Source organism: Phascolarctos cinereus, unplaced genomic scaffold (genome assembly GCF_003287225.1).
Source record: "Phascolarctos cinereus isolate Bilbo 61053 unplaced genomic scaffold, phaCin_HiC Scaffold_4;HRSCAF=312, whole genome shotgun sequence".
NCBI classification, from domain to species: Eukaryota; Metazoa; Chordata; class Mammalia; order Diprotodontia; family Phascolarctidae; genus Phascolarctos; species Phascolarctos cinereus.
In genome coordinates this window covers 2,633,703-2,704,366 of record NW_027555847.1, presented here as the reverse complement: position 1 = coordinate 2,704,366, position 70,664 = coordinate 2,633,703, and the positions used below count along the sequence as shown (strand labels likewise).

The window sequence follows — 70,664 nt, the reverse complement described above, 5'->3', positions numbered from 1 at the left end:
TTGGGTCTCAATTTGCCTTGTACAATGCCCACCCATTATTCCTTGTCCTCTGCTCAAGCAGAGCAGATTCCATCCCTTTTCCTCAAGGCAATCTTTCCACGTACTAAACTCAGCTCTCACTTCTTGAGTTCTCCTCTTCTCTAGGCTTCACCATTTCTTTTTTTGCTCCTGAGGAGAGAATTTTATTTTGTTTTTTGTATTTCATAGTATTTGATGTTTTCCAGTTACATGTAAAGACAGTTTTAAATGTTCATTTTTGTAAGATTTTGAGTTTCGAAGTTTTCTCCCTCCCTCCCACCCCTCCCTCCTCCCCAAGACAATAAGCAATCTGATATAGATTATACATGTACAATCATGTTGAACATATTTCCTCATCCGCCATGTTGTTAAAAAAGAATCACAACAAAAGGGAAAAACCACGAGAAAGGAAAAAAACAAAAAAGTAAAACAGTCTGCTTCGATCTGCATTCAGACTCCAAAGCTCTTTCTCTGGATGGAGAGAGCATTGCCCATCACAAGTCTTTTGGAATTTTCTTGGATCATTGTACTGCTGAGAAGACCTAGCTATCACAGCTGGTCATCGCACACTATTGCTGTTCCTGAGTACAAGGTTCTCTTGATTCTGTTCACTTCACTCAGCATCAGTTCATGGAAGTCTTTCTGAAGTCTGTCTGCTCATCATTTCTTATGGAACAATGGTATTCCATTACATTCATATACCACAACTTATTCAGCCGTTCCCTAACTGATGAGTATCCCCTCAATTTCCAATTCTTGGCCACCACAAAAAAAGCTGCTATAAATATTTTTGTACATGTGGATCCTTTCCCCTTCTTTATGATCTCTTTATAATATAGACTTAGAAGTGCTATTGCTGGGTCAAAGGGTATGCATATTTTTATAGCCCTTTGAGCACAGTTCCAAATTGCTCTCCAGAATGGTTGGATCAGTTCACAACTCTACCAACAATACATTAGTGTTCCAATTTTCCTACATTTTCTCCAACATTTATCATTTTCCTTTTCTGTCATACTAGCCAATCTGATAAGCATGTGAAGTGGTGTCTCAGAGTTGTTTTAATTTGCATTTCTCTAATCAATAGTGATTTAGAGCATTTTTTCATATGACTATAGAAGGCTTTAATTTTTTCATCTGCAAACTGCCTGTTCATATCATTTGACCATTTATTAATTGGGGAATGACTTGTATTCTTATAAATTTGACTCTGTTCATTATGTAGTTGAGAAATGAGACCATTATCAGAAATACTGTTTGCAAAAATTGTTTTGTAGCTCTCTGTTTTTCTTCTAATCTTAGTTGCATTGGTTTTATTTGTGCAAAATCTTTTCAATTTAATGTAATCAAAATTATTCATTTTGCATTTCATAATGTTCTCTGTCCCTCGTCTGGTCATAAATTTTTCCCTTCTCCATAAATCTGACAGGTAGACTATTCCTTGCTCTCCTAATTTGCTTATGGTATCATCCTTTATATTTAAATCAGGTACCCATTTCAACTTTATGTTTGTCCAGGGTGTAAGATGTTGGTCTATGCTTGGTTTCTGCCATACTATTTTCCAGTTTTCCCAGAAGCTTTTGTCACATAATGAATTCTTATCCCAGAAGCTGAAGTCTTTGGGTTTATCAAACAGCAGGTTATTTACTCCTAGTAGTCATTTACTACTGTGTCTTGTGTACCAAACCTATTCCACTAGTCCACCACTCTATTTCTTAGCCAGTACCAAATAGTTTGGATGATTGCCACTTTATAATATAGTTTTAGATCTGGTATGACCAGGCCACCTTCCTTTGCATTTTTTCCCATTAATTCCCTTGATATTCTCGACCTTTTGCTCTTCCAGATGAATCTTGTTATTATTTTTTCTAGCTCTATAAAATAATTTTTGGTAGTTTGATTGGCATGGCACTGAATAAATAAATTAATTTAGGTCGAATCGTCATTTTTATTATATTAGCTCAGCCTACCCATGAGCAATTGGTGTTTTCCCAATTGTTTAGATCTGACTATTTGTGTGAAAAGTGTTTGGTCATTGTGTTCATGTGGTTCCTGGGTTTGTCTTGGCAGGCAGACTCCCAAGTATTTTATATTGTCTACAGTTATTTTAAATGGAGTTTCTCTTTCTAGCTCTTGCTGCTGGGTTTTGTTGGTAATATATAGAATACTGATGATTCATATGGGTTTATTTTATATCCTTTAATGCAGAAGCTACTAAGTCCTGTGTAATCCTGACTGTGGCTCCTTGATATTTGAATTATTTTTTCTGAATGCTTACAGTATTTTCTCCTTGACTTAGTAATTCTGGAATTTGGCTACAATATTCCTTGGAGTTTTCATTTTGTGGTCTATTTCAGGAGGTGATTGGCGGATTCTTTCAATTACTGTTTTACCCTCTGGTTCTAGGATGATTTTTTTTGGTAACTTTTTTTCTTGATAATTTCTTGAAAGATGCTGTCCAGGTTCTTTTTTAGATCATGGCTTTCAGGTAGCCTAATAATTCTTAAATTATCTCTCCTGGATCCATTTTCCAGGTCAATTGTTTTTCCAGTGAAGTCTTTTACATTTTCTCCTTTTTTTTTTATTCTTTTGATTTTGTTTGACTGATTATTGATGTCTCACAGAGTCATTAGCTTCCATTTGCTCAATTCTAATTTTCAAGGAATTACATTCTTCAGTAAGCTTTTGTGCCTCCTTTTCCATCTGGACAATTCTACTTTTAAAGGAATTGTTTTCTTCAGCCAATTTTTTTGTGCTTCCTTTTCCAAGTTGTTGACTTCTTGTTCACAATTCTCCTGCACAGCTCTCATTTCTTTTCCCAATTTTTCTTCTACCTTTCTTACTTGATTTTTAAAATCCTTTTTGAGTTCTTCCAAGAGGATTTTTTTGGCTTGAGACCAATTCATATTCCCCTTTGAAGCTTCACATGTAGGTATTTTGACATTGTTATCTTCTGAGTTTGTGTTTTGGTCTTCCCTGTCACCATAGTATCTTTCTACGGTCAGGGCTCTTTTTGTTATTTTTGCTCATTTTAAAAGTTGAGCTCCACTCCCGGGGGCACATCTCAAGCTTCTTGTGCTGGGGGCCAGGGGCCTGGTCACTGGTTTTCTGAGCCAGGGCCTCAGGTGTTGGCAGCTTGCCCACCACACTGGGGTGGCCTGGCTTAGTTGCACCTGTTGTGCCGGGATTCTGGGGCTGGCCATCTGTCTTCTGCACCACTGACCTCCTGAGCCAGGACTAAGGGGCTTCAGTCGCTCATTGGTGCTGTGCCTAAGAGCCTCCTGCGGGCTTACCCAGATGCCGCCTGGGCTGGGCTGCACTCCCCTTTTACCCAAGTGAGGCAGACCTTTCCTGCAGTCCCTCTAAGTTATCTTGGTCTGGAAAATTGTTTCACTCTGTCTTCTTGTGGATTCTGTCACTCCAGAATCCATTTAGAGACTTGATTTCATGTTGTTTCCAAGGGAAACTGGGGAGAGCCCAGGCAACTTCCTGGCTTCTCTCTGCCATGTTGGTTCCACCTCCCCAAGTTGACAGACACTTTAAATGGATAATTACGTGGAACCACAACTAGATAGGTGGTAGAAAGGAACCTAAATGGCCTTTAGAAAATTGCAGTTCTCTTAATGACCCCTAAGCTTATCCCTGAACAGAGGCTAAGTTGTTTTTTTTTTTTACCCCAACAATGTGCCAGTGACATTGTTTGGATATGAGTCACGGAGCACAATCATTTCCAAAGACTTGAAATTACTTACAAGGGCAATGTGGAGGCTCAAGGTGGGTGTACAACACAATGTCAATGAAGAATTGTTCAGGAGAAGTGTAACAAAAACAGTCATGGGAGAGATGAATGACGACAAAAAAGGACAGACTGAGCACATACAAATGCAGTGAGAGGAAGGGGGAATGATAGACAGTTACTATGCTCCACTGACATATCTAGGAGACTAGTGAAAGATTCCCACCTCTACCCCAGTATAGTAGGTGGATCCCTCATGGAATATCAATAGAAGTACCTACACACAAGAATTGTAGATCACGTAAGCTATAGTTGGGTTGAGATTTGCATTATTGGGGAGAATGTCCATTTGGATGAGGTCATTGATTATTTGACACACCAAAGGGTAGTGCAGGGAATGCATCTGTGGGCTGAGAGCTCTGGAAGTAGCTACTGCCACTGCTGAGTCAGCCACTCCCAAGGCCTGCTCCTGATTTGCTGGGGCTGGGCCTGCACTGGATTGAGCTCCACTATCACCCAGCTTTGACTGACCTTTCCTGCCGACCTTCCAAGTTGTCTTTGGCGTCTGTGGGCTGAGAGGTCTGGGAACCACCGCTGCTGCCAGTGATTCAGTCACCCTGAGGCCTGCTCCTGGTTTGCTGGGGTGTGGTCTGTGCTGGTGTGGCCTGAGCTGGACTGTGCTCTTCTCACCCCGGTGCAGCTGACCTTGCCAGCCAACCTTCAAAGTTGTTTTGGGCTGGAAATTTGTTTCACTCCATCTTTTTTGTGGGTTCTGCTGCTCTGGAGTTTGTTTAGAGTCATCTATGAAAGGTATTTGGAAGGGTTTGGGGGAGAGCTCAGGTGAGTCCCTGCCTATACTTTGCCATCTCGGCTCTGCCTCCTGAGTGCTTAGGTTTTGGAGGGATTCACATGGAGGGTGAAGGAAGAAGGAGACACCCGCTTAGCCAGCCAGATTTGCCAAATCAACCCTGGTGGTCAATGGGGTGACAGATGTAGCAGCCAGATGGCCCTCACATCCAGGGATTCATTCAAAACCGACCAGCATAGGAGGAGTGGGGATCTCCATGGCCATCTGATCTAAAAGCCAGACCTGAACAATGCCCCTCCCAAGCAGTCATCCAGCCTCTGCTTGATGATGGGTAGTAGGGGGGACTCCCTACCTCCTTGAGCACTTCCTGTGAGCTCTGTGTAGCTCTATTTAGTTGAGAAGTTTTTCTTTATACCAGGTCTAAATTTTCTCCTTTTCGTCATCTGCCTATTATTCTAGTCATACCTTCTGAGGCCAAGAAAACAAGTTTAAAACCTCTTCTCTGGGACATTCCCGTTCATTCCCCGTGAACCCAACACTGAGCAAATGAGATAATACTTGTAAAGCACTTTGAAACCTCAGAGAGTTCTATAAGCACTAATGATTACCATCATCACCATCATCACCATCTTCATCACCATCACCATTATTGTTATTATCATCCCCCTTCCTAAGCTTTCTCTTCTCTAGGTTAAGTGTTTCCAGTTCCTTCAATTCATCTTCCTGTGGCATGACTTGAACCCTTTCAATGTTCTGGCTGTCCTCCTCTGGACATTTTCCATCTCATCAAAGTCCTCCCTGAAGTGTGGCCTCAGGACTGAACTCATTGCTCCAGGTGGGGTCCGACCAGGGAAGAATGTAGAAGGACTATTGATTTCTGATTCTTGGAAGTGATGTCTCTTAAGGTGACTCAAGATTCTCTTTGCTTCCTCATAGCACACTGCTGACTCACACTGAGCTGTGCCATCCAGGGAAACCTTGAGATATTTTCCTGATAAACTGCCGTCTGGCCCTGCTTCCCTGACCTTGTATTTGGGGACTTGATATTTATCCTCATTAAGTTTCATTTGATTGGATTAGATTGGTTTCAGCCTATGGACCTCTTTTTGGATGCTAACTGTCATCCATGATGACCCTCCCCACTTGTGTCTGCCACATTGAAGGACATGCCATCTAAGCCTTTATCCAAGTCACTAGTAACCTTATTAAGTATCCCAGACTCCTGGGACACTTCAAGACCTCTTTTCAAGTTGACTTTGAACCATTAATGACCATTCTTTGGGTCTGGTGATTTGACTGGTTCCAAATCCATGTCATCATATTTTCATCTATCTCATAACTCTCTGTAGGAAAAGAATAACAAAGTACCCTCATGTTCTTTGAAAAACAAGGTCTTTTCTTTGTTATAGGGGAATGCTGTCTGAGAAGGGGAGATTGAGGGAAAGAGAAGGAAAAAAAAATGTATTTAAAAAACCCAAGGTTATTACAATGATAAGTCAAGCAACCATAGGCTTAGAGTTGGATGGGTCCTTAGTCCAACCCTCTCCTTTTAATAAGGAAGAGAGAGGGGCAGTAACTGGACTGAGGTTACCCAGGTACAAAAAGACCATTCTGGGATTTGAACTTCTTCCTCTGTATTTAATTCCAGCATCCTTTGCACTGTGCTATGAGATGACTGGTGTGGTACACCTGCATTTCAGCAAAGCATTAGGGGGACCAGTGTGGGTGAGATGCTAGGATCACTGGGCAGGTGCAGAGCCAGGTGAATGAACGTATGTAAGGAATGGCTCCATTAAGCTGGAGAGCATAGTCCAGAATTATATCGAAGAGCTTTGGCTTTGACCTTCTTGTGTTCAACATGGTTGCTAGGCACTTGGATCATGGTATGGTTGGTATGTTTCTCCAATCCGGGGCATCTGGGAAAAGCTAGGAGAAACAGCAATTAGCCCAGGTCTTGACACACAGAAAGCACTTAACATCTCATTCATTCATTCTTATGTGTGGTGACAGGGTCAGGATCCAAAAAGATGCCAGCCGATCTACCAGGATGAACTTGTATAGTGATATGTGTAAAGTTCGCCTTGGGCTCACAATGCTGGCTGCACCACACTTAGTCAATAAACTTTTATTAAGAGCCACTGTGTGCCAGGCAGTATGCTAAATACTAGGGACACAAAGAAAGGTATAAGACTTGCTATGGCTCCCTTGTTCCCCCGTTCCCTGGTCAGTGCTGTGCCCCAGGTTCAACTTCACCGAGCACAAAGTTATGAAGCTTCTCTCTCCTTCCAGCTTCTGGCCTTATCTAAAGTCCTTTATGGTGGTGCTTCCTCTTCCTCATCAGAAAAGTGGGCTCTGCCAGGGCTCTATTAACCTCAAGCTCAGAGACTTCTCTGCTTTAGCACTTTTAGAAAAGGCCGAGTGTTCCCATCCTCAAAAAGAGGAGTCTTTGGTCTCTCCAAACTGGGTAGGCATGGGCATTTTGTTGCCAGCAAGAGATTTTCTCACTGACCCTGGAGTCAGGAGGAGTTCAAATTTGGCCTCAGACACTTACTAGTTGTGTGACCCTGGGTAAGTCACTTAACACTGATTGCCTTAAAAAAAGAGAGATTTTGTGTCCTAGGCCCCAAAATCTTTGAGCAAAGCTGGCCCAGATAGCAAGTGCCTTCGGATTTTATTCTGTTTTCTCCCCGGTCACCCAGGAGAGCATTTGTCAGGAGTCTGACTTCAAATCAGAAAATCCACATAACTTTCTTCTTCATTTCTGATGATTAAAGTGATTTCTCAGTCAGCATCTATTTATACCATCTTCCAACCAGTTGCCAAGGGTAATTGGGGAAAGGGTGAGGGGAAAGCAAGTTTCTCAACTCTCATGCAAATGAAAGAGAGGAATAAAAAGGCATAGAAACCAAATTCAGCTCATGAAGCAAGGTCACTGAGTTACTCTTGTTTTTGGCTGGGCTTTTATATGTATCTGTGCCTAGCAGACCTTCCTAGACTTCCAACCCATCCTACAAGGACTAGGAGAAGGTTTAGCCCACATTACAGACCCTTCATAGTGTGTGACCACATGCAGGTGGTGAGTCCATCCTGGTCCACTCTTCCTCCCTGGGCCTCCCTCCCCTCTTCTGGCCAGGTGCTTGCAGCTATGGCTGTAGCTACAAGGCTGATGAAGATCCCACTTCTAGGTGAGGACTCGGGTTTATTCCATGGTCTCTGCTCAGGACCCAGGCTTGTTGGAGAAAGAATGGGTGGAAAGCCATCTTTTTGGGGGACATGCTTTGGAGGGAATGTGGAGCTGGCACTTCTGCAGTCTGAGGGTTGGGACAGAGGGCTGAGGGTGCCTTTCGAATTCCACTGAAAGCTAAGGTTGTGGGTCACCAAGGACAGATCACTGACATGCTGAAGTTTGCCATTATTGGGAAATCAAGCTTAATACAAATCCTAAGCTTTCTGTTTCGGACCTACAGAAGCTCTTTCCCTCTTTTCCTTCCTTTCATTAAAATACTGAGAAAGGATTTGGGCTCCTCGGGTCCAGGTAGGTAGGCAGATGGCCATTACTTTAAGAAGAGGCCTGTGAAGAGGAGCAGGGGAAGGATAGCGCCCCCTCCAGGGGTGCCCTGCAGTGGGAGGCTGGGAAGCAGCATCCTGCAGGCTCCAGGATTTTGCTGAGACAAGTAGAGACAGCTGTGGGCAGGGCCATGGCTCTGGAGGGGACAAGAGGCAGCTGTAGTGACATCCACATGAGTAAAACAGTTGGTCCAGACTCTAAGGTTGAGAGAGATTCCCTACATTGGTGAATTCATCCTTGGGGAAAGGTAGGGGGAAGAGAAGGTGGCTGTAGAGTGGGGTTTGTGGCACTGTCACTCAGGGAATTTGAGAGCCAGCAAGGCCCCTAAGAGATGAGTTCATCTGGCCCTTTCACTTTTTAGAGAAGGACACTGAAGCCCAGAGAGATAAGTGTCTTGTCCTGAGTCACAGATCAAGCACACGACGGAGGCCACGTTATGAGCCAGCTCTCAGGCCCATGTGCTTCCCATGTCACCTGAGCTTCTCCTGGCTCCCTAACCTTCTCTCCCTCCTTTCTACAGAAGAGACTCGGTGAGAAGTGAAGACTTTCTCTCTAGTTTCTGTCATTATTTTGCTCCTAAAAAGCCTCAAATTCATGTTAACTGGATTTGTCTGAGTGGTTACAGACATAAAATGATAGCTCTTGTTTATGAGAATTCCAGGCAGAAGTAGGGAATGTGGAACCAAGGGGGCAGAGAACCTGAATGATCATTGTACAATTAGAGTCTCCAGGGATGGGTGGGGCTGGCAGCTGGTGATGGCAATCAGGGCTCTTTTCTGAGCCTCTGTGGGTTTTAATCCATGGGCCAAATACCTAGGTATTCGACAGGGGGCTTTCCCATTAGTCTGAGAAATTTAGAAGAGGGAGTGTGAGTAAAAAGAGCAGTCTAACCTTAAGTTTGCAAAGTATGAGGTGATGTAGCAACTTCTCCGTTCTGTAATCTAGACTGGACTACAGCCGTAGTCAACCAGTTAATTGCCATTGGTGAAGAACTTAGGGAGGAACACAGATGTCTGGAGACATCGTGACACAGAGGATCATTGTTTATCTGCCAAAGGGGATGAGGGATGGTTATGGAAATAGCTGGTCCACTAACTTAGCATCTTTAGCTGTAAAAGGACCGAAAAAAAAATTTTTTTAGACCTTGTGAAGAGAAAAAAAGTTCTTGATAGAAGCAGCAAGGTGGTGCCATAGTGGATAGAGCCCTGGACCCGGAGTCAGGAAGTCCTGAATTCAAATCTGGATTGAGATGCTCACTAGCTGTTGGCCCCTGGGCAAGTCTCTTAACATCTGTTTGCCTCAGTTTCTTCAACTGTGAAATGGGGATAATAATGGCACCTATTATTTGGGTAGTTGTGAGGATAAAATGAGATAATATTGGTAGAATACTTGGTAAACCTTAAAGCACTCCATAAATGCTAGGTGCTAGTAGTAGTAGTAGTAGGAGGAGGAGCAGGAGGAGGAGTATGAAGGACATGTGTCAGTGACCAGGCTAGGGTGCAATGGTCAGACTGATGTTTACATATTGGTCATGAAATAAAAGACAAGAGCTCCTTAACACTTCATCCAGTCATCTGGGTGGTTGTTGGCTGTTGTGAGGTAGCTACAGCAGGTATTATTATCCCCATTTTACTGAGGAAGAAACCAAGTGTTGGGGAGGCTAGGAAGGCTCCGAGGAGGTATCTGAGCCCTCTTCAGAGGCTTAGCCCTTGGACTTTCTCTCATTGGTCCATCATTACCCTCAACAAGGTTGGATAATACCTGTGCTTGTCTCCCACTGGTAGCACAAGAACGTTGACTCACACCTCCAACTTTCATGCCTCCGGTGAACTTGAAGACTATGGGGTCCCAGTGTGTACAAGTGGCAAATCCAGGCTGCTTGAAAGCAAGAGGCTGGCATAGTGCTTCTCCTGCCCATGATGGCCTCCATTTCTTGTGTTTACCATGAGACTCACAGGAAATCATTCAGCATCTCTCTCATTCTCTTGCTTTTGAAAACGAGAATGGTAAAAACCCATCTGCCTTCTTCTGTGGCCATAGGGAAGAACTCATGAACTACTTTGAGACCCTCTGTGACAAAGCCCAAAGCAGGATCTCAGCATCTCTGTGAGAGGTGAATCAGAGGCTTAAATTAGTACCTAGTTCTTAATTGGCCTCTCTCCTGCCTCCCATTGCCACCTCCTCCTCCCTGCTCCCCTTCTTCTCCCCATGGACTTTGGCTAATGGGCTCTGCCTTCCTTCACCTGCACATGTTCAGTTCATGTGCGGATTTTCCTCCTGGGGCTCTTGCCATGGCAGTCAAAGCCCACGGCAGGGATTTGTTCCATTTGGTAGAAGACTCTAATGAGTAAGAAATGCCATTTGGAGAATGATAATGCCCGACATTTCTGTACCACTTAGAGGCCTGAAAACCACTTTCCCTACATTTATCTCATTTGGTTCTTAGAACAAATCTGTAAAGGGGCTCCTCTAATGGGATTCACATTTGGCAGATGAGAGAACTGGGCAAACTTCACTGACCAGTCATCTAGTGAGTTCTGGAGGTGGGCTTTAAACTCGAGTGTCCTCTTTCCACACCACACTGGGAAGTGATGTTGGGTCACAGGAGACTGGTGAGGCATGGGTCTAAGTGGATGTGTCCTGAGGATAGGTAGAAGGGTGGCAATGTTCTGCCAGGCACCTCCCACCCAGGAGGGAGGGGAATGATCAGCTTGGGGCCTGATGATCATAGGTACCAAGTCTCTCTACAGTGTGATGCTGCTGCAGAGGAAGCCCCTGGGTCTCTCCCAGAATACTGTGCCTAGTTGTAGGTGGCCCACATTTTTGGAAGGAAATTAACAAGCAGGAATGTGACCAGGACAAGAAGCCAGGACAGGTCCATGTCGTATAACAATGATGATGGTGGTGATAATAATAATAATAATTAGCATTGACATAGTGCTTCAAAAAAACACTATATATTTGATACAATAATCCTGGGAGGAAGGTATTAGTACCAGTATTACACCCATTTTACAGATAAGGAAACTGAGGCAAAAAAAGGTTAAGTAACCTCTTATTTAACTTGTCCAGAGTCACACAGCTGGTAAGTATCTGATATTGGATTTGAAATTAGGTCTTCCTGACTCCAGGTCCAGCACATTATGTGCTTTGGTACCTTGGTGCCTCATATCAGATGAGGAAATGTGTGTAAAGCACCTCACAAACCTTCCACTGTGCATCAATTCTAGCTAATTTATAGGGATTTGTTGATTGCACTGGGGATATTCAGCGTGGAAGATGCTCTTTTTCAGTATATTCAGGGCTGTCACCGAGGGGAGATATTAGGCTTGAGATACAGTGGATGGGAGCTGCAAAGAAGCCAGTTTTGGTTGGATGTCAGCAGAATCTCTGTCCCACCTAAAATGCCCCTGTCTACAGGAAGCCTTCCCCTACCTGTCTTCATTCTCTGCCTTCCCTCTGTCCTTTATTGCCTATGTATCTTGTATAGAGCTTGCTTTGCATGTATTTCTTTGCCTACTGTCTCTCTTTCTCCATTAGATTGTAAGCTCCTTGAGGGTAGGGACTGTCTTTTGCCTCTTTTGGTATCTCCAGTGCTTAATATAATTCTTGGCACATAGTAGGCACTTAGTAAATGTTTACTGGATTGAACTGAAAACCTTTCTCACCATGGGAGCCGCCTTGGGAAGTTGTGGGTTTTTCTCCTTGGAAGTCTTCAAGAAGAGGCTGGCTGACCAGTTGTTGTAAAGGGGGGAGCTATAGACAGGGGCATTTTACTGTAATCTCAGGACTGGACTGGGGGACTCCTAAGGTCCCTCCCAGCTCTGACATCATGTGGTTCTATGATGCATAATTAATTTTTAATGGAGCATCATTTTCTAGACAAGCCGTAATTCAGAAGTACTTTCCCCCTATTCTTTCATCTTTACCGTTGCCATTTTCCAGTGCGGTATGATGGAGAAAATGCTGGATTTGGAGCCTGAGAATCTGGGTTCAAATTCTAGCCATGCCATGTATTAACCATGTGACCTTAGACAAAACACTTCTTTCTCTGGGAAGCAGTTCCCTCACCTGAAAAATGAAGAGACTGGACTCAAGGAATGCTAAAGTCCTTTCAGCTTCAGGTCTGTGATCTTATGGTTCTTGAATCTTTAATTTTTCCCTTATTCTGAACTTGACAAATATTAACAAACCTGAACATTTCTACATACGAAGAGCAGAAAAAGAGGATCATATGTGAAACTCTGCCTCTCTGTTGCATACAGCTTTCTTTTTAAAGAGTCTATGCTAAATTCAGCATGTTAGTTCTAAATCTGACCTGCTTGTCTGTGTTTCCCCTGAACCTTTTTCTGTTCTCTTCTGTGTATTTAAAAAATGCTTTATTGACATGTCCTCTCCTCTCCTCTCCTCTCCTCTCCTCTCCTCTCCTCTCCTCTCCTCTCCTCTCCTCTCCTCTCCTCTCCTCTCCTCTCCTCTCCTCTCCTCTCCTCTCCTCTCCCTCCTCTCCTCTCCTCTCCTCTTCTCCTCTTCTCCTCTCTTCCACTGGTATATACTAGTTTCCCCTTCCCCACCCATTTCTCTCTTTCCCTACTTTCCCCCCTTTAAAAAGTTAACATAATCAAACACATCTGTACATTGGCCATGTTTGAAAATGTATGCCCCATTCTGTACCTTTAGTACCTCACTCCTCTGTCAAGAGGTGGGGAAGCATGTTCTAATCCCATTCTCTTGAGTCATGGTCAGTCATTACATTGATCAGGGTTCTCTAGTCTTTCAAAGTTGTTTTTCTTTGTAATGTGGTTATTGTATCAATTATTCTGATTTTGCTCACTTCAGTTTATATGAATCTTCCAATGATTAATCATTTCACAAACATTTACTAAGCACTTACTATGTGCCTGGCTGTATGTTAAGTGCTGAGGATACAAGTATAATGGGGCCCTAGAGTTAGCCAAGAGGGGCTCAGGCCCTAGAGGATTCCCTTATTGGGAGATGAATGAAGACTCCAAATCTGAGCAACACGAACAGGGCCAGGCTACTTCTCCTTACTGTGGTGGTGGTCTTATTTTTGTGTTTCATTGAATTTCTAAAAATTGACTTTCTTTCTAGTCCTTTTTTTTTAGTTGCATGACCAATTCATTGATTTATTTGTTTCTTCCTTTTGTTGATGGAAGTATTTGGTAGCATAAAATTTCCCCTAAGGAATGTTTCCACTGTATCCCCAAATTTTGTTATGTAGTCTCATTGTTGTTATTTCTTTGATGAGATCATCTGTCATTTCTTTGATTAGTTCTTTGACTTGCCAGTTCTTTAGGATTAAATTATTTACTATCTATTTAAGTGTTAGTCCCTTTTTCAAACACCTCCTATTGATTTTAATGCTATTGCATTATGGTAAGTAAAATACATTTTTTAATATTTCCAGTTTTGACATTTATTTATGAAGATTTCATGTTTCACAGGGTCATTTTTGGTAAAGCTATTGTGCATATCTGAGAAATATATATATTTCTTCCTATTTCTATTCAGTAACTGCCAGAGATCTATCATATCTAACTTTTCTAAAGTTGTATTGGGTGCTTAGCTTCTTTCTTGTTTGCATTTTTGTTAAATTTGTCTTACGCTAGAGGAGTATGTTGACATTCTCAACTATTATAGTTTTGCTATTTCTCCCTGTAATTAAATTAACTTTTCTTTAAGTACTTAGTATTTCATTGCCCACAGTGCCTTTGAGCATAATGTAAGTTTCCTGTAGCTATATTGTTACTTTTGCTTTGCATGAGATCATGGTTGCTAGTCTCACTTTTTAAAAATTCATTTTAAGCATAATAAATTTCACATCCTTATTTTAACTGTGTGGATCTTTATCTTTCAAGTGTCTTTCTTGTAAACATGTTGTTGGATTCTACTTTCTAATTTATTCTACCACCCTCTTCTGTTTTATGTATGAGTTCATCCCATTTACTTTTGTAGTGTATGATAGTTAATCATATTGTGTATTCCTCTCCATCATATTCTCTTATGTGTTCAGTCTCTTCCCCCTCTACCCACACTTTACAAAGAAGAAAGTGGTGAATGTGATCCACACTAGTGACCTGAAATTGGAGATCTGTTTTTACTTCACTACCTCTTTTCTCTTCCCTTCATCTAGATCCTGAGAACTAGTTCTTTAATTTTCATTTTCCCTTTAATCCCTCCATTTTGATTTTGTAATGTTTGTTTTGCTTGTGATCTACCCTTTCTCTCAAACCATTCATTCCACTTTCCCTCTCTCTACCTGTTTCTTTGATGAGGTGTGTATGTATGTGTGTTGTGTGTGTGTGTGTGTGTGTGTGTGTGTGTGTGTGTGTGTGTATACTCGAGCACCTGCATGGTCAATTCTCCTTTGTCCTGTTCAGATAAGGGTGAAGTTCATATTAGGTCTGCTTCCCTCACCCTTTTCACCCTCCGACTCTTTTCACACATTCCAGTTATGTGACATTGTAAGTTCTACTTCCTTCTTTTTTTCCCTAGCATATTCTTTTTTCCATCACTTTAGTTTCTCTTCTTCAAATCATCAAAATATCCAGGCCTTCTGTCTTATTTAATTCCCTTTGTGACTCTGGAACACATTAGGATTCTGAATCTTTATTAGAACATAAACACTTAACCATTGTTTAGCTCCTTTCAATTGCTCACATATATTTACCTTTCTCTGTTTATCTTCACTCTTGTGTGTGCAATTGAAAACTTCTACTGTGTTTTCATCAGAAGTGAAAATCCCCTAGTTCATTAAAGCCCATTTCCCCCCATGTAGTATACTGGGTCTTGCAGGGTAAGGGGCGTGTGTGTGTGTGTGTGTGTGAGAGAGAGAGAGAGAGAGAGAGAGAGAGAGAGAGAGAGAGAGAGAGAGAGAGAGAGAGAGAGAGAGGGAGAGGGAGAGAGGGAGAGCGCGAGAGTGAGCGAGAGAGAGCTTTTAGCTTTTGCCCTGTAGAATATCACCTTCTAGGATTTTTCTGTTCTTTAGAGTCAAATACCTACTGCCAGGAGAAGGAGATGGAAAACCACCCAATATCTTTGGCAAGAAAACTCCAAATGAAGATGTGGGAAAATTGGAACACTCATGCATTGTTGGTGGGGTTGTGAAATGATTCAGCCATTTTGGAGAACAATTGGGAACTATGCCCAAAGGGCTATAAAAATGTGCATACCCTTTGACCCAGCAATAGCATTTCTAGGGCCATATCCCAAAGAGATCAAACAAATGGAAAAGGACCCACAGGTACAAAAATATTCATAGCAGCTCTTTTTGTGGTGGCAAAGAATTGGAAATTGAGAGGATGCCCATCAATTGGGGAATGGCTGAGCAAGTTGTGGTATATGAATGTAATGGAATACTATTGTGCTATAAGAAATGATGAACAGGCTGACTTCAGAAAAACCTGGAAAGACTTGCTTGGTCTGATGCTGAGTGAAGTGAGCAGAACCAAGAGAACATTGTACACAATAACAGCCACATTGTGTGATGACTAATACTGATAAACTTAACCCTTCCCAGAAATACAAGGATCTAAGATATCTCCAGAGGCCTCGTAATGGAAAATGCTGTCCAAATCCAAAGAAAGAATGATGAAAGTTGAATTGCTATTTTTTTTCTGTTCTGTTGAGTTTTGTTTCCTCTTTCTGATGGTTCCTCCTATTGGTTTTAATTTTTACTTACAATACCACTAATGTGAAAATATGTTTAATAGGAATGTAAATGCATAGCCTATATCAGATTGTGTGCCGTCTTGGGGAGGGTGGTGGGGAGGAAGGGGGAGAAAAATTTCAAAAATTTTAAACTCAAAAGCATATTGATAAATCAAAATAAATTAGTAAAAACAAAACAAAACAAAACAACAACAAAAAAGGAAACTCCGAATGAGGTCATGAAGAGTCGGACTCAACTGAAGCTTATATGAGAGAAATTGGTCCTCTACCATGACCTTTCCTGCCGCCATCTTAACCAGAACTGTCTCCCTATGATCCTTACAATGACTACCTTCTGACTGACTTCTAGTCCTGACTTTAACTCTTGAATCCACATGTAAAGGAGGGAACAGTGAGAGCTGTCCAAAGGCACTTGGCCCCACTGGGCGGTGCCAGACCCATCAGGCCTTCCTCAGACGCCTTCCTTCTCAGTGGAAAACTCCGAGTCACAGAACTCTGTTCATTAGGCAGTAGGGAAGCAGAGGTGACCAGGGGACACCAATTTAACCACACTCATGTTGTTCAGTGGTGGCCAAAGAGTCAAGCTTTGATATAATCTGAAGAAGGCATGAGGGAAGGGCTGGCCTTATTTTGGGACTGAGGGAGAAGAGAAATGGGCCCATTTTGACAAAGAGAGAACTAAGCCAGAGGCAGCAGGCTTTCCATTTCTGTCAGCCTCTGAATTACAAACTTGGCTTGTGAGCCCCACCCCTTGTTTACAGTTGGGCTGGGTTAATTGGCTCCTCCAGGGGAGCTGTCCCGGGTGCTGCTGTGGATGCAGGCCTGTCTGTGCGCTCACTCCTCTGCCGCTTCTGAGCATTAGGACCTTTCAGAGACAGCAGGGCCAACATTTTCAGAGCCTGGTTGGGGAGATAAATGTAGCCTGATTGGCAGTATTACTCTCTCGCCTCTTGACCCGTGGAGGAAGCAGGGGTTTGTCAGTTTATAGGAAAGTGGCACAGAGGACAGAGTGCTGGATTTGGAGTCAGGAAGACTTTAGTTCAAATCCTGCCTCAGACACTTACTAGCCACAGCTCAGCCTATCAGTTTCCTTACCTGAAAAATGGGGATAATGTAGCAGCTACCTCTAGGGTTTCCGTGAAGGTCAAATGAGATTATCTATGCAAAGGGCTTAGGGAACCTTAAAGGGCTCTGACCTCATGGGCCATGCAAGGTGAGGCCCAGAGTACTGTGATGCTGGCCTACAGGCCAGAAGTGATGGAGGCCTCAGAACCTGAACTACCAAAGCTCTTCTCACAACCAATGTAACACACCCAGAAACGTGACCTGGTCTTTTTAAATGACCAAAGCTGCTTTCCACGAATTGCTGCAGCAGATTTCATGCACAGCATCCATGTGATTTCTGTCAGAGGCCAGGCCTTAGCCCCTGGTGTTCATTTGGGGATTCGTCCCTCAGTTATGGGAGGCTAGCCAGGCCCTATCCTTTACCTGCCCTGGGTTTGTTACCCTGAGACAGCTGGCTTTCTCCCTGGGGAATCAGACTCTCCAGTACTTCATTCCACTCCCACCTTGGATTCCTCAGCCTGCCTTTAGCTCCAGCGTAAGGTTTTCCCCAACTCTCGAAGTGGGGAGTAAAGGAAGTATCCATTATATACCATAAGCCAGGTATGGATCTGGTGGTTTCTTCCTCCCCAGAGAAGGGCATGCTTAGCAGCAAAGACGCATAGATGACTGGTGATTTATCATTACTAGGATAACCCCGCCCCTTTGAAGTAGGACCCAAACAGTCTCTTGGTGAGGCTGCTAATGACCCATTTAATGTTGTGTCTGCAGGGAGGGAGCCAGCTGGCTTCTCTTCTCAGTGACCTCGCGCTTTCGGATGCTGACCCTTCCCTCACCTGCTCCCACTGATGCTGCGTCCATAGCTCTCCGGTAGCTGCTGCTGCTGCTTGCCCATCCTGCAGCCCATCCAGGACTTTCTGATGTCCTTCCCACAAGGTCAGTGCCGGAGGAAGGAAGCACGCAAGAGGCCGAGGCAGCCTAGCATCTGTGCACAAGGCTGGCCTGTTGAGTTCCCACTCTGCTTGGGCAGCACGTGGAATGAGCCCTCACCAAATCCTGTCAGGAGCAGTGATACCAAACTCATGGTTCACTGGGCCTGAAGTGACTGATCCCAAGGCCTTCCTCCCCTATGGGGAAGACCAGTATCTCTTCTAGGCCCCTGGGGCACTGAATCTCCCATCTAAACTGAGTTTTGTGAATTTTTGGTGAAATTTCCATGGCATCAGAAATGATCTTTTGTTCAGGGTGCCCTGCCTTACTGCATTTTCAGCCCCCATGACACACTGATCACTTATATCACCAGTCAACTGGACCAGAGCCAGCCTCTAACCTGCATGGCCAAAGCCAAACAAACGGGCCAGAGACAGGAGAGTCAGGACACACAGAAGTTTAATTAATTTCAGAGTGAGGAAAATGATGTTTGCAAGTGGAAGCCCCCCCCCCCCCGAAGGAGGGCTTAAGGCTGCTAAGGCTGGGGTCACTTATATACATGGAAGAGGTCGGCCCACAATGCCATAACCCTTAGATCTTGAGTGAGTTCTCATGGTTGGCATTGCTTGGGACAATACTGGCATTCTTGGGTCTTGTGGGCTCAGTCATTGTCTCCAGTCTTTGGGGTCATGGCTGCCCTTCTTGGTATAGAAGCAGAGCTCTGTGCCAGGAACAGGGGTTGTGAACATGGGAGGGATGGCCCTGGGAAATAAGGGGAGCTAAACCCCTCAGGGAACGCCTGGTGCTGGTCCCAGAGGGTGATAGCACCCCGAGCCACAGGACTGTTGTTGTGCCAAGCTCAGGCACGGCCAGCCTGTTAGGCCTGAGCTCTGGAAAACAGGCCATCTCCAAAGTATTTTGAAACAGTGTGTGCATCCTGGATCAGTCTTTTCATTCTTCATCTTGATACCTCTGTTACTGGACAAATTCAGCATGGGTGCTCTTAAAAAGAAAAACAAAAGTGACCTGTGCAGGGATTTCACAGGTGATTAAGCCCAGCTTGGAGCTGGCAGAGACCTCAGAGCTGCTAGTCCCACCTCACCTGAAAGGCAGCCCACCAGAACATCTCCCAAGTGTCTGCCTATGGATAGAGACCTCCGAGGACAGGGAGCTCACCACCTGTCTTGAAGTTCATCCCATTCTGAGACAGCCCTCCCTTGGGGGAGCTTTTCCTGACATCGAGCCTGAATCTGTGTCTTTGAAGACACTCTCCCTTTCCTCCACATGCCCACCCTGGCCCAGTTCCCAGTTTTGTGCTCTGGGGCCAAATGGAACAAGTCTCATCCCATCACCAGATGAGGTGAAGCAAGTTGTCTGGGGTGGGTCGGCTGAGTGTGAGAGCAGGGAATTTGCTCAGGACCCACCATCGAACATCTCCATTTAACAGCATTTCCCAGTTATGACAGTGATGGCAGTGATGGCAGTGATGTGGCCTTGGAGTAGAGTCTACACCCAGGTGACCCGGGCATTGCCTTCTGGCCTGATATTTCCAAGCCCATCACGAATGGGCCATCAGAGGCAAAGCAGCAAACGTCTCACATTGTGATTAGCGTTCTCCAAGAGGAGAAATTGAGTTGTAGAAAAGTTAAGGGATTTTATCTGAACTCCCTCCCCTCCATACAGCCTGGGCCCTAGGAAGGGCCCCTGGGACTGAGGGAGGAGGGAAGGCAGGGGCCTCCACATGAACTGAACCTTGCCCTAGCCCAGGAATGAGGATGGGAAGGGAGGCTGTGTGCAGGGAGACCGATGAACTGAGGCCCAGGAGGCGTTAGAGAGAGAAGCTGGGGCAAAATGGAGATTTGAAGCAGAAATCGGGGGAGGAATAAGCATTATTAAGCACCTAGTATGTGCCAGGCCCTGTGCTAAGCTCTTTACAAGTACAGCCTTGTTTGATCTGAGCCACAACCCTGGGAGAGAGGTGCTATTGTCAGCCCCATTTTTCAGGTGAAAAAACTGAAGTGACTTTCCCAGGGTCACCTAGCTAGTAAGTGCCTGAGGCCAGATTTACACTTGGGGATTCCTGACCCCAGGCCCAGGCTCTATCTACTTTGCCAGGACAGGATGCCTTTGGGACACCAAGCAGTCCTGTGGTTTGCAGACATCTGGGGGAAAGACATAGTCTTTTCCTTCCCTCATACCTCTGTGATTCAAAGTTCAGAGTGCAAATATTCGTTTTTGGGAGCTTGGGAGCTCCAGGCCCTCCTGGTCTCAAGAAGGGCCATGTGGTGACCATGGGAATGTCAAGGCATCCTGAGCCGTGGTAACTTGATCATTTTAGATGCAAGCGGCTTGTTTATTTACAGGGAGCCCAGGGCAGTCAGAGCCTGAAGGGCCCCGTGGACCTGAGGTTGCTGCACTGGCTTCCTCTCTCCTCTCTCCCAGGACCTGTCCCCTCTGAGGGGCTCCATCCTCAGACGGAAGGGCTTCCTGGCTCTGAGCTTTTCCAGATGCCCAGGCTCTGCTGGAGGAGGATAAAGCTCCAGTTCCTGGCTGGCCTGTTCCAGAGGCCCAGAATGAGTTTAGGCTGGGCTCCCAAGGCCTCTCCCCTTTGGCTGACAGATGGAGTGGGCCACAGAGGGACAAGGCAGGAAAGAGGGAGGTGAAGTGACTGGCCGGGCTAGACACTTTGACCTTTATCTTAGCTTCACTCCCAAGTCCCAACCCCAGGAAACTTTCAGGTGCTGTATAAATGGAGCAATGTGATAGTGGGGAGGAGGCTCCTCCTGATGGGCTTAGGTTGGGAAGGTGGGCTCCTCTGCCAGTTTCCAGGACCTGGGGCCCTTGCCCTCTTCCCTTCCCCCACCCCATGGCAGTAGCGTGGCAAAGCCTTCTGGACGGTAGCTGAATGGCTGAAGGGCTACACTCTCTGCTCCACTGTTGTGCCTCTGCTCAACTCAAGGCTTCTTATCTGCACACCCCACGTCCCCACAATCCCAGGCTGTGGTTCTGTTGAGGCTGAGTTGGGAGAGCTGGTTAAGGTGTGAAAGAATTCGCTTAGACCTTCTCTGTGACCGTTGGGAGCTTTATAAACACAAAACCATGGGGCCAGTCCTGGAAGGAGGGCTAGTAACTTACAGAGGGACGGGGGCCTGTTTTATCTTACAAGAGAAGGGGGAATTATCCTGATGCAGGATGGGGAAGATGGACGAAGGACAGGGGACTCAGGACAAGGAAGGCAGGGGAAATGTTATGCCTCAGGATGAGGGAGGCGAGAATCTTATGGTCCAGGATAGGGGGCTTATGGTATCTCAAACTCAGAGGGGCCTCACAAGGTACTGGAAAAACAAGCCTTCATTTCTTTTTAGCTTTTAGGGCACTGTTTGTGTCCACGTCAACGCGGCTGGTGATTTAGCACATTCTGAGCAAAGTGACTTTCAAAGGTTTGATTTCATCTCAGAAAAAATGCTTTGAGCACTTCCGAGGAAGGGCTCCTTAAACAGAAAGAATCCCAGCAGTGGCTTGGGAAGGGGGTTTGCCGGGGGTCGGCAGCAGGCTGCAGATGAGCAGTGGTGACCAGCGAGGCCTGAGTGGAGATGGCCAGGGTGGCGACCCCCTCTGCCGCTATCAAAGAGTCATCTTTCTGGAAGAGAAAGTGTTTTACAATCCTCATTGTGCCTGTTAGTGGCCACAACGTGCCCTTTAGACTTTGTCTCATTTTATCCTCCAAACTACCTGGGAGTGGGGCAGGTTTGCTATTATGATTGTTCCCATTTTATAGATGATCAAACTGAGACCCAGAGAGGTTAAATGTCTTGCCTTTGGTCACACAGCTAGACCAGAAGCAAGTTCTGTGATTCTGATGTGCAGTTATACTGATCTTTGGAGGGATAGCGCTAATTCGTGACTCATCAGCTGGCTCTTGGTGTTAGACTTACAATGAATAGTCTTGCCTTTTCTTGAGGGATGTCCTCTGTACAACCTCTCAGTCTATGAGGATCCTTGGGTTTCAGTGGAAAGTGGACTCAAGAAGTCAGAGGATTTGTGTTAAAATCCTTGCTCTTTCTTTTAACCAGATGACTTTGGGCAAACCATTTACCTGGCCTCAGTTTCCCCATCTGTAAAATGAGAGGGTTGCATTAGATGACTGGCTTCCAAAATGCCTCTAGCTCTTGACAATGAGCCTTATCAATGAGGATATTAATAATATTCCAGGGGGTTAACTATTGTTACAAATAGAGTGCTTTCCCATCCAGGATCTCATTTCAGCCAGGAAGAGGTCCACCTTGGCATTGCCCTGGCAGAAGAAGGACATCACTCCCTGGCACCAGCCCTGCTAATCTGGCCTTCTCTTGGCTACTGACTCACGAGCCTCCATTTTTTGTCTCCACCATTTGTCCTGGCTGTTCCTCATGCTGGGAGCATGCTCCCTCCTCTCCACTTTCTAGAACTCCTCTCTTCCTTCAATGGCACATGCAGTAAACGGGGTGACGCTCCTCTGAGTGTCTACCTTAGGTTGGTGCAGAGCTTGGAATCTGCCTTTCCTTAATGTGTTGGCTCTCAGTGCGGCCATTGCTGCCGGCTGCTGCTGGCCACAGGATGCTTCTGGGATCCATATGAAAAAGGCGAAATTCTCTGCTCCTGTGAAGTTTACAAAGGCTTCCTCTGGCCAAGGAGGAGAGTCTAAGGTGGAGGTGCCATCTTCTCATCCCTGGCCCTTCAAGCAATTCTGTCACTGAGGCTCGGCTGGAGGCTTCTGCCCTTAAGCTTCAAATGCCTGATACCCCCAGGTTCTGAACTGCTTAGCTGTGTAACAGGATTTCCATTTCCCCACAACTAATCCCAACCTGCTTTCTGTGTAGAGATACTCCAGGTCATCTCCTGGCTTTTAAGGATTCAAGAGAGTTGTTTAGACCTTATTCACTCGCACTTCTGACTGATTGGTTGTTCTCTCTTGACAAAGCTACCAGGGTGTAGCATCTTCTCAATTTAAGTAGGTTGGCATAAGGATTTACTCCATTGATCCCTTCACCCCTATATTGATTGCCTCTATTGACCCCCTCACCTTTTTCTTTATTCTGTCTGTATTTATACAAGTGTTTGTCTCTCTCAATAGATTGGAAATTACTTAAGAGAAAGGACTGCTGCATTCTTTGCATTCATGTCCCCAATACCTAGCCTAGTGCCCAGCACATAGTAGGTGTTTAATGAATGATTGTTTTGATGATGATTCAAATGTCTCTATTTCTTTAACTGTAATGAAATACCGCAACCATGTGAGTTAGGTTCATCCACATTTTATAGATAAGGAAATTGGAGTTTCTAGTGCTCTTTTTGAGGCTAGGAAAAACTTTAAGACCATTTGGATGGTCAGTTACCAGAAGCATGATGGGAATTGAAGGAACAATGGAAATGTATGTGTGTGCATTGTGAACCCCAAAAAAGAAGCCCAATTTTGAAACAGTCAGCTTTAAGAAACAGGCAGAGCAAATGGAGGTGCATGTGTTCACAGTTTAATTTTCTCTCAAGATGGCTTGACGTGCATTGCATGGGAGTTCAGTACAAAACTAGGCCCTCCTAAGGGACCTAGGGCAGAACTGGCTCGAATTGGGATATTGCGGGTACAGCCTTATATGCCCTTTGAAGAGTAGGTGTTCCCAAGGGATGCCAATCAACTCTGGGAGCTGGCCCATATTAAAATGAGGGCCTTCCTTCGGTTTGATGAGATGAGGGCGTTGTCTGAGGAGCTGATCTGCTTTTGGGTCAGAGCACCTGGGTCTGGGCTCACCTTTGATGTTTGCCCCTTCTGCAACCTTGGGAAAGTGTCTTCACTTCCTCATCTGTAAAATGAAGCAGGTGGGCTTGGAGACTTCTGAGGTTCTCTTCAGGTCTAGACCTGTGATCCTTGGTCCAACAGACAATTCTTGGGTACTGTAAGGTTTGTCTCCCTACCATCAACTGGCTGTCCAGCCCATGCCTAAAGACCTCCAGGAAGTGCGGACCCAGTGCTTCCCAAGGCAGCCTGTTCCACCTTTGGGCAGCCCTCATTAGGATGCAGTCTGGTTTGATTCTACAGCTGCGTTTCTGTGAAATCCGCCCCCCCCAATTGACCCTGGTTCTGTCCTCTGGGCTCTTCTTTGGTGGGCTCCTCAGTACTGCTGGGATTGCTTGGATGGTAGCAGCCCTGCCATGTTTGGGGGTGTGGGAGGGAATGTATGGAATGACTTCTGCTCGAAGCCTAGGTCAGTTGTTCCTTTGCATTTCTTTCTCTCTGGGCAGCCTCTCCAGGGCCAGTGGGGCTGTCATCTGGGAGCAGCAGCAGAGTGGGGGTTGGTCAAGCAGGACACCTGTAGCACAGGCCAGTAGTGGGATGAGATCTTGCTCTCCAAGCATCTCTGGTGCCCTACTGGTCAGCTGGTTCTCTGCTTTTCTTAGCAAGCACACATTGGTTGGAGGGGAGCGGATGGAATAGTGATGGTGGTGGCCAGTGAGGAGATTGGATAGGAGAGGAATGATCCATTGTCTGACAATCATTCCAGAAGCATTTATTAAGTACCTACTGCATGCCAGGAAACTCAACATTCCTTTTGCTGCTGGTGGGACTTTCTGGTATTTAAGATCTTTGAGATTTATATGTGGAAACTTGGAGCTCCATATCTAGGGGAAAGGAAGAACAGAAAGAAATAAGAAAGGAAGGAAAGAAAGAAGAAAAGAGAAAGAAAAAAGGAAGGAAGGAAGGAAAGAAAGAAAGAAAAATAGAAGAAAAGAAACAAAAAAGAGGGAAGGAAGGAAAGAAGCCTAGTGCTCTGAGCTGCATTTGCATGTATTGTTCCTGGCTTAAGTCTTTTCATCCTTTCTTTCCTCCCCTTTTAGCCAAGCTCAGCAATGAGAGTACAGACTTTATTTTTTGGTCTGGATCTGTAATCTTATTGGCACAGGGAACTCTACCAATTCTACTCAGCACCTTCCCTCCCACTAACAGCCTTTGAGAGCAGCCTGGAGTCTCAGAGGTGAATCCTTCTCTGTCTGTCTGCCTTTCTGTCTGTCTGTCTGTCTGTCTGTCTGTCTGTCTTCTAAGGAATTTGTAGCCTAGAGGCACTCCCCAGAGCTGGTTTGATGAAGTTTTTTGGTCACTATCCTTACTCAGTCCCTGACAGTGAATTAGAGCCAGAGGGCATGTAGGTCTTTCTGGTAAGGGGAAGGGGGGGGGAGCACGGGCCAGTTATGGAAATGGAGTTGTCAAAGTGCTCATAGGTACCAACTCACACCAAATTTCTTGTGCCCACTTTGGGATCTGCTGAGGTGCTGGCCCAAATCCATTCCCTTCAGGAGCTCAACTGAGCCTCTCTCATGCTGGTGAGCATGGCTGCCCTTGTCAATAGCCCAATGGATCGCCATTGGCTGCCTGCCTCCTTCCTGGGCTGCGTCAGGATTCCAGGCTCTCCTCATTGTCTGTTTGAGCCATAGTCTGCCAGCCTCTGCTGTTCATCTTGCCCAGGATTTGACGTGTTCCTCTGTTTTAATAGCCTCATCTCTTTCCTGATACTACAAAGGCTCTATGCATTTATCACTAGTGCCGCTGTGCCAGACCAGGTAAAGGTAGATGTCGCCCAGGGCCAGCCTTCTTCTGATATCCTCTGTCCCCAGGCTCATTCATCCAGTTCTTGTCTGGCCAGCTTTTGGAAGAACCATCCTCCTTCTGCCGGGACAATGCCAAGGTGGGTGTCTTCCTGGAATCCTTGCCTGGAGGCTTTGTGACTGAAGCTTGTGGAAAGCCCCCTGCAGGTCTGCTTCTCCTCCTCTAACCAGCCTTTCTCCATCTCCCTCACTGGGTCTGAGTTCTCTTCCTGACTCCATCAAGCAGGTGCTTCCCAAGCCTGTGGCCCCGTGGTCCCGTGGCCCCGCAGCCCCGCAGCCCCGCAGCCCCAGGTTTCTCCCCAAGAGCAGCCCACTGGCTTTCTCTGTCACAGATGCCCTGTGGGATGCCCCTCATGCTGCTTCTTGTGAGATATCCCATATTGCAGCCCACTCGTCATAGGTCGTGCCTTGACTTGTCACGTCTACCAGCATCAGAAGATGAAGATGCACTAGGCAGCTAGCCTGAGCCAAGCACAGGCAGAGGATTCAGGCTCCATGTGACACCATTCAAAAGGTTTGACTGAAAGATCACTTTTTGTGCTATGTGAAAGGGGGGATGGTAGAAATAATTGCCAGGCACCGTGGGCAGCTTTGTTACCTTTTAAGGCAGATGTGCTGCAGAGGAAGTAAAGGTCTCCTAGATGAAATGGGAGAAGGGAGCTAGGGGTTTTTACAAGTGACATTTGACAGAGGATCAGAAACCTAGAGCAGGAAAGAGCCTCTGGGGCCCCAGAGTCCAACCCCTTCATTCCTCAAAGGGAGGCAAAGGGACTTGTCTGAGGTCACAGAGGTTCTCTGATTCCAGAGACAGCCATTCTACCCCTGTACCCCATCCTCAGATTCACACGGTTGACTGACGGGAGCAGAAAATACAATATCTCCTGGTTTGCTTATTCAATAAACTAGATTTCAGTGTAAGTTAAACTGGTCCAGGAAGTGTGGAATTCTCTTAATGGCTGACGCCATGTTCTCATACTAGACTCATGGCTCTATGAGAGCATCCCAGACTGGGCATGGACAAGTTAAAAACAGCTGACATTGATCAATCTATGGCCCTTTGCAGTGGCCTGGCAAGTCTGGCATTCTCTGGTGCTTCCTCATGGCACCTCCTCATCTTTAGGAGCTGTGCCAGAAGCAATTAATTAACCACTGAGCATTCATGGCATACCTACTGAGTGCTTGGTACTGGAGTGAAATTATGAAGAAGACAAAGAATAAATGATCCTTATTCTCCAGGACAATATATCCCAATGGGAGAGACACCGAGGGCCTGCAGAAGTATGCCAAGAATGGCTGGGAAGGCCCAGAATTAGCCTCGGTCTCCAAGGATCGGCTCAGCTCACTCATGAAAGGCACAGCCCCCAAAGGTTGGCTTCCATACTCTAGGTAGATGGTTATTGTCTCCAGGTCTGGAGGCTATGGTGCTCCATTAGTGCTGGGAGGGAATGCCCACTGGGTCAGCATCACCAGGCTTTTGACATCCTTAGCCATCAAAGGAGTCCTTTACTCCATTGTCTCCCTATGTTCTCTCTCGGTATTCACTTGGTCCAGCTTCTCTGCCCATCGTATGACTTGGAACAAGAAGTGGTGTCTGAGAGTTTCAGGGACATGTGTAATTCAAAAAGGAGGTGGGCTGGTCATGTGGCAGGAAGGTGGGACCACAGGTGGACAGCCTGAGGGCTGCTCTGGGATTCATGTAGTGCTGAAAGACCCAGAGGAAAGGCCTCCTGAATGGAGGACCCAAGGGAAGGCATGGCCAGCAGCTACAGAGACGCAGAGGCAGAGATGGGCTGCAACTGATGCTGTTGGATGCATTCCATGCATCCGGGAGTCCCCACAGCCCCCCACTCTCTTACAAGGCATACTATGGGGGAAGAGTAGAGGCAGTTTGGAGAGAAGAGGGTGGCCATGTTCTTTCCCAGGCCCTCCTTGGCTGAGACTGTTGGCTACTCCCACCCACCTCCCCCCACACCCACCACTGCTGGAGCCAGAAGCTGATGATGTGCTCATAGAGATATGTGGAAAGAGCCCTGGACCCAGAATCAAATCCTTCCCCTGCCAGGTACTGCCTGGGCAAGTGACCTTGGAGTCCAGATGGGTCTCATCTGTTGAAAGACAAAGAGAAGGACAAAGCAGGTGTGCTGGTACTATTAAAGCCTGGCCTCTTGGCCACCAGCCCAAAGCGTATCCCATTGGAATTCAAGAAGAAACCAGGACACAGATTCTCATACCAAGGGGTATTTTTTAATTATTAGATAGAACACTGAGTTAGAGGCAAACAGCATTGGTCTTCAGACATTCAGTTTTTCAGGCAAATGCATCTCATCCCAGTTTGAGAGAGTCTATGTGTTTCCTGGACCCCTGCCTACTGCACCTCACATCTTTGGCAAGGAGGGCACTCAGGGGGCTGCCTCAGAATTGAGGGTAAGGCATCCAAAGAAAGAATGAGAAGCCTCCCACCCACTCCCCATCCCTTGTTCAGTCCCAGGCCATAACGAAGAAGAGAAATCACTGGAGACAGCTAGGCTTTGGTTCTGAAAAGCGACACTTCAGTGGGCAGGATAGAAGCCTCTGGGCAATCACTTTACTTGCTTTATTGCTTTGTATCAAAATCAATCAAACTGACATTGATTTCAAGGCCATTGAGGATTAGAGTTCACCTTCTCCATCTTTAGCTAGAGGCTACAAATTGAGCTGGAATACAAGGAGGAGGAGACTGAAGGGGGGAGACATTCTGGGACAGCACATCCATGTGAACTATAGCCTTTGGTGGGCTGGGGAGAGGGAAGAGGAGCCAGGTCTTTTTTTCCTAGGAGACGCTAAATGAGCCCCCCTGGATTCTGAGGGAAGAGGGATGGCAGTGTCTCCTTTCCCCAGCAGGAAGGTTATAGTAAACGGTCCTAGGAAAATAGGGATTTTGGTTTGGCAGCCCCAGATTTGGGCTTCTTCTAACCCCCGACTCTGATCCCTGAATTTGACAGGCCTAAGAACCCCACAAGAATGCCAGGCTCTCTGCCAAATGGAAGTGAGAGTGCTGGAAATGAAAGTGGATTTCATCAGATGCCCTGACCACCCACCTCATGGCCCCTGGGAGGCTGCCTAGCTTTGAACCCAAGGAGAAAGAAGAAGAAAATGGATTCTTTTTGATAGTAAATAGGCTCCCTTCACCCAACTACCACTGGGTGTATGGAATCTCCAAATCTGTCTCGTGTAATTCTCTTTACCTGTGAGAAAAAGTAGAACAAGGAAGGAAGTAGAGACCTGCTGGGACAGGTATCTTCTCTGGGTTTGATGGATATAAGGTACAAGGCATCATAGCAATATAGTATACATTGAGAAAGGAGAGAGAGAGATAGAGACAGAGAAACAGAGAGAGATACAGAGAGAGACAGAGAGAGACAGAGAGAGAGAGAGAGAGAGAGAGAGAGAGAGAGAGAGAGACAGACAGACAGACAGACAGACAGACAGAGAAAAAGACAGAGAGACAGAGAGAGAGGACCCCAATGGGTCACTGTATGTCCTGACAATCTGATACCATAATGAGATTCTAGACCCAGCTGTCTCTCCCGTTGTGGGGCTCCAATCCCTGGGGAGGCTGGCCACAGTTTGAAATGCTACACTGTTTGACTAATTCTGTGGACAGAATGCTAGGGCTCACATCACACTGGACCGAAAGCACAGACTGCGCTTGGTCCAGAGAAGGGCAGATTTGACTGCCTGGGTCCCAGGTAATGCAGGGTCGCCTCAGGCACGGTGCATTTCTTCGGACACACAGGCTCCTTTTAGACAAGTCTGTTGACATTCCACCTGCTTCCTGGCCCCTCCCCCAAATTCTCCCAGTCTCTGTTCACACCCAGTGGCAGGCTGGGCACATTTCCTCAACAAACTCTCTGCTTTGTTGCCATTGTCATTGTCGCACAACAGCCTGGTGTGTGTGTGTGTGTGTGTGTGTGTGTGTGCGCGCGCCCACGTGCATTCACATTCTTATCGTCCCCTGGGGGTCATCAGAACCGACAGTGTCCACATGAAGAGGCTGCTGGCCATTGGCAGCCAAGGCTTTCACTGCACAAAGTGGGGCACAGAAATCAGATGTTTTCTAGGATGTCCAGAGGCACCAGGCCCTTCTTTCGGCCACTGCAGACCTTGAGGAAGCCATCCCTTGCTTCTTCTGAGGCCACACAGATCTGGATTCAAAGGGAAGGAGGAAGAAGGGAGGCTCAGTGATGGATGCCCCCTCCGGGCACCGCTTGGTGCAGGGGTGACGTTGCAGGGATGGGAGAAGAGAAGCCCAGAAGAACAAGCTCGTGGCATGTGGCCTTGATTGGGGGGGGGAGGAGTGGAACTGAATTCACATGAGCATGACTGAAATGTGGAGCTACTCCAGCCCATCCCTGTCCTCCTACAGAGTGGTGCTGTAAACATCTGTGCATCAATGGGCTCTGACCTCGGCAGGAGAGAGGAAGTCTCTTACCTCCTCAGTTTCAGACACTGATTCTGTCAATGCTCAGTATCTGGAAGACCTTGTCTTCTGTGGCAACCTCTTGTGGTGATGCCTGAAGGCTAGAAATCACAGAGTGGCACACTCTATGAAGGGTTAATATTGTTGGGGAGCTGTGGGGCAGTGGGCATTAACAAATAGCAGCTCCTGCCCCTGCTGACCTGTGGGCAAGAAAGGGAATCCTCCAAGCGGTTCAGGAGGAAGATTGCCAAGGGTGGGGGGCAGCTCGAGCTTAGGCCGTGCTAGGACCTGTAGAATGTGCGCAGATCTGGAGAATGGTCCTTTGGACATTGGCTGGACCTTCTCTAGAGGGTGGAGGGGAGGCCTCGGACTAGAGCTGCTCATAACGAGAGAGTGCAGCTGAGCGGGAGCAGAGTCATTCATTCCTTTCACCTGCAGAGGGCTGACCACATAACATGGCACATTACTTACCAACCCTCGATGGATTGATCCAGTAATTGGAGGGGATCTTCACAGGGATGTGCCTGGACCACTCAGAAGGGAGTTCAAAGACCCGAGTGTTCCCTCCTTTTTGTATTATTTTGCCTGTGGCCCCTGGCCTGGATGGTGGGCTTTTTTGAATTTTAAATGGGATATTTTCTAGGTTTTAATAGCTGCTGAGGCACACAGCCTAATTTCAAGTATCACCCTCCATCTGTGGGTTCCATGAACCACTTTGACTCTCCTGTGGAGAGTGCCTGCCATTGGCTAACAGCTGGTGCAAATCCGCAGCCCAACAGTATGGGGGGCACTAACGTACAGTCCTCCCTCAAAATTACTCTTAATTATAGCTTCATAAGTGCAAATTTTCTACTAAGTGGTTGGAATCTTCTTAAAAAACATGCTGTGAAAACAAATTAGTGGTGGATTGGAAATGTCTCATTTGTGAACTTGTTAATGAGCAGACAGTGGCCAGACACTGGGCCCATGGGGAGAGAGCTGGGCAGGGGACTGAGCAGGAGGAGGAAGGTAGGTTGGCCTGCCTGGGGAAAGTGCATTGTGCTTTGGCTGACCTCCTTCTGATGCCAAACCAAAGGTCTGTCTTTTTAACATCAGCTTTTTTCTGGGGATGCTGCATGGCCAAAGGACAATGGAGAGATGGGGGCAGGGGGCAGATCCAGCGTGTTTACACCAAGGAATGACCCAGAGAAGCTGCACAGAGAGATACAGGCCTGGGAAAGGAGGTGGGTGACTCATAAGGGAAGGGCCAGGGATAGCCTGGGTCAGCTTACGTGATCCTTTGGTCAAGAGGCTTCAAGAAAGGCCCCTGGCATGCTGGCTGGGCCCCCTCTCTGGCGGGAGGATTGGTAGCAAAACTACAGGCCAGAGTTGACTAGGCAGAGTGGGGGGCATGTGGCCTGTGATGAGATCATGGATTCCCACCAAAATCTGGGCAGATCCTTCTTGTCTCAGATTAATGGGCTGTGTATGTGTCCTCCAACAGGATGAGAAAGTTTTGGCCATTCTGGACTAGATCTCTGGGTTGATTGGGGCAGGGCCTGTCCTCTGCCATTGCAGATGAATTGCAGCCTTAGAGCTGCCCAGAGTCTCTGAGAAGCTAAGTGACTTGCCCAAGGCCACCTAGCCACCCTGTCTTCTAAATGCCTGAGGGCGGCTCTCTCTCTACTCCCTGGACCACCCCATTCCAGAGTCTATGAGTTTTGCAGGGGTGGGGAGGCCAGGGAATGGAGGGGAGAGTCAGAGCACCTGGCTGTCTCTACTACCGGTGTGGCCTTGGGCAAGTGCCCTCCTCCTCAGCTCCAAGGTGAAAGGGTTGGACTGGTGACCAGCTCTAAATCTGAGCTCCAAGAAGCTCATCCACACAAAGGTTTTCCTTGGGACTCTGGCCGAAGAATGAGGCGATGGATGGTCTGGCAGCCCAAGCTGGCACATTGCCAGCTTTTCTGTTTAAAGGTGTTGTCTCCTGATAACCTCCTCTGCCCCACCCCCACGTGCCTCGCTGCCTCCAAGGCTGAGTTCTCCATCCCTCTCTCATCCCTCCAGGGAACACGAAGCCCTCTTGCCTTCTGTTTGCCCAGAGCCGTTGGCTGGGATCTCACTCTGGTCCCACCACACCCTCCCATGTAGCAGACTCCTCTGTGTGTGTGTCATCCCCTGCCTCCCCAGTGGGAGGCAAGCCCCCAGGAGCAGACACCGGGCCATATCATCCTTGGAAGCCCCAGCACCAAGCGCTGTCTCCTGTGCAGAGCAGGATTTGGCTAACAGGCTAGCGCCGAAGCCTTCAGCCCAGTGCAGGGGCTGGGGTTGCTCTGAGGAAAACTGGGGAGGTTCAAAGGACGTTTTGTTTGCACTGCAGAGAGAACCTAAGGAGCCCCAAAGGCTCTCGCTACTTATTTCAATATAATGAGGGGAGCAATTTGGGAAAACCTGAAGCTTCTAGACAGTCTGTGATGAAAAAGCCTTTTCCTCATAAAAGTTTGATGCGTTTCTACAGCGACCAGTTGGAGGAAATGGCTTGGTGTCTCTGGAGGGCAGGAGCGGTTCTGGGCTCTGGAGCTGGGCCCATTAGGACCAAAGAAGTGGAGCTGGGGTGGGATTTGTAGGCAGCTCCCCAACGCCCAACCCTGTGTGACCCTCTCTCTCCCCATATCCTCCCCAAAGCACACGAGGTTAGACTCTGAGACTCAGTCCTGAGAACCCGAACCAGAACCAAGGGACAGGGGGGATTCTGCCTGCAGGGTGGTGGAGCTACTTTTGTACCCACACAGGGGAATCTGTTCTGTGGGCTATGATGACCCACTCTGCATCCAGACGGAGCCCCACAGAGGCTGGTTCCCACGGGCTGGTAGCGACCCCATTTCCCAGTCTCTCCCTGGGTCCCTTCTGCAGACCCTGCTCTCTCTGTGGCACTGTGACCACCATGCCCAGCTCCCCATCTTGGCTTTGTCTGTTTCTGCTCTCATAGTCTCACATGGACAAACCCCTCCCTTCTGTGGCAGCCCCAGGCTCGGGGACAACTCTCCCCGGGTCTGTAACTTGTGGGTGGGCAAAGGGATGAACCTGTGAGAAGCAGGATGGCCTGAAATAGGCAACCTGCTCTCCATGGCTGAGCTCAAGGAGAGACTGGACAGGTGGGGGTGGGGGGAGAGGATCTGAGAAGGAAACACGGGACGTGAAGCTACAAATTTCAAGGGGAAAAAGAAGGGAATTTGAGCAGCTGGCAAGCAGTCAGAGCAGGTGACTCGACCATCTTACTGCCTCGGTATCTGATGTGTTGGGGAGAGGAAAGCTGAGTGCTGGACTGGAGCAGAGATGCGAAGTCTGCACAACGAGCCTTTGTTTAGAGCTAAGGTTTGTCCCCGGCCTGAGAGGAAAGTCAGCTGGAAGCCAAGGCCTCAAGGGGCTGTGCAGAGCCCTGAGCTCTCAGAGACTAAACGAGGATGCAGGAAGAGGGAGCGCAATCTCAGCTCTGGCCTTTCCTTTCCCAGGGCTCCTTAGGTGCTGTCTTCAGGACTGATTCCCGCACCTACCAGGTCAGGGTCTACACCAGGGGGTCCATGATGAGGGGGGCCTTTCTGAAGTGCCCAATGTCACTCAGAGCCAAGCTGGGTGGGTGAGCTGGGCCGGAGGGGCTTTGTTCCCTGAGCTGCCTTGGAAGGGCTGTCCCGAGGCCTGAGGCCTAGGCTGCTGGGAGCAGTGGTGGCAGCTCTAGGGTAACTGCTAAGGATGCCAGTGGCATCCCTTCACTCCCTGAATCCTCACAAAAACCTTTTGATGGAGGTGCAGTCTTACCACGAGGGCACAGAGAACCAGAGGTCAAGCAGCTGACCCCGGGGGCTTCCAGCCCAGCTCCTCCTGACTCCTGTCCAACCCAGTCCCAAGACACCACTTTGCCTTCCTCACCTCTAAATGTCACCCCAGACGACTACCCTGAAGGTGAAAACTCTTCTGGACATACAGAGAGGCTGCTAGGCTGCACAGTAGGTGGACAGCTGGCCCTGGGGGTCAGGATAGATCTTAGCTGATGACTAGCTGTGAGACCCTGGGCAAGTCACTTGGCTTCTCTCTGCCTCAGTTTCCTTACCTGTAAACAGCACCTCCTTTCCAGGGTTGTTGTGACGATGAAATGAAACAATGTTTGTAAAGTGCTTTGTAAGCCTTAAAGCGCTAACTCTGAACGCTAGCCATTATTATTATTATTATTATTATTATTATTATTATTATTATTATTATTATTATTATTATTACCACCATCATCCGCTGCCTATTCTGAATCTACTGATCAGATCACCAACTTGGGGCCTCCTTTCCTGGGGGTCTGTGCTCTTCACTCACCTGGTTCTCCTTCAGAGTGATCTGTCCCTGCTCTTTGCAGCCAATGAAGGTCTGGACACACTTGAAAATCTTCTCCTCTGGCTGCACGCGCTGAACAAAGTTGGCAGGAAAAAACCCAGTTCGGTCTTGAATTTTCCCCTGCAAGGTGAAGAGGAGCATGAATCCAACTCTTGCAGACTGCTGAGAAATATAGCCAATGACCAGCAAAAAGAATGGAATAGAAATACACCACCTTCCACCAGTCTTCGTTGGAGTCCTCCAGGAGCGTGACCACATCTCCGGGCCTGGAAGGAAAGAGAGAAAGGCACTTGGACTTAGGAGGTACAGGCGGAGGGCCTTAGAAAATTACCAGACCTGCCTGTTTTCTGCACAAGGACCCCGGGGACTGGTTGGCAGCTAATGCTGCTGACCACCCGCTGTGATCTCCTTCTAATTCATAGTCATTGGATCACACACTGACCCATGGTGGAGTGCTGCACTTTGGGATGTCCGGGGAGCGCCATGTTTTTGAGCTGTTGCCAGTAAGGCACTTTAGGGGAGGGCTTTGGTCACCACAAGATGTGTTCTTTAGCTCTGGCCCTGGGTGTTAATCTCAGGGCATGGATCAGCCAGTGCTTTCTTCCAGTTGACCAAATCTGTTGAGGCACCAGCAGTTCCCGGGCAAAGAGCCTCCCACTGAGCCTGATCCATCAGGAGATGCAACCATCAAGTTCACTGAGCTCCTGATGAGCACAAGGATTACTTTCCGAGCCAGAGTGGCTGGCTGCCTAAGGTGCCTTGTTTTCTTCCACAGCACCCCTGGGCCTGGAGCGGCAGAAGTCCAGGCGGGCTAAGGCGGCTGAGCAAGGCTCGCTTTGCCCGGCAGGAATGCAGCAATGGCTGTGGTCTGGGGAGTTCTTGTTCCCTACCCACCGGATAGATGCCAGAAGACCCAAGTGTGAGTGTGAATGGGGGTGCCATGACGGGATGGGGGACCACCAGTTTCTTTGTCCATCAATTAACTAGGATCATCCTCCTTTGCTAGGTGTTTATTTGTAAATTCAATCTGAATCTGCAGCGACTCGATGGACCGGGTCTAAGAGCACACATAAAAATCACATGGAAACAGGGTGGGAAGGACAGAAGCCTGAGTCTGTGCCATGCAATATGGGGGGGCTGGCCAATGAGGGCCCAGTCCTTAGACTGGTACCAGCCCACGCAGAGGCTCGTGGAGCCGACTTCTGGGCATTTGGGTTGGAGGGGCTCATCCCCCGCGCCCAGAACAGGCACAGACGCACAGGCACAGACACAGGGCCCTCTGACTCTTTCCCATTGGCTTACTGCACAGTGATCATGAGCCATTCATTGGCTGACAAGTCACAATGACAAGCGCATGCCACAGGTTCAAACGCGCACTCTGATCACTTCTAGGAGGAAAAACTGCTGTGCACCTCTGGGCTCCATCCTAATGCAGGCGGGGACAGTTGGTTCCAGATCCACAGGATGGGCCCTGCTGCTGGCTTCTTGTTCTGGCCACATCTCGAAGAGCCTGATACATGTCAAACAGAGGTGAGCAGGCTTCATGGATGGTGAGCAGCCTCGTGGCGTCGTCTTCATTCCCACAGGGAATGTTGTATCTTGTGAGGCCTGTCTGTACCTGAGCCCAAGAGCCGATGATTAAGTAATTGATGAAGCGTTTTGTATGTATACAACTGATGCATTCTGTATGTGTGCAACTGATGCATTTTGTATGTGTGTAACTGAGGCATTTTGCATGCAATTGGTGATGCATTTTGTATGTTTGTAATCTGGTGCACTCTGTATGTATGTAGTTGATTCATTTTGCATGTAATTGGTGATGCATTTTGTATGTAAGTAGCTGATGATTCGTTTTGCATGTAACTGATGCATTTTGTATGTGTGTAACTGATTTATTTTGCATGTAATTGATGATGTATTTTGTATGCATGTAGTTAATGCTGTATTTTGAGATCCTTGGAGATAGCTGCCATAAAGAGGGATTTCTAAGGTGGTATCACCTCTCTCCCTTGCAGGATCTGTCAGCTTTTTTGACCCCAGAAGATTGCTTGGCCGCTAGATGGCTCAGTACAAAGCATGCTGGGCCTGGAGTCAGTAACTGCGTTTGAATCCTGATTCACTCAGTAGCCATGTGACCCTACAGAAGTCATTTAACCCCTTTCAGCCTCAGTTTCCTCGGGGATAATTGCACCCACCTCCTAAGGCTGCTGTGAGGACCAAGGGAGACAATGCATGCAGAGGAGGACCTTAAGGCTCTCTAGAAATCCCAGACATCGTCAGCGTGCATCCTTATGCTCAGTGAGGCACCTTCTTCCCCTGCTTCTCTGTGCTAACTCCAGCATTTGCCAAGGCTTCCACATCTCTATGAGGTGCCACCGGGCCTGGACCAGCACAGGGAAGCTTCCTAGATGCTTGGGCGGGACTATCTACATTCATGCAAACGGAAAGAGTCCGAGCGACGGGCTGGCTCAAGTCGTGGTCCGCATGTAGGTTATTTTCTTCCAGCCTATCTTCGGCTAAGTCTGCTCCAGCGGCTACCACTGCCATCATTCACGAAGAAGACGAGATGGAACGCGTGTGTGCGTGCGTGCTGGGAGATTGGGGCACATCGTCCTGGGGACTGCAGCTTAAAAGACTGGGTCCTACCGTGGGATGGAGCTTTGGCCCGAGGGTCGGCCAGTCGGGCAACAGCTAAGGGGTGGGCCCTGTGCTGAGTGATGGGAACACAAAGAAAGACAAAAATTCCCGAGTCCAAATCCAGTCCCTGCCATCTAAGACTGTACATTCTAATGGTGAGAAACGTGTCCATGCATAGGTCTGTTCAAACTCCACGCAGAGTAGGGGGGACACCCATGGAGGGAAGACACTAGCATTGGGGAAGGGGGAGACCAGGAAAATCCTGCTGAAGGTGGGCTTTGAGCTGAAGCTTGAAGGAAGCCAGGGTAACCAAGACACAGAGAGGAGGAAGAGCATCCAGGGACAGGGAACAGCAAATGCAAAGGCGCAGAGATGGGAGATGTGAGGGAAAGCTGGCAAGTCAGTGGCTCTCGATCACAGAGTGTATGGAGTGGACCTAGACGGGAGGCAGCTGGGAGGGCAGGAGAGGATTTTGTATTTATTTCAGGAGGTGATAGGGAGCTGCTGGAGTTTAATGAGGAGGGGGTGTCTCTTCTGTCCCCCTGAGCTCTCCCACCCTCATCTCCTCCCACCTCTGGAATGGCTGCTTAGACCAGGGGTCAGTAGGATGGAGCAGAAATCTCAGGGTCTCTAAGTAGTGCTGGGCTTCAGCTGGGGCACAAAGGGGAGGAGAGACAGAGCTCCCAGGGCCAGGGCCACGTTGCCTCCTAAGGGCACCTTCTCCATCTAAAATCACATGTTGGAGCAGGGAGCTCAGTTATGGCCACACAAGTCATCTCCAGGGCCATTGAGCCCCAGTCCTAGAGGCCTCCACATCCCACCAATGATGCTGCTCCATCCTCTAGGTCAGCAGTCCTGGTCCTGGCCCAAGTCAATAGCAACAGTTAGCCTGATTGCAGAGAAGGCAGCTACTACATTTCACCTCTCACTATCCCAATGAGAGTTCACCTTTTTCTGATGGAGTAAAGGTTGGTGACAAGAGGGCTTGGGACCTCAGAAATCCCCAAAGTGACCCTATCAACCAAGTCTCCATCTTTCTGAGAAGATTGGGAAAAGTCACAGAGCGAAGAAATGGAGTGTAAGGGAAGGGAGGAGAAAGGAGATGGGGGAGGGAGAGAGAGAGAGAAGGAGACAGAGGCAGAGAGGGAGGAGAGAGAGAGAATGGGGATGATTTGGGTGAATGATGAGGATGCTCTGAACACTGCTCCATCTGAAGAATCAAAGAGAAGCCCTAGCCAAGACTTGGGTGTGTATGGGGGGTGGGCAGGGTTTGTGAATTATTCTCGTCCTTCACACTGCGCCTCATAATTGAGGATGCTGGAGTTTAACCAGCATGGGAGGGAATTTTCCCATGCCCCACTTTTCCAGAAGCCAGCACCAGCAGAGCATTTCAGTAGCTTTAATTGCTAATTAACTTCCCATTATCTTCAGAGGAAGAAGGGACAAGCCCCAGAGGGGCCCATCTGACCTGGAAGAATGCCCCTTTCCTGCAGAAACATGGTTGGAAAATCCATAAACCTTCTCATGAGACTTACTCATATCTTCTAGTCTTGATGGGAAAAGAGGAAAACAGCTTTTGGCTTGCCACAGAGGGATGAGCACGCCCCCAAAGCTCTGTGGTCAGTGCTGACCTGCCCACGGGCCACTGGGTTTCGTGGGACTGAAGCTGCCCAGAGTTCCTGGCTGTTCAGGGTCCCTCCCGAAGTGCCAAGGGCTGGGGCTGCTTTGTCCACCCTTTCTCAAGCTCAAGGCAGCTTTGATTTGGGTCGGCTGCTGATGTATGTGAGTTCTGAATGAGCTCAGGTCTGTGGGTGAGGCCCAGTCCGCTGGCCTTTCCTTCTTCCCAGGAAAGCCAGACCTTTCTTACCTCATTTCCAGGTCTTCGTTCTCCTGTGGGACAAATTTGTACAAGGCAACGTAGGTGCTGGTCTGTGCAGTGTCTGTGTGCAGAGGTCCCTGTAAGATGGGAGAGAAGAGAGGGAAGGGAATGGGAGCGTGGGTGCCCCTTCCTTTCAGGGTGCTCCCCTGAAGTGTGAAGGTGTCAGACCTTCTCGAAGGCCCCTGTTCCCTGGGGGGACTCCACTCTCACCCCTTGGGATGTTGCTATGATCACCTGCCCCACAGGCTCACTAAAGAGAAGGGCTGGCTCAGAGAGGGGGTCCAGGGAAGGAAGCTCGTCTGATGCAGAAAGAGGCCAAAGTGCCAGGAATCAGTGCATTTCTGTCTTCTTTGACCCCTGGACAACAATCCCCAGAATGGATGTCTGGTAGGTCAAGGGAGGACCCTCCAGGTGGGCCTGTGTTTGGCCTCAGACAAGCAGGCAGGTTCCCGAGATGCTGTTTAGCAGGGCGGGATGGTTGGGGCCAAGGGGCCAGGTAGAGGCCGGGGTCCAGAGGGCCAGTTAATGTCGTTGGATGAGTATCTGCTGGAAAGTGAGGAGCGAAGGCTCTCTAGTCTTTTCAGGAGAATAACCCTTGACTGAGCTGCTTCCTGTCCAATGTTTGGTAGGGATATGACATCAAGACCCAAGACTGAGGAACTGGCATTTCCCTCACTCCTTCATTCACTCACCCACTCATTCTGCCACTACTCATCCATCCATCCATCCATCCATCCATCCATCCATCCATCCATTTGGCAAACACTTAGTAAGCAGCTCCTATGACCATGGAGAATCAATGATGGGCTGTGGAGAGAGAGAGAGCCTCAAAGCCAGGAAGCTCTGGGTTCAAATGCTACCTCTGGCACACACTGCCCCCATGATCCTGGGCAAGTCATTCAAGGCCTCAGTGTCCAGTGTAGGCAACTCACTGTAACTCTTAAGCTTTAGGGGAGGTGCCAACCTGCACTGGTAGAGGGATTTTCCTCACCTGGGAATTTCTTATGCCAATAAAATCCTGGGTCCAGCCCTTACCGAGATTCCTGTATGTGAGGCCCAGAGGCGACACAGCCAAGAGTACGGCGGGTCCCTGGCCTCAAGGAGTTTCAGGGAGGTGCAGACAGTGGCTATACCACCCAGGAGAAGGGGGTCAGCCAATCCACCAGCCATCTGAGCTGTTCACAATCTATCCCTGACTTGCGTTTTCCAACTCATTTCCCTTTTAACACTCTGATCTATCCATGATGGCCTGTTGCTGTTTCTCTCGCTCACCGTTTGCCCAGGCTATGCCCCCTTCACCTTTACGTTTAAGCCCCATCTTCTACGTGAGGCCCTTCCTCAGCCCTGGCTGCTGGTGCCATGCCTGCCCCTTCTCCACGACCTTGTATCTAGTTTGCCTAAATGGTCCTTTATAAGGTTCAGAGCAGGTGCCAGTCTGCCTTGGCAGGGGGAGTATGCCCTCATCAGGAATTCCTCATACCAATGAAATCCTAGGCAGGTCTGGGCCCTAGCCCCCAGTTCTCTATCCATGGACATAGGCACATACTGCTTTTCTCTCCTGAGGGCAGGGATTATTTCAGTCTTTGACTGTGTCCCTGGGACCAACATAGTGACTGGAACACAGTAGGTGCTTCATCAGCGCTTGCTGATTGCTCAGTTGGCCTGAAAGGGCCAGTGGAGGCTGACTGTCACTGCTTCACGGCACCCAGAGGCAGACACTACCTAGGGATGGCTGCCACCTCAGTACCCTAGAAATGGGGTTTCCTGGGTTTGCCCTTGAAGGACCAGATGTGGAGTCAAGCCCATGGGGGCTTCTTGACTTTATCCGGGCTAGGTACTCAACTTCTGCCCCCACCACTGGTCCTTGGGTTGGCTTCATTCCTCCTCCTGCCTGAGCTTGGATGGGTGTAATAATGGGCAGGGGCTTCCAGGGAGGCTCAGGGACCACTTGGCCCTAGGCCTACTCCCCCTCCCCACTTATGTGGCAGACCACCCAGAGAGCCCCCAAGCAGGCGGACAGGACCATCGATGGAGGCCCCACTTTACAATGCCCTCAAAAATCTCACTGTTCTCTGAATTTTCCCCAAGATGCCCCAAAGGAATGCACTCGTCCCTTACTTTGGTAAATCCTGGGCCGTTTGTGATCTTCAAGTCCCGTCTGGCATCATCGGAGCCATTTTCTGAATAGGTAAACACTGTGGAGGAGAGGTCACACACAGAAGTCCTCAGGGCCCCGGGGATCCCTGGGCCACCTGGCCACCCTGCCCTCTCTTCTGCCCAGCCTCCAGGAGTCTGGGCTCATCTCCCCGGCCCCCGGGATCTTCCTTCCCTGGAGGATTTCCACTCCCTAGTGGACAGCTCTTCTAAATGTGGGGGCCGGGCCTTGGTGCTACCACAGGGGTGTGGGGCAGCCATCTCTGAATTATAGGTTCACATTTCTCTCTGTTCTTGTTTAAGCTCTAAGCCATTTTCTTGAATCTCCTAATCTGAAGGAAAGGCATCTCATCTGATTGTGGAAAAAAACATCCCATGATCCCCTCTCCCACTCCTAACTGGTGTTCTTTTCACTTACAGGGTTAGGTTAGGGTTTGTTTTCGGTTAGTATGAATGTTGTAGCGTATTCACACCCATCTCCCCCTTTTCATGGCTACCTGAACTGTTGCAATGGCAAACTGATCCCCCCGCCTTGTCTCTGCCCTTCCCCGCCCAAACTCTGCATGGCTGCCCAGGGATTCTCCTGAAGAGCAGGTCCACCAGGTCCCTCTCCTGCTCACGAAGCCCCCTTGGCTCCCTAGCGCCCCTCGGATCAAACACAAAACACAGACAGCCTGGCTCTAGCCCCTCTGCCCAGGCCGCTGGACCCTGCTCCCTGCGATGTCTGCTGTGGTCCAGCCCTGGTCCAACTGAACCCGCCTGTTTGCTCTTCCCCCAAGGTGACATCTTTCATCCCCCATCTTTGGGAAAGACCAGTTTCTAGCAGAGTGCCTTCACAACTTAGACCAATTTCAAGGAAAGAAGGTCATGATAGCAATGTACAGTGAGTGAATGGAGATCCTGTGGATGGCAGAATCGGTAAGTTCTGAAATGTGGGGGGGGGGGTTTGGGAAATCAGAGGTTACGCCCAAAGAATGTGGGAGGACAAACCATGGAGGTCACTGTGTCACTCTACAAGCATCTTTCCCACGATCGATTAATCGGTGGAGAACCTGCCTGTGCAGTGTGGCTGGGCGCCCAAAGGAGGACAGGGAGGGGCCCACTTGGCTCCCCGGTTTGTGACTCAAGCGGTCCTGATGTGCGCTCCCATCAGCCCCACCCTCTCTTTCCTACTCACCACTGTTGCTCCGTCTCCTGCTTGGCTCAAAGAATACTCCAGGCACTTCCTCTGGGACCTCGCCAAGGTCTGAGATCTGTGAGGAGAGAGAAGGGTGAGCTGGAGGCCTCGAGCACATCCTAGGCCAGGGCAGAGAGGCCTCAGGGGCGTGCTGCTGGCTGGGGACATAATGGCATTGCAACAAAATAAATAGAGCTTCACGTCAGTCCATCTTAGGTCCATCTGGGGCATTGGCTGTTTCTGCACAGGTCAAAGGGTACTCCTCCTCCTGTGACAGAATGGCTGCATTTTCTTTTCCTTTTGGATTTAGTCTCAGCACTATTCATGGTTTTGACCACGGGTCTCTCACCCTTGGCCTCCCTTTGGTATAACACTTCCCTGGTAAATCAGAGAAACCTGATGAGAAATTGTAATGGTGGCTTGAGGCGGGGAGGCCTGACATCAACTGAAGCTGGGCTCCTTCACATCTGAGGTGCACAGTGTGGCTGGTCCTCTGCCCGTGGCCCACGCGCATGATAGAAACCCAAGCTGAGCAAACGTTACGCTGTCTGCTCTCCCACCTCTGCACCCAAGGAATAGACATTCCAGTGTCGCCCCTGCTTGGTGTGATCTGGTGAAAGGTGGTGCTGCTCACCTCCACCTTCCCAGAGGAGATAGGGAAGGAGCCGAGGTGGGAGCTGAAGGGTGCAAAGATAACGCTAAAGGCTGATCACAGGGGCCCCAAGCGCTGTCCACTGAGCTCCATCTCACACCATCTGGGCACTTCGGCACGCCTTCCCTCTCACTCTGTCTTTCCTTCCATTTCCCCTTTACCTCTCCATCCTTCCTGCTTTCTCTCCTTCCCATTCTCCTTCCCTCCTGCTTTCTCTCCTTCCCACTATTGGACATATACCCTAAGATGGTCAAAGACAGACAGTGCCCAAATATACTCAGCCGCACTGTTTGTGGAAACTAAAACTGGAAGGCAGTGGGGGGTAAACTGAACATATGTACAAGGTGCACAAATGTAATGGTGTATTATTGTGCAGGAGGAAATGAAGATGAAAAATTCAGAGAAACATGGGACTTACATGCACTTCTGCCGAGTGAAGTGGGGAGAACCAGCAGAGTGGTACAGACAGAGGCTACAATAATGTAAATGAAAACACCACTAAAGGCAGCTGAGCTCTGAATAACTGTCAAAATGACAGGGGCTGGTTCAGGAAGATGGATGAGGAACCACACTTTCCCTCCTCTCTGTAGAGAGGTGGGGGACTACAGGAACAGAACACGTTGGTTGGCATTGGTTAGGAGGAAGGGTTAGAGGGCACGCACACCAGGGAATAATCGTAGTACAAAAATGACAGGCATCTTTGAAACTTTAATTTCAAGTCTATCCTTTGTTAACTGTAAATAAACAACACCCCGTCTATTAGAAATTCCAAGACTATTTGTGCTCCTAGAGGGAGAGATGCTTCCCAGTCTGCCAAGGGTGTGACCTGGGAGGATTCCCAAGCGCTCCAGTTGGTCAACCCAGAGCCATCCTTACCTCCTCCCCCTATCTCTGCACAGCCTCCCCCACCCCAGGGGGACTGACCATTCTGCCTGACATCCCTGAATCAGAGCGGTCTCCTCACGCCAGCCAGATTCAGGCCCCATTACATTTCAGATGGACCGTGACCATCGCCTCCTAACTGACCTCTGCTCCAGCTCACTCCCCTCTCTCACTCAATTGCCCAAATCATCTTTGCAAGGCAGAATCCTGACAATGTCTCAAGCCTTCAATGACTCCCTATGCCTGGAGGATAAACTATAGACACCTCAAATTGGCATCGGAAGCCCTTTGAGCCCCCTTCCCAGTCTAATATCTCGCGACCCACTTTCACACTCTTCACGGTCCACCCATAGGGTCCATGTGCTATTCCCCCAGCTCAACCTTCCAGGCCTTTGCATCGACTCCCTCTCCGGCTGGAGATGGGCCCCCTCCTGGCTTCTCCCTGCTCTGAAATTATCTTCATTCAGCCACTGCCTCCCATGGGGGGCAGGGGGAAGCTTTCCTGATACCCCCAGGAGTGCCCTACCCCTCCTCAGATTTCCTTGAGTTTATTTACTTCTCAGTGCCCGGGTCAATTAGGGCCAGAAAAAGAGTACTGAATGCTGAGTGGGCTGATGGCGGGGCGGATCGGGGAAAGTTCTAATGGGGGAGGCCTTGAAAGGAGGGGCAAGAGCAGCTACCAGGCCTAGAGCATCCTCCTATTCCCAAAGCACCTCTTGCCTGGCAGGGTGGCAGTGTTAGTGCGATTACCCTCATCTCACAGATGAGAAGACTGAGGATTGGAGAGGGGAAGAGATTTGCCCCTGGTCATATGGCTAATAAGCGATGGAGCTGAGATTTGAACCCAGGTCTTCAGACTGCTACACCATGCCCTACCTCTAGGACTCCCCCAGGTGGAGAAGAGGAGGGGGAAGGGAAGGCTGAAAGGGGCAGCACTGCTGGGGGTGGGGCACAGATGGGAAAGGCCGGCTCCCAGGGCCAGGGCCAGGGCCAGGGCCAGGGGTCATAGCAGGGGGCTGAATCTCGAAGGGAGAGCATTTCATATGCTTGGCCGTGTCAGAGAATCTGCCTGGGAAGCCCTGGTTTGGGTTTTGTTTCTGGTTGGAAGCAGCGAGGACCAGCAGACCCGGCGGGTAGACCCTTTGCAACCACCCCAAGGCACTGTGTTGGGAGTTAATTCAAGATGTACCCCGGAGGCTGCGGCTCCCATCTGTAATTCCTCACATGAATGCAGTTAGCAGGCTGACCAAGCCCTTTCCCGGGGCCACATCAGCTCCCTGGGGGGCAGATTCTCTCCCTCTGTCTCTGTCCCTCTGTCTCTGTCTCTGTCTCTCTTTCTTTCTGTCTGTCTCTGTCTCTCTCCCTGGTCTCTGTATCCTTGTCACTAGCCTGGCACCTAGCTTCATAAACAGGTAATAAACAGTAGGTGCTTAATAAATTCTTGTTGCTTGCGCTGCGTCGTCAGCAGATGTCACTGGGGAAATGCCAGACTTTCAGAGAAAGAGGAGGATTACAGAGTTCCGGTTGGGAGAGCTGGATCCACTTCCTGAGCTTCCCTTCTTGGTTTTCTGTGCCAGGGACGTTCCGAATCGGAGAGCCTCATACACTGGGTCCACCTTGTTACCGCAGGCTGCAACAGAACACAGGAGGCACCCATGAGAGGAACCTGGTCGTAAAGCCCGCCATCAGGGCCCTCCCCAATCTCCCCACTGGGAAGGGTGGCGGGAAGGGGGCCTCGTGGCCCGTCTCTGAGGGGCTCCCCCCCCCTGCCCAGACCTCATCCCGTGGTCTGGTGGGCACGTGCCGGGCACAAGTGACTCATGTCCACAGGACTCTGCTGGGCGCTAGGACACCCCTCTCTCAACCTCTTATTCTGGACCCTCCCTAACCCCAGGCTCAGGGTGACTTTGTCTCTTTGTCTCTGGTCCTCAAATCAACTTTCTCTTCTCATCCGTACGCCCTGAGAGAGAAGACCTGGACAGATGCTCTGTCCTCCCTCAAGGACACAGATGGGTGAGAAGTGGGTCCTACCAGGTCTCCTGGACTAGGGGCTTTAAAAAGTCCCCCGAAGCACACAGGCATGATGCTGAGACACCGGGGCAGTAGGAGAAAAACAGGAGGAATGTGACAGACGTAAAAAACCAGCCAGCGTGGCATCCTCAGGGTTATTTCCCCAAGGAAGAGGGCGAGAGATGGATGATAGAGGACTCAGAGCCCAAGCTTCTTTATCCCTTGGACAATGAAAGCCCTGATTTAGGGGACTCGGGGGTAAAAGACGAAGGGCACCACTGTCAGGGGCATGGGTGTGGCTAGGCTGGACGAGGCAGGACCAGCAGGAGGCCTGCTCAGCAGCCGGGGCAGCTCCCCACTCACCAATGGGCATGACTTCTCTGATGCACCCAAACTGCTCCTGGATGAGTAGAGGGGAGCTATAGTAGCGCCGGAACCCCTTGGGCTAGAGAAACAGAGAAGGCCTTAATGTCACTAGTGCTGGCAAGACCAACCCAGAATACCCCCATGGCAACAACATGGTCTCTGGGGGCATCCCTGCCCCTGCTCTGGGCTGTCCCGACCTCCAGAAGCCTCCTGCCTTTGGCTCTCTTCTTACCAAAGGGAGAACAAGGGAGTCATTTGGCCAAGAGCACCTTGAAGTGGGCAGGGCCTGCCTGGCATGAGGGAGCCAGCGGGCAACGGGGAATATGGCCCAGGATCCCCTGGAGGCCCAAGCGGCCCGTCTACCCTGGGTCTCTTCTCTCCCCTCTCCCCACCTCCTGCGTCTCAGATGAGGGCAGTAGGGCCAGCCCCCTGGAGGTCGGTAACCCCCTTTCCTGCTGGTAAATAAAGCCCCCGGTCTCATGGCATGAGATCAGCACGGCCACATTGGGGATGTCTCCAAAGGACCAGAGGGAGGCCCCTTGAGCAGCCCTGGGCTTGGAGGAAGAAAGATTTGATTTAAAATCCTGCCTGCTGCCATAAGCCACTCACCTCACCTCAGCTTCCCCATCTGTAACATGGGGACAATATCAGTTCACAGGGCTGTTGAGAGAGGCGGATGAGGTGATGCCTGTAAAGGGCTAGGCAGGTCTCCTGTGCTCTGTGAATAACCAGAGGCTGGCTTACCAGTTTGCCCACGCAGTGCTGGGGTCCAAGGCTGTCTGCACATTTGTGGTGGAGGCTCATTTTGCATGCTTTGCAGCGCAGACCCTGCTTGGTGTTGCCCCCTGCCAAAGACAGCAGGAGAAGTTTGTTATAGGCCAGGCTGCCTGCCTCCTGGCCTGGACCCTGAGCCTTGGGGCTGACCTCCTCCTGCTGCCTCCTCTGCCAGAAGACCCAGGGCAGGGACACCTTCCTCTGCTTCTCTGCCTAAGGTGGGGATCTGAGAATTCTCCACCCTCCCACCCGATATGGCCCCCCACTCCCCTCCCCCATCCAGAGCTCAGCCGGCCCCTCCCCAGCTGTGTGTCCCCAGCTTGGCCTCCGCCCATCCTGGAGGCCTGCCTCCATCTCCTCTTCCTGCAGCTCTGGGTGCACTTGCCCCACCCACCCCCCTTTACTCTGAAACTACATGGGGGGGGCAGCTGCTTTCCTAAATACAATGAAAGCTTCTTGAGGGCAGGAAGGGATATTTTATCTTTGCATTTCCTGGTCTAGCACAGTGCCAAGCTTGGAGTAGGTACTTAAGAAATGTTTGTTGATTGACTGAATGATTGGCCCTTGATTGGCAGGAGGAGGAGGCCTATCAGTAATACTGATGTTTGTAGAGTCTTGAAAAATCTCAGCGCCATCTGCTCCCTCCCTCCCAGTCCCAGCCCAGGGGTAGAGGAAGGGGGTGCCCAGGACCCAGAGGTAGAGCACCCCTCTGTCTGCAGCAAGCTCTGCCTCCCAGGCAGGAGCCCTTCCAGGCCAGGCAGGGCCTCTTCTCAAAGCCTGCTGGGTCTGGTGGAAGCAGCCAGAGCTCACCCCTGCTGGCATGGCCTTGGAGACCCTAGAGGCTCCTCTGGACCACCTTTGCTCCCAGGGTGGCTGGCAAAGAGATCAGGAAACAGCAGCCGCGGATGGGACACCATGATGCCTGTGTGGGATCTCCCTCCTTAAACACGGGACAGCAGCATCTCCCCGGGCTGCCTGGGCAACACTAGTCCTGCAGGACCAGAAGAGGCAGGCTTATAAGAGAAAGGGCCTTTCATTCTCTAGATCATCAGTGAAGTCTTTATCTGACCCCTCACTCCGGGCTCCCCTAAGGCGGCCCTCCTGGCACGAGAGAAAGGACCTTCCTGCCGAAGTGGGTGCTGAGGAGGGCCTCCTGAGGCCGACACAGGTGCTTTCCATCATTGAGGTTTTCACCTGACAAGACTCCCTGATCTCAGTAAGCAGAAATGCTTAAGAAAGTCTTCTTTGTGAGCCTCAAAGCTCCAGTGGAGCTGGAACATGGCAGCGCCTTGGGTGGGAGGGACTGCATCTGTACATCTGGAAAGAGGCCCTAGTACCCAAGGATGGCACTGCCTCACTCAAGCAGCTGGTCAATGTCTGCATTAGCCACTTATTCTGCACGGCCAATGTCCACAACTTAAATTTTAAGGTTTATCCTTTCTTATGAGGGACGCTGTCATGCAAATATCTTTGAGAGGCAGAGGAGCCCACTAGGAGGAGCCAACTGCCTGTGGTCAGTCTACCAGGGTCAGTCAAGATCACCCTTCTAACTCCCCCTTGTCACTGCTTCACTGTGACAGGGCTGATGCAAGGAGCTGCCTGGGGAGCTGGGGGGAGAGCACAGCCCCGGGAAGGGCGAGCAGCCAGTGGGTCAGGGTGTGTGAGCCAGGCTGGGAGATGGGGGGCACTGTGAGCAGGATGGAGAGAATCAGCATCCTGACCCCGCTGATGATTTCTGTGGAGGGCACCCTCACTCTGGCCACCCAGGCTCCTGAGTTCAAAGGCTTCCTCAAGCCCTCTGCCAAGCCTGGTGGGTTTTACCTTCTCAGTATCTCATACCCGTTCTTTTCTCCCAGAGGGCAGCCTGGGGTTCAGGAGGGCTGGGCTGGAGTCCAGGCTCTACACTCCTGCAGTCAGCTGGACGCCCGCCTCACTCGCCTATACAGCAACAGGCTTGGGTTGGCCATGACGACCCTGCTCCATTCCCTTCCAGCTTGACCAGTGTATGTATGGCTGTGATGATGAATTCTGGTCTTCTGAGCCTCCCTTGGACATTGGTGATTTGACTGCTCCCATCTGTCCCTTCTGGAATCTCAAGCCTCAGCGACTCTTTCCAGACTTGGGTTCATTTCAGACTCTCAAGCTGGAAGCCCATCATGGCAAAGACATCCTCTCCTTTTCACCCCAGCGCTTGTGTGGACATGCAGCCTGGGCCAAGAGTGAGTCAGCTGTCTGTCTCTGGGAGTAAATGCAGTCTGAGTTATGGGTCTGTCATTGGACCTGGGCTTAGAAGCAAAACTCAGGTGGGAAGTAGAGGTCAGACATCACTGAAACTTGGTGTAGGAGGCATGATAGTCGTGATTGAAAACTATTGTTTGATGGTAGCTAGGTGGCATGGTAGACAGACTTCCCTGAAGTTAGTAAGATCTGAGTTCAAATCCAGCCTCAGACACTAGGAAATATATTATTTGATGTTATAGTTCTAAGTGATTGGACTCCAATAAGGAGGACTTAGGTTGTGTTCTAATGACCATAGGCAGCCTGTATTTTTCACTGTCCTGAGTCCTTCTGACCAATGATCTTGGCTTCTCATTGGACAAAGCTCCTGGCTGACTGCAGAGGCTGTGTGCCAACACCCTTTTCTCAGGTCCCCATCATCGACTCAAACCCTCACCCCATTTCTGGTTTTGTTTAGGAAACTCCCCCACCTGAGTCTGGTATTGATAAGTGAGCCAGGAATTTCCCTACCACATTTGGGTCTGATATCTGGCATCGACGACCTGTTCTCACTCAGGCCCATCTTTAAGGTATCAACCTTCCTTGCTCAGCCCTATCTCTGAGAGTGTCCTCCCACCAGGATCATTGCCGCTGAACATGTCTCCCTGATGTACTTTGTGTCGAATGAGGCTGGCCTTATGCATTTGGCTGAATCTCTATCAGTATCACCAGTGTGTGTGTGTGTGTGTGTGTGTGTGTGTGTGTGTGTGTGTGTGTGTGTGTGTGTGTGTGTATGTATGTGTACTTTGCTTTTTGCCTGTTTGTTGCGCTGCATAGGAATAAAGCTCATGCTTTCTTATACCAATTTCCTATAAATCCTCAAACCCAGATCTTTGCTCTAAACCAAGCTGTGAGGCCAAATGAAGCACGTGGTGTTTGATTCCTGGAGCTTCAGAAATGTAAGCAGAATCCCAGCTCTGACCTGGAGAGGGTCTTTGGAAGCATCTAATTCAATCCCATTCCTTGTACAGATGAGGAAACTGAGCTCCAGAGAGGTGCTGGGATGGGCCTAAGGCCAGCCAGGAAGCAAGGGTCAGAGCCAAGTTGTGAACCCAGGCTCTCTGCCTCCCCCATCTGTGATGCAAAGCAAGATGCCATAATGGGACCTCACAGGGAGGGGAGCAGGGACTGAGGAAGTGTCTCTCTCCCAACCCCTGCACGTGGGTTGGAAGAAGAGCCCAAGGGAAGAGACAGGTGGTCTGGGTCTTTGCCCTGGCTCTGACAATGTTCTCTGCTCTTAGAATATTCTCCGCCCTCCCTGCCTGCCCCCTCTGACTTTCTAGCCTTTGTCAGGACTTGGTCCAATGCCACCTCCCAAGAGATGCCTTTCTGAGCCCCCACGCCCCTAGACTGGGCTCCCCCCAAATAACTTAGTGCTGATTTTGTATTGGCTCACTGGGCAGCACCCTGGCTCCGCCTTAGAATGTTAACGCACTGGGAGTGGGCGATTTTGCTTCTGGTCTTTGCACACCCATCCCTCTGGAGACCAGGTGTCCTGCCACGGAGGCCAAGTCCACGAAGTGTGGCATCTCCGGAGCTCTTCACAGGAAAGTGTCACTAATTCTCCATCTGCCCCAAATGCTTCTGTTGGCCTGGGAGTCAGGAGACCGGCCTGCATCTAGTCTTGGGTGCCTCGGACTTAGGGAAATCACTTCTCTCTGGAACTTCTGCAAGAACTCGGCATCCTCATTTATAAAGCATTGGTGCCTGTATGTGATCTGTATGTGACCCACTCCCCTCCCGGCAGGGCTGTGGCTTGGGAGACACCCATGTGTGTCTGTGCCCAGGAAGGGACCTTTATCCATCCTGAAGGATGTCCGAGCTACCTGCTGATGGGGCCGCAGTCCACCCTGGCACCCTGGGCTGACACCTGACGCCTCGTGCTGTAAATTTCCCAGCATGTATTAATAAGGGGAAATGAAGGGAGGCAGCCTGGCTGGAGTGGAGCTGGAAATCAGCCCTGGTTAGTCTGGGTTTGCAGAAGCCCATTTTAACGGGTCATCTAGATGGCACAGGTGAAGAGGGTGTCTTGATGGAGTCCAGATCAGCATGAGGGGGTGGGAAGGGTTCTGTCTGCACCCAGCCTCGCAGCCAGCTGTCAGCCTGAAGGTGAAGGCTGAGTGTCAGCAACAGGTGACTGTAACAGGAAACTGGGTGTGACCTGTGAGGCTGGAGGCCTCAGGTGGTAAATCCTGCCATGCCCTGGGAGGTAGGAGGAGCATCCGGCCTAGAACGAGGAGGCGAAGCTGGCCTGGCTCTGGGAGCCCTGAGCTGGAGCACACACAGGCTCTCACAGGGTGGGGGAGCCCTGAAGGAGAATCTGTCATCCGCACACAGCCACGGAGGAGGGGCCAGCATTGGCGATGGGGCCAGGATTGACCCTGTGTGTATGGCCCTTGCACACAAGGGCACTGGGTGCTGCAGGCCCGGGGTCTATCTTGGACTGGGGTGTATAAAACTTGGGATCCTTCTCCATAGGCCGCGGTCAGGGGGCTACCACCTCCTTGCCTCCCCAGGTAGGCTTTGGGAGGGCAGAAAGCTCTGTTTGAGCCTTTCCTCATAAACTGTCCCACAGAGGAAGAACAAATCCTTCAGATTGGTGGACCTGTATGGTCAGTCATCAGGGCCGTCTCCTGTAGGGGCTACCAAAGGAAGCAAAAGGTCCCCAGGCCTCCATGGGTCAGGCCAGGCAGGTTCTGTCCTTCAGGCTTCATGTCCTGGTTCCAGAGCATGTCACGCCCCTGCTGAAAGCCTCCAGGGATTCCCTGGTACCTTGAGGATCTGTCTGCTGTCAAAGCTCCTGGGAGCCTGGCCTCCGCTCATTCTGCGGCTGCATCATAGGTGCATCATCAGAGACATGTGTATGTGCAGCACCCAGCACAAAGCAAGCATGCTTCAGGATCACAGATATGATCACAGTAATAAATAATAATAGTAGCTAACATTTACATAGTGCTTACAATTTGTCAAGCATTGTCCCAGTGCTTTACAATTATTATCTGAATTCATCCTCACAACAACCCTGAGAGGTAGATGTTCTTGTTATCCCCATTGAGGCAAACAGAAGTTAAGTGACTTGCCCAGGGTCACACAGCTAGCTAGTGTCTGAGTCTGGATTTGAACTCAGGTCTTCCTGACTCCAGACCTAGAGCTCTACCCACTGAGACACTTAGGTGCCCCCTTAGATCTGGAAGGGATCTTGAAAGCCACTGAATTCAGCTCCCTCATTTGGCAGATGGGGAAACAGAAGCACACAGAGGTTAAACGACTTGCCCAGGGTCACTGTGGCCATAGTAAGTTCAGTTCTGTCATGACTGATTGCAGTGAAGGCCCGCACGAATTCCTCAAGCTGAGTGTCGGTGAGAGGTAAAGCTGGAAGGAACCTTCTGGTAAGGCTGACATAATCAGTGCCTTCTTCACTCTCCTTGAGACCATGGTTCAACCACTGCAACTTGGTGGCGCCATTGCACATAGAGCGCTGGACCAGGAGCCAGGGAGACCCAAGTTCAAATCCTACCTCAGTCACTAGCTGTGCAGTCCTGGCCACCCTGTCTGCCTCAGTTTCCTCAACTGTAAAATGAGGATAATATAAGCACCTAGCTGCCAGGGTGGTTGTGAGGGTCAAATGAGGTAATATTGGTAAGCACTTAGTACAGTGCATGGTGAGCACATGCTTAATAAATGCTTGTTCTCTCCCTCCTTCCAACTCACATTTCTAAAACCATCCCAAGGTCTCACCTTAACTGCAGCCTGTGACTGGCCATCCAACTCCCTGTGCCCGTAAGGAACATTCGCCACTAGAGGGACATTCTTCTTTGATGTCCCCCTTGCCCTTCACCCTGCTCACTTTTCTTTCTGCTCTCTCTGTAGTAGAGGACTCCAAGTGTAATGGGCTTTTAGCCTTCAGTTTTGAACTCCCTCTTAAAGAGCCAACCTTTTGTTTAAGGCCAAGGAGAAAAGCCCCCAATCTGACTATCACTGACCCTTCTGGTTCAAGGGAGGGATTCCCTCAAGCAGAAAATGTCTGGGAAATGGCTTTAAGGAAGACAGCTACCAGAGGAAAGATAAATGGGAAGGGAGCTGGAAAATCCAGATTAGACTAACCTCTAATCCAGATCCTCCTAACCTTTCATCCATCCATCCACCCATCCATCCACCCACCCACTCACCCATCCATCCACCCACCCATCCATCCATCCTTCCAACCATCCATCCACCCATCCATCCACTCATCCACCCACCTATCCACCCATCCATCCACCCATCCATCCATCCATTCATCTATCCACCCTCCCATCCATCCAACAAGCTCTGATGAAATTCCTACTATGTGTGTGTGAAAGGATGTTCTCAGCACCAGAGGAGGGGATGCCAAGGAAGAGATAATATTAATAAGATGAGGCCTCTGCCATTGGGAAAAGAAAAGAAAAGATGGTGCACCAGTCTTGTTTCTACTAAAGGAGATTGCAACAGGAAAATAGAGATGGCTTTTGGAGGAAGGGAATGCATGTGTGTATAAGAAAATTTAAAATACACGAAAATTCCCCAATAAGATTTTTCTCCCATGGGCCTCCACCACCCTCAGGCCTACTCTTCCCCCAAATGACTCTTTCTTACATTTGACCCTATACCACCACCACTGAAGCAGAAGGTGAGAACTGGCCTAGTCCTGTGACTCTTCCCCAAGCTGGGGCCAACCCTGGTGCTGGAACTGGACCACAGAATTCAGGGCTGGAAGGAACCTGAGAGGTCATTTCATTCCTCATTTTACAGAAGAGAAACCATGATGTAGGGAAGGGAAATGACCTGCCCAAGGTCACTGAGGGAGTCTTTAAGTAATTGAGCTGGGGTTCAGACAGGGGTTCCCTGAATTGCCCTCCAGAGCTTTCCTCCAGCCACTGTGATGCCACCCCGCCCCCGTCACCCCACTTCTCTATGTGTGTTCCGGACAGATGACAATGGGGATGACCCCACTGCAGAAGACACAGTGTCAATGTTTCTAGGGATTTCTGTGAAAGGAAAAAAGGGAACATATTTTCCATCAGACCAGCTCCTTGTCATGGAAGATTGATTAAAAATAACCCCTTTGAGCCCCCTCCTTACCCAGGACACACTCGGAATGTCTGTGGGATCCCTGGCAGGACTCCAGGGCTTTCTGGGAAAGGGGAGCTCAGGGGTTGGCTGTCATCACCAGATTTGCTGAGCCCATGAAGGGCGCCCCACAGGGCTGTCAGAAAGCGAGGACCCTGGAGCCCCCCGGAGCCTTCCATCCCTCCTTTCACGACCCCTTCCCCAGCCCCTGTCTCCCTGAACAACATTAATAGTATTCTTTGTTTAGAAACGCCTGCTAGTTTTTCCTATTTCGGGTCCTGACTGCCAGTGGAAAAATTCCCTCTGCTTCCTCCCCTCCCTCGTCCCCACTGGCCTTTAAAAATAGCAGGAGACTGACCGGCTCAGGCTGTTCTCTGGAGTCCACAGCCTTTCACCTCGAGGCCGCCAGTTCGAATCCTGATGCTTCTTGGCTGTGGGATTTGGGTGTCCTGGGCTTCAGAAGGGACGTTCCTCAATGACAGCGGGCGGCCAGGGTAGGAGCAGAATTCGATGTGGAGGTGACCATCCTCGATGTCTCTGTCCTGGTCCCTGTCCTTCGGCACGTTCTCCACGCGGTCCACCTGCTGACATGCACAGGCACTCCCGCGCAGGTCAGCTCATTTTTGAGCCTGCCCCAAGACCCGAAGCCTGGGCTGAGCACGACCACCGGGCTTGCTCCCTGTGCTGCTCTCCATCCTGATTCTTGCATCCTGGTTCCAATCCCGACGGCTCCCTGGGCGCTTGTGCACTGGTTCTGTCATCCTATAGCTCAGCTGTAGTTCTCCCACCCACTTGGCTCTCCTTGAAGACTCCTGGGATCTGCTTTGGTTTGGCGCCATGGTCCCCATCATGCCTCTGCATGCACCATGAACAGGGGCCAACCTCAGCACAGGCAAGCACCTCATGCCTCCCTGCACCCTGCTGCAGGGCTTCGAATCACCGAGTCCTGGATCAGGGCGGGCCTCCAGATATCCGCTACCCCAACCGTCTACTCCCTTAGGCCTACTCACAGGGACTTGGTTCTGAGTCACTCCAACTGATTTTTTTCTAGATTTGGGCAATCTGTGTCACCATGTAGCCGGCACTGTGAAAAAAATGGAATGGCTCCTTGGCGACCTCCTGCCCTCATACTTCTCCTACCCTGACTACTCTAGTGGGGTCAACAAGAGTGCTAGACATGGAGTCAGGGCATCTGTGTTCAAATCCTGCCACAGATAGTGGGCAGGGCACCTGACCTCTCTAGGTCTTGTCTTCTCCATCCACAAACGGTGAGAATGGCTGCCTCAGAGGGCAGTCCTTGCTTTGTATGAAGTGCTGTGAGATGAGAGGCACAGCCCTTTCCTGCACCCGTGGCTGGGACTATATGGATGACCTCAGCCTTACACTGAGGAGATGCTCTTAGAGGCTGTCCTGCCCTTAGCACTGCCCGGCACGGATGCTCTCTGCAGCAGTCCTGAGAGGAGACCTCACGCACTGCCACATAAGGCAGGTTTAGGGCGTCTTGGACTGTCAGGAAGCTTTTCCTTCTGTTAAGCCCAAATCTGCCTCCCTGTAACTTCGACCAATTTATCTATCAAACATGAAAGCAACAAGTACCACTGGTAGCAGGCTGTGGGTTCTGAGCTGCAGAGGGCATGGCGACAGTGGAAAAAACACAAAACCAAACCGCACCGCCTCCATTTTCCAGAATGCCTGGGAGGGGCGCGGGGAGAAGTAGCCTCCTCCGAAGAGCAGGGAGCTCAGGCGTGTGTTTGTGGGCAGAGCGGCCGGCCAGGGCAGCTTCCGCCCCTGGGCAAGGGGAGTTACCAGGCTCATCTTTTGGCTCCCTGTAGATGCTGGTTTGTCCAAGGAGCTGTGGCTGAGCTTGAAGCTTTCTTGAAATTGGCTTGTGTCGCTGCAAGGACCAACATCTGCTTCTGAGCCCAGGCAACTGGTCCCCTAACCCAGGACCCCTGGCCAGGTTTGTCCGTGAGCGGCTTGCCCCGTGTCGTCAGCAGCCGCGGATGAGGAGACCCTCCCTTCCTTTGGCTCTTGGCTCTGGACTCCAGGATTCGTGGCTGGTGGCCTCCCACGTGACCTCTTTGCTCGAACACTGACATCCCCTCCCCTTCCGGCACCCCTTCCATTCCGTGGTCTCCACACCATCCAGCAGAGTGGTCCCCCTTCTGAAGGGATGCCTATTCTCAGTGGTCCTGGAGCCTTTCTATGGGAAATGGTTTCTTCTCATCTTCAGTGAGAAAGACACATACCCACTCCCAGGCCCTCAGGGACCTCTGGGCAAAGTCAGAATCCTTGGGCTTTCAGAGCTGCAAGGGACCATGGAATCCCCTCATTACATGGGGGAGGACACTGAGGTGCATTTACCCACGGGCACACAAACAAGCATGCTGACACGTCATGGAAGGATGCACGAGTTTGTGTTCTTGTGCTGTGGCAGCTGCAGTAATGCCAAAGGACTACTGATGGATTAGTGTTCTTAGGAAGAACACCAGTGCAGACGAAAAAGGCTGTGGGAGAGACTGACACATTTCACAGAACCACCGACCCTCGGCGCTGGAAGCTGTGTGAGCTGGTAGGTGTTTAACAACCGACTCTCCTAAAAATGCACACTTTGCATGTTTAAAGCGCATTGTCAGCATTTTCACCATCACTTCTAGAAATCCACAGAGCAATAAGCTAAGCCTCCCTTGTGGCACTGGCAGATTTCCAAAGTGTGAATGCTTATGCTCAAAGCTTCACAATAAGGTCTTGAGAGCCTCCATGAGCTGGCTCCAGCTTCCTGCTGCTTGGAGAGAAGCTCGGCAGTGTCTAGCCCAGAAACCTGAGTATGAATCCTGTCTACACCATGTCTGACAAGCAGCCTTCGAGCCTGGGCTTGGAGGTGCCAGGGGAAGGGCTGCTATCAGAACTTTCCGTGACCCTTCGCAACAACAGTCCAGGAAGCGTGTTTGTGAGCTGGCGGATGGAGGCTGTGCTGACCACTTGTTCCCCAGCTCCCTTCTCCACGCTGCCGCTGCATCCACTGCCCTCCAGGACACCTTCCTCCTCTTCCATGACAGTGCCTGGCTCATAGACGTCCTTCCATCCCATCCTCAGTGACTTCTACGTCAGTGCCAATCACTCTTCTGACATGACGATGCCCTCGGATCCTCTGCTTCCCAAGCTCCTGTGGGCCCCTCCATCCACCCTGACTACCGGCTCCACCTCACCCAAATCCCAGACCATGAGTGTCCCATGAGAACATCCTCTCCTCTCCAGGTCCTTACTTCTGCTCAACCTGCTCTTGCCTCTTGTAAGATCTTGGGAACCACAAGCCCTTGGATTCTCCCTTGTCCTGGGCTCAATGACTTTCTTACATTGCCTTGATGAGAGAATCATTGGGTTTAACTCCGGGAAGGGAGATGAGTGATTGTCTAACCCAAGACCCTCACTTTGTGGATGAGGAAACTGAGCCCACACCCTCCACAGGTAGCAGGTAGAAGAGCCAAGATCCAGCCCCAAATTCAGTGCCTATGTCATGTGCCTTCCCCAGCATTTCATGAATATTCTGGCCCCTCCCCTTGTGTCCCTTCTCTCTTGGCCTGCCATTCCCCTGCTTTGCTAATCCCCAGCCCTGGAAACCTGGACCACCTGCTTCTTTGATGCTGCCTCAGGCTGGGGCAGGGGGAGGATGGCGGAGTGCCACAGAGCTGTGCTCTTTGAGTCACAGAGTCAGCCCTCAGATTCCCCTCAATGAGACACTCAAGGGCATGGCCCCCTCCTCATCCCTGACCAAGAACTCCTTGGCTAAAATCCCAGGCAGGCGGATGTCCAGCCTCTGACTGAAGACCTGGGGGGGGGGGTGAGGCACCATGCCCCAGGCAGCAAGAATACCATAGGACAGGACAGGACAGGGGTATCCACGTCTCATCCTCCTCCCACTCCCCTAGTCTTCTGGGTATCAGACAGAGGCTCTGAAATTCAATAGTCATTGTTGGGAGTGAAGGGATCTTTCGCTGATTTAGTCAATGATCACCCTTATAAAAAACCACTTTTAGACCTTAATGCCAGCTGCTTCTCTGATTGGGACAAACACTGAATCCTGAATTCAAGACCATGCAGAAAGTTTTGGGTGGAAGGGACTGTCAGCTGCATGGCTCAGATGGAACATTTACTCAGTTCTGCTCAATTATTGGGGTTCGGAACTGTGCAGTCTTTCAGCTTTAGCCCTTGTTTCGTTTTTGTGATTATCATAATACATTCTGCTAAACTGGTAACAGAGAGACAGGGTAACATGGCGACAGAGCAACATGGGCACTGGCTGACAGGGACCAGGTGACCTGGGGACCAGGTGCCAGGGTGTCATGGGGCTGGGGTGACATGGAGACAGGATGCCAGGCTGTCAGGTAACAACAGATAAGTCAGGCCAGAGATGCATTTCTGTTCCCAGGGTCCTGAGAGTCGGGGGGCTCTTACTATATCTTAAGGGAAAACCTTGACTCAGAGAAAGAGAAAGGAATGCCTGAAATGGGAGCCAGGGACCTTCAAGGGCCGGCTGACATGGAAAACCCTCTGTTTAGTCGATGAGGAGAGTGACACCCAATGTGCTTAGCTCAATTACCACAGCCCTTTCCACTGTTCCTCAGAGGCACCTGCTCCCCCAAGGATGGCCCCACCTCTGTGTTTATTCTGGGTCTCCCTCTCTCAAAGCACTCTTAGGAAGGAGGAGGAGGAGGTGGCTGGGCTGTCTGCCCATGCTTCTTAAACTCAAGGCACAGTGGTTATCTCAGGGCGTGTCTCTGACTTGGGCATGGTCAGGCTGGACTAGGTCGAGATGTACTAATTGGGCTAATGTGCAGGAGACAAAGCAAGTCCAAGAGTTCTGTTGCTGAACCCATCCTCCTCTCCCCCCCACCCCACTTCCCAGCTTTCCTTCGTGGGCTGCCTTCCCCCATTAGACTGGAAGCTCCTTCAGGGCAGGGACCGACTGTTCGTTTGTATTTATAGCTATGTAGCAACCTCGGCAAAGGGCTGGCTGACTCCTTTGACCCCCTGGGAGCTCTGGTTCTTCCCAGATTGGGAAGAGAGGAAACCAATGCAAGCTCAGTGGTGGAAGGGGAGAGGTTTTTCACATATGGCTATGGCAGAGTACATGGGAGAGAACAGGAAGCAGGAATACACCACGAGACAGGACCTCAAGGGTGTTCATGCCTCATCCTCCCTTCTCCCTCCCCTGCTCTTCTAGGTACCAGTCAAGGCTCTGAAATTATACTCAAGAAAGTCATTGTTGTTGGGAGTGAGGAGGGACACACACACACACACACACACTATAAGACACAAGGAGGGAAGAAAGGAGATGCAGGGGTCATCCCATGACAGCCCAGGAGACTGGAGCATAAGGCCATGAGAGGGATGCTTTCCCTCTGGATGGTCAGACTGGGAGGTCTACGTGTATTTTATCACAGGTGCTTGTGTGCCAGAAACAGGAGCAGGGAGAGAAATACGGCTGAAGGACAAGAGGGGAACAATGGGTGAGCCGTGCCCCACCCCCACCTTATTTCCAGTTGTGCTTTTCTTATACTTGTTCTGGTAAAGAACCAGTTTTGCTGGATTTCATCTTGTTTCTCAGAAACACTTGCAGTTAACCCTGTCCTTCTGTTGCTCAATGTCGCACTGTCTGTGTCATGATGGTTTGCTGGGAGCCACAGGAAAGGAGGACCCTTCCTAGTGCAGGACTCCAGCCCATTGCTGGAGTTCTGTTCTCTGGCTGGAAGCATAAGCACGAGCCATTTAGCAACTGCTACTCTAAGTGCAGAATCACTATGAATTTGGGCATGAATCTTCCTTTTAGATGCAAGTCAAATTACATTTGTAACACTTAACAGTGCCTGGTACATAATACATGTGTAATAAATGAGTATCTACATACCTACCTATTCCCTCTGTCTCTCTCTCTCTCTGTCTCCCTGTCTGTCTCTGTCTGTCTCTCCATTCATTCATCCATCTATCCCCTTAGCTCTCAGGTTAGCGCCTCAGCCAGCATAGCCTGAGGGGGGTTGCCTGGAGGAGGAAGGGATAGGTCACAGATTCAATTATACTTTGCCACTTCTACAGGGGTCCCTGGTCATGTTTCCCTTTTTACAGACAAGGAAGTTTGGATGCAGAGTCACTGAACGACTCATTGTCTGAGCCTGGCATCCTGGTGCTCTGGGGCCATCACACAGCCAGGGTAGTGGTGGTTATGGTAATGTCCCCTCAACAAACTATGGGTCCTGCTCATAGAACATCATTTGCTAAGACCAAGAGGAAAGGGGTGAAGACTGGGGGGGGGTCAGGTTGTGGACCCAGTTGTAGAAAGGATGTAGACCCTGCTCAGACTAGTCTGGCTAAGGTGCTAACCTGAGGACTAAGGGTATGGCTGAATGGGTGGCTAGCTAGATGAATGGATGGATGGATGGATGGATGGATGAATGGATAGATAGATGAAAGATAGATAGATGGATGGATGGATGGATGGATGATGGATGGATAGATGATAGATGGATGGATAGATGGATGGATGGATGGATGGATAGATGGATGGATGGATAGACAGATAGATAGGTAGGTAGATAGGTAGATAGATAGAACAGAAGAACAGAGGCAGGGGAAGATTGCCTGTGTAGTCCTAACACTGGGGCCTGCTTTTGCATTCAGTGTCCAACTCTATGAGTGATGAGCAGTTACATCCAGAGGACCCAACCAGAGATAGGATATCAAATAGAAAAGACTGGCCCCTAAAGTGGCAAGACCTAGAGAGCACCCAGATGTGCTGGGCTGGACCTATGGAAGAATCTGTGGCTTAGTCCAGAGGGCCACTGGCTGTACTGGAGAGATTTACTAATCCTGCACAAGGGAGCTTTGTTGATTTCCTTTCTGGCCCTGGTTATAGCCCTTGGTGGGAGTAGCTGATCTACATCTAGATACCTTGAGCTGCCCTAGAATGCCAGGCTGTGGGCTGTGTCCCTAGTTACAGACTACCTACATCTTGAAGAAGTTTCAGATACCTGGTCAGTGTGGTGGTTGTGAAAATATGTTTCTGATTGTACTCCTTTCATTGAGTAAGAACTTTATATATCAGAAAGTTGTCTGCTTGCCTGTGTGGTGGACTCCATTACACCTTCCTCACATGACTAGGGCTTAATGAAATCCACTGCATGGGAGGCTACAGAATTGTTCTGATGGGTGGGGGCTTGAGCCCTGCTGTGACTGGACAAAATTGTACTATACTGAACCCCTTGGATTAAGGAGATGAATTCTGCCACTGTGAGAGGTAGAGCTGGGCCAGGAAGTCCCCAGTTCTCTGAGAGCCAGAGAGAATTTGGCACTTTCTACTGTGGAGGTCTGTGAAGAACCACCAGAGGAACATGACCCTTCCCAGAATCTGGTTCTTTTGGCAATTTGGAGTAGGAGACTCCACTCACCGTCTTCCCCATCTCTGATGGATTTCCCTGGGGCCATACCTAGTGAGGGGCAGTAGTGACACCTGGTGGGTAAATGAGTTAGCTATGAAGCCACTGCACTGGCTCCATTTTAAGACACTAATAACTGAAGTTTCAGCCACTGTCCTCAACCTCACAGAAGGGACTCTGTCCCCTGAGGGAGTGAAAAGAAAACCAAAGCAGGATGCCAGGAGTACTCCATACATCTGCTGAAGGGCAGCTTGCTGGAGACTGGCAGAACCCAGAGGCTCAGTGCAGGCAACACAGGAGTCATGGCTGTTCCATATTGGGCAGGCAGATTAGCAGTCCTCTCTGCTCCAGAATGTTTGTTCCTCTTCCTCCTCTTTCCAGGGCTTTGGGCCATCTATTTTTACACATCTCCAGAGACTATGGCTCCCTGGGAGAGGGTGGACAGCTTCCCCTCGAAGCTGCTGCTGCGACTACATAGATCCCAAGGATTTTCTCAATATTGAGCTTCATTTGCCCCCTTTAGACCATCACACTGCTCTCAGCCCCTGCATCATCTGATCATGGGGCCAACAGGCTTCAATGCCTGTTGACTGTTACCGTGTCTGCCAAGCCTGGGCTCCCCTCCCTTTTGGCTTTTCTCCAGGAGAGCTACCCCCAGTTTAGAGTACTCTTGAAATAGCCTGTTCTATGGGATACTGAATTCTGGGGGGGCTCTCTTCTTTGTCATTGAGGTCCTGTATGTGTATGCGTGTGTGTATGTGTGTGAATGTGAGTGTATGTGTGTGTGTGCGTGTGTGTATAAACATGTGAGTGTGTGTATTTTATTGAGAAAAGGAGGTGTATCAAGTCACAATGGACACACACCCCATGGTGGTATGGAAGGGATTTTTTTTGGGGGGGTGAGGGGCAGCCCCAACAAAGGTTGGACGGACCTTGGTCATGGCTACTGTCCTGTGACCTTTGGTTCAGACACAGGCTGAAGCAGATGATCTCTGAGGTCTCTCCTCACTCTGTGAACCTAGCAGTTATCGGAATGATGGCGTCTCATGCCCAGGCCCAAGAGACACTGGGTTTTTCACCACTCACTCTTTGACAGTGTGGGCAGGTTCATGTTAGTAATTTTCAGCTCAGCACAAATTTCTGGTCTCTTTTAGGTTCATTGCTAAATGTGTATTCAAAATTTTTTGGGGGGGCTAGGCATTCAGAGTTAAGTGATTTGCCCAGGGTCATACAGCTAGTAAGTATCAAGTGTCCAAGGCTAGATTTGAACTCAGGCCTTCCTGACCTCCAGGGCTGGTGCTGTATCCACTGCACCGCCCAGCTGTCCCTTATTCGTCAGTTTCAATGGTTGTCTGGGACAAAGTAATTGTCAACTAGAAGAGGCAGAATCAAGTTTCTCAGTCTAAACCAAGAATGACTTAAGCCCTTAGTATGTGCTAGGCACTGAGCTAAGCTTTGGGGATCCAAAGAAAATCCAAACTAGCTGGCTGAGAGCTGGCCTCTGGAGCAGAGCCCTTTAAGGCTCATCACCCACTTTATATTGACTCAAAAAACAATCCCTGCCCTCAAAGAGCTTACATTCTAACGAGGAGGGAGCCTTCCATGCAGACAAATTCACAGTTTCTGGCCTCCAAACCCACCTTCATTAAAGAGGGAACCTGGCAAAGGGGAGAGAATGTTTGTCTAGGACTCAGAAAGACCTGGGTTCACACCCTGCTCTGACGCTACGCCCACGAGTCACTGCTTCTAGTTGCCTCAAGAAACTCCCTTTTACTTGTCTCTCCACTTTCTCTTTCTGTCTGTCTGTCTCTTTGTCTTTCTCTCTCTGTGTCTCTGTCTCTCCATCTCTCTCTGCCTCTCTCTCTCTTCTCTTTCTCCGTCTTTTGGTCTCTCTCTGTCTCTGTCTCTCTGTCTATCTGTCTCTGTTGCTCTCTTTGTCTCTTCTCTTTCTCTTCCTTTCTGTCTGTCTCTCTCTCTGTCTCTCTTTGCCTCCCTATGTCTCTCCTCTTTCTCTTTCTCTGTCTGTCTCTCTGTCTCTCCATCTCTCTGTCCATCCGTCCATATCCTTAGCTCTCAGATTAGCACCTCAGCCAGAGCAGCCTGAGGAGGGTTGCCAGGAGGGGGAAGTGATAGGTCACAGATAGGTCACTTCATTCCCTGGCCACATTGCCCTTTTCACAGACAAGGAAATGTGGATGCAGAGTCATTGGCCCGCTCCTCCTTGTCTGAGACCCGCATCCCTGAGCCCTGCTTCCACTGCTCAGTAGCGTTGCCCTGCCCTCACCGTGCCCCAGTCCTCGCAGCACGTTTCTAACCCCATCGCCATTCCTTCCCAACAGCATGTCACTGGCCCAGCCATGGACCAGGCCTTGGCACAAGCCATCCCTGAGGTTCCAGATGGACCAGGCGCCTTGGCTCCCCCGGATGACCCACGAACTGGGCCGAGGCCTTACCTACTATCATGTGGCTGCAGGCATCACAGAAGGTGGGCTTCTTGAAGATGTGCTCCTGGAAGGCGTGGACCCCGCCGTGGGCCGGGGGCTGCAGCCGCCCTCTGGTGGGTGTGGCGCTCAGGCTCCCAGTGCCAAAGTGGGGCTGGCTGCCGCGGCTCGAGGGGATCTCGGGCAGTGCGTCTGCCGGCAGCTTTCCGTCACTGCCCGTCCCTTGGAAGAAGTTGTCGGCACTTTTACTCCGTAAACTTTTGGTCTTGAAAGAAAGCGACCGTTTCAGCTTCTGCAGCTGCAACAGAATGACAGAACAGTCCCCCTTACTGGCCATCACGTGGACTCCTGTGCTCTCGGTATCTGCCTGGTCTCCCTGGCATCACTGATGCCCCCAAGGGGTACCAGACTCACCACTTCCCTGTTTAGAGGGAGATGTGGGCACAGTGGAAGGAAGCCATGCCTCTAGCGTCCAGCCTGGACAACAGAGATCGAGTGTAACTAGCCAGGCAGGAGGCGGGCAGGGGCGGGGGGTGGGCTGGAGAAGCAGCCTGCATCATTCTGCTCCTCCTATGCCTCCCAGCCTCTCTACAAACCTCCCAAGAGCTGCTAGCTCCGATGCCAAGACTGGGAGGTGACTGGATTGTTATCCTTGAAACCGAAAGCTCCAGAATCTCCAAGCTGGAAACGGTCTTGGGGTCACTTGGCCCAACCCAATCTGAGAAAGTAGTTTGTGTGCAGCATAAATGACAAGTGACCATCCACTGCCTCTCCAGACAGCCCATTCTCCTGAGAAGTAGCCCTGATGGTTAGGAAATTTTCCTTACATAAAGCTTAATGCTCCTATAATTAAAGAAATTACAATTCCACTGGAATTGTGGAACATACCAGGGGCTGTGTCATGTGAAGAAGGGGGCTCACTTTGGGTGCTGCTGAGACTCCAGGTCCAAACATGGAGAGCGGGGTCCATGAGGCAAATATCTGGATGATTCTATTGAAAACAGTCAGCAGCAGACACAAGAGGAGAACTTGTTTCACTTTGGAAGCAACATGGTGTCATTTGGGTTACTGTTTGGACAGAGGACCTCACCCTGGCTGCCCATGAGACCTTGGCCAAGTTACTTCTTCCTAGGACCTGATTTTCTTAGAATTGGGGGGTGTGTGTAATCTTGAGGGCCCCTTCCAGATACAAAATTTTATTATTTTGAATCAAGAATCCTGGGTCCTAGTCCTGGAGCTGCCTCTTACCTATCCTAGGCAGGTTATTTCAACTCTGAACCTGTCTTTTCATCTCCACAATTGGAATAATGACATCTGTCCTGTCCACTTCCCAGGGTGGATTTGAGAATTCAGGGAGGCAGAAAAGTCTCCAAGGGGAGAGAAGGAGAAGGGATGGGGCACCAAGAAGAGGATGTTGTCTTGCGTTCTCCCAAGATGTCAGATGAATCCTTGCAGGACCGTGGTCCATATCACCAGGGCTTCACTCCTGCTTGCTGGCCTCTTCAGTTCCATAGGTCTAGTTAGCACCTCTCTGCCAATGACTCTGAATTATATATCTAGCCCTCTCGTCTCCTGAGGCCCCAGATACCTCTCTAACATAAGGAACCCCAGAGAGAAATCCTTCTCCCCTCCCCCCCAAGTCATCGCTCCTTCTGACTTCTCTGTTCCTATTGAAGGCACCACCATCCTCCTGTCTCCCATGTTCACCACCTCGATGTCATCCTCCACTCCTCATGCTCCTTCAGCCATCATTTTTAATCAATCGGCAAGTTGTGCTGATCTTCTCTCCTCCACACCTTCCCTTTCCCCCTTTTTCTCTACTGACGCCATAGTCATCCTAGTGTCCTAGGGTCTTAGCTTCTCTCAAGTGGACTCCCACAATAGCTGCCTAATTGCCCCTCCATCATTTTGTGTTTATTCTGTATGCATCTTTGATTTATCTGGTGAACATGTTTTATTTCCTCACTGGAATGCAAACTCCCTGAGTTCAGGAAAGCACTTAGCATAGTAAGCAATAAATCAATCCTAGACAATCACAATAAAAACTAGCATTTATGCAGCCTCTCAGAGTTTGCAAAGCACTTTTAAATATATTGTTTCTACAGATCACTGACAGTTAGGAAGGCCATGAGGTATCTCTCTGAACACTGATGGAGGTTGTTTTCCCCTTATGATTAGGTTAAGTATCCCTCACATACCACTTCGCTCATTATAGACCATTCCTCGAATTACTATCATCTCCAGGTATTGGAACGGATACAAAGGTGTCACATGCACTAGAATTGGGAGCGCTCCAGGTCCCCTCCCCCTTCTCCTCCCAGCTGTATTGGGCAAAAAGGGGCTCAAAGAAGCACCCAGATTGTTGCTCAGGGTGGTTGGGAGGATTCAAACCGCCTGCACAGGTGAGGCAGAGCTGTTCACTTATGTATTGTTTATATATGCCAAGGAGAATAATGACCTTGAGATCAGAAAGGACTGAACAAGATTCCAGGGAGTACCTGGCTGCCCTGAGTTCGAATGACCTGATCTAGGTGAACTGCATTTGTGAATACTCAAAGAATTCGAAGATGTGGTGGCTGAGCCGGTCAGTGAAACTCAAAAAATCCCGAAGAGCAGGAGAGGTGTTGCAGGCCTGGAGAAGCCAGTCCAATCCAATCCACATTTATTAAGCACCTACTGTGTGCCAGATACTGTGCTAGGTGCTGGGTAAACAATAAAAGGAAGGGCAGTCCCTGCCCTCTCAGAGCTTACACTCTAATGGGGAGGGGAGCCAGAAAAGCAGGGATGGGACCCAGGGAGCGTCCGGTGCAAGAGTGTCGCACTTTGTGCAGTTGAAACCAGGCAGAGGATCAGATGCAGAGTGGATCGAGCTGAAAAGTCCGGTTTCTGCCCTGGATAAAGGAAGGCACAGGGGAAGTTCAGCATCCGCCCTCCAGCCTCAGAACAAAGGGGAAAGGAAGAGGAGGGAGGTGGTGAGATTAGAGGGGATGAGTTTCACCTGGGAGGGGCACCGAGATCAGGCAGCAAAGCAGAAGCAGAGTGGTGAACAGCAAAGTCCTATTGTTTTGTTTTGTTTTGTTCTTTGTTACTTTTAATGAGAATAGAGTCTGTGAACTCTAGGTCAATGAACTGAGCCTGTAGTGAAATTGTAGAATGTCTTATCAAAGAGGAGGCTGATGAACACTTAGAAAAGGATCCCTAAATCAGGTCTGGTTAGACCAAGAACAGGCCATCCATACAAGTTTGTAACCGGGGTTTTGTTATTGCTTTCTCTGTTGGGGAGGGGCGTCTCCAGGGGGTTTTCAGGGACCTGACTGGCCCAGGCAATGCTAGGTAACCACATTTTTATCAGTTTTGTGAGTGAAAGCATCTGTAACATTTTCAGCTGACTTTAAGCTGGAAAAGATGGTTAACGTGCTAGGAGACAGAGTCAGCATCATGCAGGATTGAGACAGGCTGACCTGAATCTACGAAAAAGGTGGAAAGCTATTGAGGTAAATGAAGCAGCGCCGTTGGGCTAAGCATGGACTTTCAAGTGTCTTTTGGGAGAATTCTGGCTCCCCAGTGTATGAAAATCAGGGGCTGAAAGCCAAGGACATGAAAGTCTCAGGAGCTGATCTTGGGCTACAGGCAAAGAAACAAGAAAAGAGATAGTCCCTCTGCCCTGGTCAGATCACCTCTGGATGACTAGGTTCAGTTCAGGAAGGGCAGCACAGTACAGGGCATAGAGCACTGGACTACGTGTTAGAAAGACCTGAGTTCAAATCTCGCCCTGGATATTGACTAGCTGTAAGACCCTGGGCAAGTCACTTAACTTTTCTCAGGGCCTCAGTTTCCTCATTTGTAAAGTGGAGTGTCAGACTGGATGGTGTCTAAAGTTCCTTCCAGCTCTACATCTGTGATAAGGACATTAATACATTAGATGGCAGATGAAAGACAGTGGACAGTGAAGGATGCATGCCGTGAGATCATTTGAAGGAAAGCTTGAGGCTGGGCAGGGCAGCTGTCTTTGAGGATCTGAGAGGCTGTCCTGGGGAAGAATGAGTGCTTTCTTCTGCTGCTCCTCTGAAGATATAGCCAGGAAAGGGGCAGGGGGAGTGGGAGGAGCTGCTAGGAGGCACATTGGGCCTAATTCAATTTGAAACTTCCTCACAATTAGCGTTCACCTGGAGTTGAAGGGGCCGCCTCAGGAGGCAGCAGCTTGTGGACTGGAGATTCTCAGGTTGAGGCTGGATGGCCTTGGGAGTGGAGGAGGGGCTGTAGCCGGGGTTGTGGCTGGGTCTGAGCTGGACCAGGTGCTAACTGAGGTCCCACCCGACTCTGATCTGAGCTTTGGGGATTCTCCGAGTTGGGCTTCTGGGTCTCTATGGAATTGGTCCCTTCCTTTCTTTGGTGGGGCAAGGCTTGAGAGTGTGTTGGCAGGCCTTGGGGTCACAGGTGGCAGCTAAGCAGCTTCTAAAGTCCAATGAAAACTTGCATGGAGGAGCATGAGAGCATCATTGGTCTGAACTCCTGTTCCAGCAACCCCTGGATCTACGTCTGCCTTTTATCATTTGTCTGGTTAAAACCAAGGAGGGTGTGTGCCTATGCATGTGTGTGCATGTGTGAGTGTGTGCATGTGTATACGTGTGTATGTATGTGTCTGTGTGTGCGAGAGACACTTGCTAACTGAACACCTGTGTTTGATGACTTCTTTCCAGAAACCACTCTGAACGCTCATAAATTGGAGAATCCTGTAAATTCCCATGGCAGGTGTCTCCTCCACAGCCACTCTGTGAGGCACATGGAAGCCTGTTACAGGAGGTAATCTGAGGAGGAATGGGGGGGAGAGAATGGGCTAGAAACAGGCTTTCCCACTCCGTTTAGAACGAGCCAGAGCTGGAGGGCTGCTCGTCAGGACTTTGGGCTTCAGCATTTTCAACAGAGGATCATGACATCATGGGTCTAGAGCTGGAATGGTCCCGAGGGGTCACTTAATAGAGGAGGGTGTTGAGGACTGTAGAAAGGAGGGGCCTTGCCTCAGATAATGGGAGCAGTAAATGGCAGGACGTGGGGCTTCTGACTCCCACTCCAATGTTCTCTTTTCTGTATTACAAAGTATCACCTAGGTGGTCCAGAAGGATGGGAGGCATGTTGAGGGGGAAGGCTAGCTCTCCAAAAGCTTAGAGACAACAATTCATATGGCATTTCTAGGGGTTATGTGGGTGGGGATTTGTGGGCACCTTCCTTCTGTTAAATACCAAGCAGAAGTAGGCAGACCCTAGAGGGAGAGCCTCCCTCTCCCTCTAGGGTCCGAACGGTGACCCAGAGAGTTGACCCCGAGGCTGCCAGGGATCAAGGCTGAGTGGCTTCAATAGAGTTGGACAGGGGCTGCATCCAAAGCTCATTGAGTATTTCCATGTAAGGCTCTGGTGCCAACTCCAAGGCAGGGCGAGAGATGAAGGCGACTCCAAAGTTGGGGGGCCACATAGCCACTCCCCACGAGAGGAGGGGGCGGTGGGCATCTCCACCACTACCTGTCCCTTCATTTATGACAGAAGGGCCAGCCACAGCCCAGGGACTGCACTGCCCAGAAATTTAATGAAAGAAGCCAACAAAGTCCTCCCTTCTACCACTGAGCATCCAGCAGATGACCTGAGGAACCGAGTCCCAGAGAGCAGAAGGACTTCCCAAGCCACACAGCCGGTCACTGGAGAGTTCTCTTGTGGGCTCGGGCTCACTTCCTGTTGGGAGGATTATGGGGATTTGCCATTGCGAGTGAAGCGGGAAAACTTCCCCTTCCTTTCTCTTCTCCCCAACTGCCGCCATCTTGAGATGTGACTATGATAATGCCATCTCTGTTCCTCTGCTATCCATCAGTGTCATTGATGTTGGGTGGGCAGGGCCTTTTCTCTTTGAACCAAAGTAAACCAGAGATTACAGGCCCCATTTGGCAGCCCATATGCCTTGAGGAATGCCTGCAGACAGATAGCTCATGTGTACCCCTGTGAGCTTCCTGGGCTGGGAAAGGCTTTTAAGGCTGAAAACAGACCTCAATCAATAATTACAGAAACTAAATCAGATTTTCTGTTTCACAATATAATTTACTCTTGATCAAAGCTAATCCCACCTCCCACTCTGACTTGAAATGGGATGGTGAAGCTAAAACTCATTACATTTGTTGTCTCTGTCCTAAAGTTTAGAAAGACTCCTCTCTACTCCTCTCTTCTTTCTCCTCTCCTCTCCTCTCTTCTCCTTTCCTCTCATTTCTCCCCTCCTCCCCTTCCTTCTCTTTTCCTCCCCTCCCCTCCCCTCTTCCTCCTTCCTCTCCTCCATTCTCTCCTCTCCCCCCTTTCTTCTCTCCTCTCTCTCCTCCTCCCCTCCCCTCCCCTCCTCTCCTGTCTCCTCCCTGCCCCTCCATTCTTCTCTCCTTTCTCCTCTCCTCTCCTCTCCTCTCCTCTCCTCTCCTCTCCTCTCCTCTCCTCTCCTCTCCTCTCCTCTCCTCTCCTCTCCTCTCCTCTCCTCTCCTCTCCTCTCCTCTCCTCTCCTCTCCTCTCCTTCCTCTCCTCTCCTCTCCTCTCCCCTCCCTTCCCTCCCCCTCTTTTGTCTCCTCCCCTCCCCTCCCTTCTCCTCTCCTGTCTTCTCTCTTCTCCTTTCCCC

The 70,664-nt window shown here is 49.7% G+C and overlaps 1 protein-coding gene across 1 annotated transcript; it reads right to left on the bottom strand.

Annotated features, from left to right (window-relative positions):
* Positions 1–27,665: 27,665 nt before the first annotated feature.
* STAC (SH3 and cysteine rich domain) lies at positions 27,666–64,504 on the bottom strand. The gene is made up of 10 exons (XM_020964452.2): positions 64,038–64,504; positions 46,757–46,857; positions 46,010–46,091; positions 45,151–45,266; positions 42,103–42,178; positions 40,890–40,966; positions 38,760–38,848; positions 34,470–34,521; positions 34,238–34,375; positions 27,666–29,627 (listed from the first exon to the last, which is right to left on the bottom strand). Exons 1-10 carry the CDS (start codon positions 64,360–64,362, stop codon positions 29,529–29,531), a joined length of 1,155 nt encoding a protein of 384 aa, XP_020820111.1. The 5' UTR covers positions 64,363–64,504; the 3' UTR covers positions 27,666–29,528.
* Positions 64,505–70,664: the final 6,160 nt, after the last annotated feature.

Excerpts from the sequence above, each read along its gene's own strand:
- STAC (XM_020964452.2), bottom strand. The coding sequence starts at position 64,362 with ATGGCCAGTAAGGGGGACTGTTCTGTCATTCTGTTGCAGCTGCAGAAG. Across the intron at positions 46,858-64,037 it reads CTGCAGCCACATGATAGTAG|GGGGCAACACCAAGCAGGGT; the intron begins GTAAGGCCTCGG and ends TGTCTTTGGCAG. Across the intron at positions 34,376-34,469 it reads CCAACGAAGACTGGTGGAAG|GGGAAAATTCAAGACCGAAC; the intron begins GTGGTGTATTTC and ends TTCACCTTGCAG.